The 72089-nt window shown below is 41.2% G+C and overlaps 1 protein-coding gene and 2 non-coding genes across 3 annotated transcripts; all 3 read left to right on the top strand.

The window, feature by feature from the left end:
* The first annotated feature begins 731 nt into the window (after positions 1–731).
* Positions 732–803, top strand: trnat-cgu. The gene has a single exon. It is a non-coding gene; the product is annotated as a tRNA-Thr (tRNA).
* A 7576-nt stretch (positions 804–8379) lies between these two features.
* Positions 8380–8451, top strand: trnat-cgu. Its single transcript has one exon. It is a non-coding gene; the product is annotated as a tRNA-Thr (tRNA).
* A 35585-nt stretch (positions 8452–44036) lies between these two features.
* LOC121303391 (hydroxycarboxylic acid receptor 2-like) lies at positions 44037–48871 on the top strand. Its single transcript, XM_041234062.1, has 2 exons — positions 44037–44116; positions 47552–48871. The coding sequence occupies exon 2, from the start codon at positions 47595–47597 to the stop codon at positions 48444–48446; it is 852 nt and encodes a 283-aa protein (XP_041089996.1). The 5' UTR covers positions 44037–44116; positions 47552–47594; the 3' UTR covers positions 48447–48871.
* Positions 48872–72089: the final 23218 nt, after the last annotated feature.

The following is a 72089-nucleotide window of genomic DNA, read 5'->3' as shown; positions in this document are numbered from 1 at the left end:
TTTCTTCATGGTAACACTGAAGATGCTTTCCAAGTCCGTTGCTATAAATATAAGTGGACACTCGGATTTTTAAATGTTGTACGAGGTTGGTTAAATATCATTTTTTGTTAAATGTTTCCATTACGATTTACTCATAGTAGGACATAGATTTGATAAGCTTCCATGAAAAAGTTGTATTTTTTGAACAACTGCACACTATTAGCATGTGCCCTGTTTTATGGTTACTCTTTACTCAGCAATGCGATCATATCATCAGGCTTGTATATGACCTCCATTCAATAAAAAAAAATGTTTCTTTTAAAAGATGTAAGATTCTTAAATTCAAATTAATTCATTTTCAAAGAAAGCCTATAACTACTGGAATTATTGTTATAGAAGGACCAGTTATTTTAGATCAAACTACGGTTACTGAGAGGCTTGTTGATTGAGGCAGTACTGAAACTTTCAGTTAATTGTTATGAATAGATAAATAAACCGATGTATACTACAGCCGGTAGATGGTGTTTAGTATTGTAAAAATATATATATTATTTGCAAAATAGTATTTACTAATTTTTATTTATTTTACATTATTGGCAAACTATTTTCTGTTCATATATTAAATACATTTGCAGACCACTTTTTTCTATTTAAATAGTTTCCATGACTATTTTGCCATCCTTGGCCTTAACAAACCTTGGCGGCTCACTCACGGACTCTTTTTTAATTATTTGAGTTACTCAGCAGTGAAGGGTGCGGTGGCCAAGAGGTAAGGCGTCGGTCTCGTAAACCGAAGATCATGGGTTCAAACCCCATCCGTACCTTGTTTCTGTCTTTGAAATGCTGTTACTGCATTTTTCCTTCACTTACAACGTGACTTTTAGGAACCAATTGTGTCGTAATTGTGAGGACTGCCTGTACATAATAATAAGAAAATACTTCCTATTTTTTAAAGAAATTTAACAAAATACAAAATATAGTATTCTGAAAACAAGGACACCAATTCCAAGATGACACTGTAACAAATAGATTTGTAGTGCATTTCAATAGGAAGAGAGTCAAATACAGGTAAGAAAAACCTGGTCCTGTGGGAGCATCCCACTGAAAAACGCTTGGTCCTTAAAGGGTTCAGCAAAAGGTTGGTTGCTTCAGCCAACACTAGAAAAGTGATTGTTATTTTTCTTTTTTAATATATTAAATTGAAAGCCACAGCTTGCCTTATCAGACGGCTTTGACATATTATTTATGAAACGCCATGCTTTGTATTCTTAAGACAGTCATCATTTTTATGTTACGTTTTCTTCATGGTAACACTGAGGATGTTTTCCAAGTCAGTTTCTATAATATAAGGGGACACTCAGATTTTTTAAATGTACAAAGTTTGTTAATATAATTTTTTGTTAAATGTTTCCATTAAGATTTACTCATAGCAGGGCATAGATTTGATAATATACTGTGCTAACGTAAGTACCAGTTCTTTTGGATCAAACTATGATTACTGAGAGGCTTGTTGATTGCATGTCATGTAAGGTGCATGTATGCCACTGAAATAAATTAGAATGAGCAAATCAACTGTCCAATCGTGTTTACACACTCACTGTTTAAGCACACCAAATTGACCAATTAAATCATGTAAATATTTTCTGCCAGAGATATAGCCATTACAATTGGTACAATGGTAAGGGAGGTGGGTTTACTGTAAAGGCTGACAAAATTAAGAAAAAGCCAATTAAGTGCAAAACCAGTTAAAAAGCATGGATCAACACACTGTCGTGGGAATAAACCAGTTAAAAAGCATGGATCAGCACACTGTCGTGGGAATAAACCAGTTAAAAAGCATGGATCAACACACCGTCGTGGGAATAAACCAATTAAAAAGCATGGATCAGCACACCGTCGTGGGAATAAACCAGTTAAAAAGCATGGATCAACACACCGTCGTGGGAATAAACCAGTTAAAAAGCATGGATCAACACACCGTCGTGGGAATAAACCAGTTAAAAAGCATGGATCAACACACCGTCGTGGGAATAAACCAGTTAAAAAGCATGGATCAGCACACCGTCGTGTGAATAAACCAGTTAAAAAGCATGGATCAGCAACCGTCGTGGGAATAAACCAGTTAAAAAGCATGGGCAACCGTCGTGGGAATAAACCAGTTAAAAAGCATGGATCAGCACACCGTCGTGGGAATAAACCAGTTAAAAAGCATGGATCAACACACCGTCGTGGGAATAAACCAGTTAAAAAGCATGGATCAACACACCGTCGTGGGAATAAACCAGTTAAAAAGCATGGATCAGCACACCGTCGTGGGAATAAACCAGTTAAAAAGCATGGATCAGCACACCGTCGTGGGAATAAACCAGTTAAAAAGCATGGATCAGCACACCGTCGTGGGAATAAACCAGTTAAAAAGCATGGATCAACACACCGTCGTGGGAATAAACCAGTTAAAAAGCATGGATCAACACACCGTCGTGGGAATAAACCAGTTAAAAAGCATGGATCAACACACCGTCGTGGGAATAAACCAGTTAAAAAGCATGGATCAACACACCGTCGTGGGAATAAACCAGTTAAAAAGCATGGATCAACACACCGTCGTGGGAATAAACCAGTTAAAAAATGGATCAACACACCGTCGTGGGAATAAACCAGTTAAAAAGCATGGATCAACACACCGTCGTGGGAATAAACCAGTTAAAAAGCATGGATCAACACACCGTCGTGGGAATAAACCAGTTAAAAAGCATGGATCAACACACCGTCGTGGGAATAAACCAGTTAAAAAGCATGGATCAACACACCGTCGTGGGAATAAACCAGTTAAAAAGCATGGATCAACACACCGTCGTGGGAATAAACCAGTTAAAAAGCATGGATCAACACACCGTCGTGGGAATAAACCAGTTAAAAAGCATGGATCAACACACCGTCGTGGGAATAAACCAGTTAAAAAGCATGGATCAACACACCGTCGTGGGAATAAACCAGTTAAAAAGCATGGATCAGCACACCGTCGTGGGAATAAACCAGTTAAAAAGCATGGATCAGCACACCGTCGTGGGAATAAACCAGTTAAAAAGCATGGATCAACCGTCACAGTTAAAAACCGTCGTGGGAATAAACCAGTTAAAAAGCAAAACACACCGTCGTGGGAATAAACCAGTTAAAAACACACGTCGTGGGAATAAACCAGTTAAAAAGCATGGATCAACACACCGTCGTGGGAATAAACCAGTTAAAAAGCATGGATCAACACACCGTCGTGGGAATAAACCAGTTAAAAAGCATGGATCAACACACCGTCGTGGGAATAAACCAGTTAAAAAGCATGGATCAACACACCGTCGTGAATAAACCAGGAATCAACACAAACCAGTTAAAAAGCATGGATCAATCACACCGTCGTGGGAATAAACCAGTTAAAAAGCATGGATCAACACAATGTCGTGGAAATTCTAATAAAGGAGGAGAGACTGCGAGTTCCAAACACACAGGCAATTTATTTCTTAAATTTGCAAACTGAGAACACTCACGATAATCATCGAGTAGTGTTTCTAGTATAACAGTTTCTTATATACCTTAAAACTGTGAGCAAGGCAGAGGGTTAGCCAATGATGATTCAGATATTAGCATATAAGGGAAACAATTTATAACTATGCATACGTAGTATATAGCTAAGCAAGCAAATAACAGAATGGCTGTTTTGTGTGTATAGTTAAAAAAAAACACGTCTGGCTTATCCTATTAGCCATTGTTTCACAGCTGCAGCTGCAATGTAGGCAAAACTTTATCTTAAGCAAAGCATACAAGGTTATGCGAGCAAGATTGTAGGAGTGCAAGATGCCAGTACTTTTCCATGTTTTAAGTGATTGATTTACTCAGTAGTGAGGGGTGTGGTGGGCAAGAGGTAAGGGGTCGATCTCATAAACCAAAGATCATAGGTTCAAACCCCGTCCGTACCTTGTTTTTTGTCTTTGAAACACTGTTACTGCATTTTTCCTTCACTTACAATGTGACTTTTAGGAACCAATTGTGTCGTAATTGTGAGGACCTACCTGTACATAATAATAAGAAAATACTTCCTATTTTTTTAAAGAAATGTAACAAAATACAAAATATAGTATTCTGAAAACAAGGACACCAATTCCAAGATGACACTGTAACAAATAGATTTGTAGTGCATTTCTATAGGAAGAGAGTCTAATACAGGTAAGAAAAATCTGGCCCTGTGGGAGCATCCCACTCAAAAACGCTTGGTCCTTAAAGAGTTCAGCAAAAGGTTGGTTGCTTCAGCCCACACTAGAAAAGTGATGGTTAGTTTTCTTTTTTAATATATTAAATTGAAAGCCACAGCTTGCCTTATCAGACGACTTTGACATATTATTTAAGAAACGCCATGCTTTGTATTCTTAAGACAGTCATCATTTTTATGTTACCTTTTCTTCATGGTAACACTGAAGATGCTTTCCAAGTCCGTTGCTATAAATATAAGTGGACACTCGGATTTTTAAATGTTGTACGAGGTTGGTTAAATATCATTTTTTGTTAAATGTTTCCATTAAGATTTACTCATAGTAGGACATAGATTTGATAAGCTTCCATGAAAAAGTTGTATTTTTTGAACAACTGCACACTATTAGCATGTGCCCTGTTTTATGGTTACTCTTTACTCAGCAATGCGATCATATCATCAGGCTTGTATATGACCTCCATTCAATATAAAAAAATGTTTCTTTTAAAAGATGTACGATTCTTAAATTCAAATTAATTCATTTTCAAAGAAAGCCTGTAACTACTGGAATTATTGTTATAGAAGGACCAGTTATTTTAGATCAAACTACGGTTACTGAGAGGCTTGTTGATTGAGGCAGTACTGAAACTTTCAGTTAATTGTTATGAATAGATAAATAAACCGATGTATACTACAGCCGGGACATGGTGTTTAGTATTGTAAAAATATATATATTATTTGCAAAATAGTATTTACTAATTTTTATTTATTATACATTATTGGCAAACTATTTTCTGTTCATATATTAAATACATTTGCAGACCACTTTTTTCTATTTAAATAGTTTCCATGACTACTTTGACATCCTTGCCATTAAACCTTGGCGGCTCACTCACGGACTCTTTTTTATATATTTGAGTTACTCACCAGTGAAGGGTGCGGTGGCCAAGAGGTAAGACGTCGGTGTCGTAAACCGAAGATCATGGGTTCAAACTTCATCCGTACCTTGTTTCTGTCTTTGAAATGCAGTTACTGCATTTTTCCTTCACTTACAACATGGCTTTTAGGAAACCAATTGTGTCGTAATTGTGAGGACTGCCTGTACATAATAATAAGAAAATACTTCCTATTTTTTAAAGAAATTTAACAAAATACAAAATATAGTATTCTGAAAACAAGGACACCAATTCCAAGATGACACTGTAACAAATAGATTTGTAGTGCATTTCAATAGGAAGAGAGTCAAATACAGGTAAGAAAAACATGGTCCTGTGGGAGCATCCCACTGAAAAACGCTTGGTCCTTAAAGGGTTCAGCAAAAGGTTGGTTGCTTCAGCCAACACTAGAAAAGTTGTTGTTATTTTTCTTTTTCAATATATTAAATTGAAAGCCACAGCTTGCCTTATCAGACGGCTTTGACATATTATTTATGAAACGCCATGCTTTGTATTCTTAAGACAGTCATCATTTTTATGTTACGTTTTCTTCATGGTAACACTGAGGATGTTTTCCAAGTCAGTTTCTATAATATAAGGGGACACTCAGATTTTTTAAATGTACAAAGTTTGTTAATATAATTTTTTGTTAAATGTTTCCATTAAGATTTACTCATAGCAGGGCATAGATTTGATAATATACTGTGCTAACGTAAGTACCAGTTCTTTTGGATCAAACTATGATTACTGAGAGGCTTGTTGATTGCATGTCATGTAAGGTGCATGTATGCCACTGAAATAAATTAGAATGAGCAAGTCAACTGTCCAGTCGTGTTTACACACTCACTGTTTAAGCACACCAAATTGACCAATTAAATCATGTAAATATTTTCTGCCAGAGATATAGCCATTACGATTGGTACAATGGTAAGGGAGGTGGGTTTACTGTAAAGGCTGACAAAATTAAGAAAAAGCCAATTAAGTGCAAAACCAGTTAAAAAGCAAACTGTCGTGGGAATAAACCAGTTAAAAATCATGGATCAGCACACTGTCGTGGGAATAAACCAATTAAAAAGCATGGATCAACACACCGTCGTGGAAATAAACCAGTTAAAAAGCATGGATCAGCAAACTGTCGAAGGAATAAACCAATTAAAAAGCATGGATCAACACACTGTCGTGGGAAATAAACTAGTTAAAAAGCATGGATCAGCACACCGTCGTGGGAATCATGGATCATGGAACACACCGTCGTGGGAATAAACCAGTTAAAAAGCATGGATCAACACACCGTCGTGGGAATAAACCAGTTAAAAAGCATGGATCAACACACCGTCGTGGGAATAAACCAGTTAAAAAGCATGGATCAACACACCGTCGTGGGAATAAACCAATTAAAAAGCATGGATCAACACACTGTCGTGGAAATTATCCAGTTAAAAAGCATGGATCAGCACACTGTCGTGGGAATAAACCAGTTAAAAAGCATGGATCAACACAATGTCGTGGAAATTCTAATAAAGGAGGAGAGACTGCAAGTTCTAAACACACAGGCCTTTATTTCTTAAATTTGCAAACTGAGAACACTCACGATAATCATCGATTAGTGTTTCTAGTATAACAGTTTCTTATATACCTTAAAACTGTGAGCAAGGCAGAGGGTTAGCCAATGATGATTCAGATATTAGCATATAAGGGAAACAATTTATAACTATGCATACGTAGTATATAGCTAAGCAAGCAAATAACAGAATGGCTGTTTTGTGTGTATAGTTAAAAAAAAACACGTCTGGCTCATCCTATTATCCATTGTTTCACAGCTGCAGCTGCAATGTAGGCAAAACTTTATCTTAAGCAAAGCATACAAGGTTATGCGAGCAAGATTGTAGGAGTGCAAGATGCCAGTACTTTTCCATGTTTTAAGTGATTGATTTATTCAGTAGTGAGGGGTGTGGTGGGCAAGAGGTAAGGGGTCGATCTCATAAACCAAAGATCATAGGTTCAAATCCCGTCCGTACCTTGTTTTTGTCTTTGAAACACTGTTACTGCATTTTTCCTTCACTTACAATGTGACTTTTAGGAACCAATTGTGTCGTAATTGTGAGGACCACCTGTACATAATAATAAGAAAATACTTCCTATTTTTTTAAAGAAATGTAACAAAATACAAAATATAGTATTCTGAAAACAAGGACATCAATTCCAAAATGACACTGTAACAGATAGATTTGTAGTGCATTTCTATAGGAAGAGAGTCTAATACAGGTAAGAAAAATCTGGTCCTGTGGGAGCATCCCACTGAAAAACGCTTGGTCCTTAAAGAGTTCAGCAAAAGGTTGGTTGCTTCAGCCCACACTAGAAAAGTGATTGTTAGTTTTCTTTTTTAATATATTAAATTGAAAGCCACAGCTTGCCTTATCAGACGGCTTTGACATATTATTTATGAAACGCCATGCTTTGTAGTCTTAAGACAGTCATCATTTTTATGTTACCTTTTCTTCATGGTAACACTGAAGATGCTTTCCAAGTCCGTTGCTATAAATATAAGTGGACACTCGGATTTTTAAATGTTGTACGAGGTTGGTTAAATATCATTTTTTGTTAAATGTTTCCATTACGATTTACTCATAGTAGGACATAGATTTGATAAGCTTCCATGAAAAAGTTGTATTTTTTGAACAACTGCACACTATTAGCATGTGCCCTGTTTTATGGTTACTCTTTACTCAGCAATGCGATCATATCATCAGGCTTGTATATGACCTCCATTCAATATAAAAAAATGTTTCTTTTAAAAGATGTAAGATTCTTAAATTCAAATTAATTCATTTTCAAAGAAAGCCTATAACTACTGGAATTATTGTTATAGAAGGACCAGTTATTTTAGATCAAACTACGGTTACTGAGAGGCCTGTTGATTGAGGCAGTGCTGAAACTTCCAGTTAATTGTTATGAATAGATAAATAAACCGATGTATACTACAGCCAGGACATGGTGTTTAGTATTGTAAAAATATATATATTATTTGCAAAATAGTATTTACTAATTTTTATTTATTTTACATTATTGGCAAACTATTTTCTGTTCATATATTAAATACATTTGCAGACCACTTTTTTCTATTTAAATAGTTTCCATGACTATTTTGCCATCCTTGGCCTTAACAAACCTTGGCGGCTCACTCACGGCCTCTTTTTTATATATTTGAGTTATTCAGCAATGAAGGGTGCGGTGGCCAAGAGGTAAGGCGTCGGTCTCGTAAACCGAAGATCATGGGTTCAAACCCCATCCGTACCTTGTTTTTGTCTTTGAAATGCTGTCACTGCATTTTTCCTTCACTTACAACGTGACTTTTAGAAACCAATTGTGTCGTAATTGTGAGGACTGCCTGTACATAATAATAAGAAAATACTTCCTATTTTTTAAAGAAATTTAACAAAATACAAAATATAGTATTCTGAAAACAAGGACACCAATTCCAAGATGACACTGTAACAAATAGATTTGTAGTGCATTTCAATAGGAAGAGAGTCAAATACAGGTAAGAAAAACCTGGTCCTGTGGGAGCATCCCACTGAAAAACGCTTGGTCCTTAAAGAGTTCAGCAAAAGGTTGGTTGCTTCAGCCAACACTAGAAAAGTTGTTGTTATTTTTCTTTTTCAATATATTAAATTGAAAGCCACAGCTTGCCTTATCAGACGACTTTGACATATTATTTAAGAAACGCCATGCTTTGTAGTCTTAAGACAGTCATCATTTTTATGTTACGTTTTCTTCATGGTAACACTGAGGATGTTTTCCAAGTCAGTTTCTATAATATAAGGGGACACTCAGATTTTTTAAATGTACAAAGTTTGTTAATATAATTTTTTGTTAAATGTTTCCATTAAGATTTACTCATAGCAGGGCATAGATTTGATAATATACTGTGCTAACGTAAGTACCAGTTCTTTTGGATCAAACTATGATTACTGAGAGGCTTGTTGATTGCGTGTCATGTAAGGTGCATGTATGCCACTGAAATAAATTAGAATGAGCAAGTCAACTGTCCAGTCGTGTTTACACACTCACTGTTTAAGCACACCAAACTGACCAATTAAATCATGTAAATATTTTCTGCCAGAGATATAGCCATTACGATTGGTACAATGGTAAGGGAGGTGGGTTTACTGTAAAGGCTGACAAAATTAAGAAAAAGCCAATTAAGTGCAAAACCAGTTAAAAAGCATGCCTCAACACACTGTCGTGGGAATAAACCAGTTAAAAAGCATGGATCAGAATAAACCAGTTAAAAAGCATGGATCAGCACACCGTCGTGGGAATAAACCAGTTAAAAAGCATGGATCAACACACCGTCGTGGGAATAAACCAGTTAAAAAGCATGGATCAACACACCGTCGTGGGAATAAACCAGTTAAAAAGCATGGATCAACACACCGTCGTGGGAATAAACCAGTTAAAAAGCATGGATCAACACACCGTCGTGGGAATAAACCAGTTAAAAAGCATGGATCAACACACTGTCGTGGAAATAAACCAGTTAAAAAGCATGGATCAACACACTGTCGTGGAAATGCTAATAAAGGAGGAGAGACTGCGAGTTCTAAACACACAGGCCTTTATTTCTTAAATTTGCAAACTGAGAACACTCACGATAATCATCAAGTAGTGTTTCTAGTATAACAGTTTCTTATATACCTTAAAACTGTGAGCAAGGCAGAGGGTTAGCCAATGATGATTAAGATATTAGCATATAAGGGAAACAATTTATAACTATGCATATGTAGTATATAGCTAAGCAAGGAAATAACAGAATGGCTGTTTTGTGTGTATAGTTAAAAAAAACACGTCTGGCTCATCCTATTATCCATTGTTTCACAGCTGCAGCTGCAGTGTAGGCAAAACTTTATCTTAAGCAAAGCATACAAGGTTATGCGAGCAAGATTGTAGGAGTGCAAGATGCCAGTACTTAGAAAGTAATCCTATTTTCTATGATATTTCTATTACAACACTCCTAGCGGGTACGTTAAGCGAAAGCAAAAAAAAAGGAGAAAGACGCGAGTGAGGCAGCTCTTTCACAAAGTGTACCTTCTATCGACAGCTTTTTTAAAAAGGAGCTTGCTAGTTGCTTGTCAGAGGAGGCACCTGTTGCTCGTGCTAGATCATTGGCTAATGTTAGCAATGAGGTGATTGTGAAACCACTAGTCTCGCTTGTGAGCCTGAGCCGCAGAAGAGTCTCTTGCCACCACCTGGAGCCAGCAGTGCTACATGCGACACAGTCCCAGAGGTTAGTGCCACCAGCTCAAGCACAATCCATGATAGCAGTGGAAATATGAACGACCTGTCTTTGAGGGGCACGATAGACGAGCGACTCCGGACAGCGTTAATTGAAAGCGGGTTGTCTGCCTTCCAATACCGAACGGTCAGATATCCAGCATCAGCACAGGACGTTGCTGGGGGTAGGACGCGTTCCCTAACAAATGATTTATATTCTTGACATTTACAGAACGGAGAAATAGTTTCAAGAGATTGGCTCACTTACTCACCTCCTACTAGACATGTGTTCTGCCCACTCACCTACTACCTGCATGGTTTTGTCCACTAAAACAATAGAATTACAATAGAATTCAGCGACTGGAATCACTCTGATTGTATAACTGAACATGAGAAGAGCTTACAGCATAGAACTAATATGCTTGTGTTATCACAGTGATGTAATGCAATTGGTACTGTTGATGCATTTCTTGTGCGGCAACTGGAAGGGGAGAACTAGTATTGGATAGAAGTGCTGAGGCGCGTTGTTGCTGTGATCAAGTTTTTAAGTGAGAGAGCCCTCCCATTCTGTGGCAACGATGAGCTTCTAGGGTCAGCGCACAATGGAAACTACACTGAACAAAAATATAAACGCAACATGTAAAGTGTTGGTTCCATGTTTCATGAGCTAGGAAGGAATTAATTGCGCTAATGGGGAGAAAACTAAGCGGGTCATTGCAGCCGAGCTACAGCATGCCAAATATTTTTCAGTGATTGTGGATTCAACATTGGACCCATCTCATGTGGACTAGCTTACTTTTATTTTCAGGTTCGTTCATAATGAGGGGAAAGTAGTTAAACGATGTATTGGATTCAAGCCTATTGAAAGCCATACTGGAGCGAGCCTGGCTGTCAGTGTACTTGTTATGATCCGTGACCTGTGCTTGGATCTGTCTAATTGTCGCGGCCAATCATATGACAACGCCAGTAACATGTCTGGCCGATAAAATGGTCTTCAGGCCCATATAAACAAATAAAACCATTTCATTACATACCGCGTGCTGCACATTCTTTGAATTTGGTTAGTGTCAATACATCTGTATAGACGGGATGGACTGCATTTAAATAACAAGGGAACCAGTCTACTCGGAGAAAAGATCCTCGAGCAGGTTCGGAAGCATTTAAACTAGAAAGGAAGGGGGGAGAAATCAACAAAAAAACAGAAGGGAGACCGCATCAAAACAAGAACAACAACTCAGGTAAGACAACCATTAAATGTATTTATGTAAATGCTAGAAGTATCAGAAACAAAATTCTAGAACTTGAAGCTACTGTACTAACAGGTAACTATGATGTGATAGGTGTTACAGAAACGTGGTTATCTGAGAGTGATGGGGACGAATATAATATTTGTGGGTATACACTGTATAGGAAAGACAGGCAGGACAGAAGAGGAGGAGGGGTAGCGCTATACATAAGAAACAGTCTTGAAGCCCAGGTGTTAAACCTGGACAAAGAAAATAAAACCGAATCAATATGGGTCAGAATAACAGACAAAAATTCAAAAGACATAATAATAGGAGCATGCTATAGACCGCCAGATTCAGACGGTGAGCACAATAATCTGTTATACAATGACATTAGAAATGTATGTAGCAAAGGAGAAGCCATACTAATGGGGGATTTCAACTTCCCCCAAATAAAATGGGAAAACCCGGTGGGTAGCACGAAGGATGAAATAGAAATGGTGGAAATGACAAATGACTGCTTCCTAACACAATTTGTGAAGGCACCCACTAGAGGGGAGGCATGCCTTGATTTAGTCTTTTCAAATAATGAAGATAGAATAACTAAAAAGCAGAGGTCAGAGAACCACTGGCAAACTCAGACCATAACATGGTCTCATTTGAAGTGTTTTTTAAATCCCCAAAAGTAAAGACTAAAGTTAAGGTTTACAATTTTAGAAAAGCAAACTATGAAGGCATGAAACAGAGACTAACAGAAGTAGATTGGAGTAAAATAGAGAAAACACCCACAGAAGAAGGATGGTTGTTCTTCAAAAATGTAGTACTAGAGGCGCAAAACAATTACATCCCTAAAGTAGACAAATCTAAATGTAAAACTAAATTGCCAAAATGGTTTAATAGATCAATTAAAAAAAATATTCAGCGAAAAAAGGCACTTTACAGAGTATTAAAAAAGGACCAAAAAGAAAGTACACAGAAAGAGTACACAGAACTGCAAACGCAAGTCAAAAAGGAAGTTAGAAAGGCCAAGAGAGAAATAGAAATGAACATTGCTAAGGGAGCTAAAACCAATTCCAAAATGTTTTTCCAATATTACAACAGCAAGAGAACATTCAAAGAGGAGATTAAATGTTTAAGAGATACAAATGGCAAAATCGTAGAGGAAGAAAAGGGAAACAAAACTGAACCAGGTAACTACAGACCAGTAAGCCTGACTTCTATTATATGCAAACTTATGGAAACTATAATAAGATCCAAAATGGAAAATTACCTATATGGTAACAGGGTACTGGGAGACAGTCAACATGGTTTTAGGAAAGGGAGATCGTGCTTAACTAACTTGTTTGATTTTTTTGAGGATGCAACATCGATAATGAATAATTGCAAAGCATATGACATGGTTTATTTAGATTTCCAGAAAGCTTTTGACAAAGTCCCGCACAAAAGATTAATTCTCAAACTGAACGCAGTTGGGATTCAAGGAAACACATGTACATGGATTAGGGAGTGGTTAACATGTAGAAAACAGAAAGTACTGATTAGAGGAAAAACCTCAGAATGGAGTGTGGTAACCAGCGGTGTACCACAGGGATCAGTATTAGGTCCTCTGCTATTCCTAATCTACATTAATGATTTAGATTCTGGTATAGTAAGCAAACTTGTTAAATTTGCAGACGACACAAAAGTAGGAGGAGTGGCAAACACTGTTGCAGCAGCAAAGGTCATTCAAAATGATCTAGACAAGATTCAGAACTGGGCAGACACATGGCAAATGACATTTAATAGAGAAAAGTGTAAGGTACTGCACGCAGGAAATAAAAATGTACATTATAAATATCATATGGGAGATATTGAAATTGGAGAAGGAATCTATGAAAAAGACCTAGGAGTTTTTGTTGACTCAGAAATGTCTTCATCTAGGCAATGTGGGGAAGCTATAAAAAAGGCTAACAAGATGCTCGGATACATTGTGAAAAGTGTTGAATTTAAATCAAGGGAAGTAATGTTAAAACTGTACAATGCACTTGTAAGACCTCATCTTGAATATTGTGTGCAGTTCTGGTCACCTCGCTATAAAAAAGATATTGCTGCTCTAGAAAGAGTGCGAAGAAGAGCGACCAGAATTATTCTGGGCTTAAAAGGCATGTCATATGCAGACAGGCTAAAAGAATTGAATCTGTTCAGTCTTGAACAAAGAAGACTACGTGGCGACCTAATTCAAGCATTCAAAATTCTAAAAGGTATTGACAGTGTCGACCCAAGGGACCTTTTCAGCCTGAAAAAAGAAACAAGGACCAGGGGTCACAAATGGAGTTTAGAAAAAGGGGCATTCAGAACAGAAAATAGGAGACACTTTTTTACACAGAGAATTGTGAGGGTCTGGAATCAACTCCCCAGTAATGTTGTTGAAGCTGACACCCTGGGATCCTTCAAGAAGCTGCTTGATGAGATTTTGGGATCAATAAGCTACTAACAACCAAACTAGCAAGATGGGCCGAATGGCCTCCTCTCGTTTGTAAACTTTCTTATTTTTTTTGGATGCTGCAGTCCATGTCCAGTTTTTGCGCTGCGTCAACTCACTGGTGGAATAAAGTTTTTCACAATGCTGACATCAAAGTAAATTGACTCTGAAATACCTATTATGCACAAGATGGAGCTGTACCGCTGACTCAACATCAGCACTTTGGAACAACTACAGCTCAATAAGGGATGCTTTGGGGAGTTTGTCAGGTGACGTGCATAAAACTGTTGATACACAACGCGAGGCAACTTTGTTGTGTGGCAAAATGGAATGCTTGGAGACAGCCTTCATGGCTCATTTCTGGGATGCCGTCCTACACAGGTTCAAGATGACAAGTGAGCTGTTGCAGAAAAGCGACATTGATTTAAAGACTGCTGTGAGACTACTGGAGTCTTTGCTGTCATTTGTGGCATCACTTTGGGATCAGTTTTCAGACTTTGAAAAGACTGCCATGGAGATGTGTCCCGGACCGATTAGCACGACCTTCATTGGATAAGGAAACGGAAAGCATTTGCAGGTGAAACCAGGGAGCATGAAGTCACAATTGAGGGGAGCCACAAATTTCAAGTTGAGACATTCAACGTGATGATTGATCAGTTAGATGATTGATCAGTTATTCAGCTGTCTCAATCAATGACTGGATGCATACAGGCCTCTGAATGATTCCTTTGGAGTTCTGTTTGATGACAAGGAGTCTGACACCAGTGATATTCATAAGCGGGCCAATACACTTTCCTCTGCTTACCCAACTGATTTGGGTCAGAGTGTTGCAGACAAGCTCATTCAATTTAAATTCTTTGTAAGAGCTAAGCAGGATAAATCATCCTCAAAACTGCTGTAGACTGTGTTGAGAAATGGCCTACAATCAACCTTTCCAAACATGTTTGTTGCCCTGAGACTTTTCTTGACTCTACCTGTAATTAATTGTGAGGGTGAACGATCGTTTTCGCAAATGGCAAGAATAAAAAATGAACTCGGAACAAGTATGTGTCAGAAACGCCTTAGTGCACTTTCATTGATGGCTATTGAGTCTGAACTTTGATGATGTGGTGACTGAATTCTCAAGGAAGAAATCAAGAAAGAGGCCGATCTTCTAAGGTAAGAGGCACATTTATTTATTATGACATGCTGTTATACTCACTGCTGGGATGAATGATTTAATTACATTTATAAATGGTGTGCTGTTCATTATTCATTGGCTGCTGTAGACTACCGAGCAATCAGTTGAATTTAGTCTTACATATAACTAGCTGAGGTTGAGTTGATAGGAGGAGAGATGGGAGGTGCCCAGGGGCCCAGAATTGGTTCATCCGGCCCTGTCTTAACTTCATAGTAATTCATTTTTAAAGACTTCTAAAGATTTAGAAGTGAGTAGTTTTTCGAGATTTACGATTATACTATAAATACAGTATAATCGTAAATCTCGAAAAACTACTCACTTCTAAATCTCTTGTAGTCATTTTTGTATTACTAAATACATGCTAATTTGGAGTCATATGTTGTTTTTTTCTGACTTTATGTGAACCAAAAGACACACATTTGCCCGTTTTCCCATTGGAAATAGTGATATTTTGAAATATCACTGTCCTGGTCACAAAAGCAAAGTTTGTGGGGAATAATAGCCATTTTCTATACTTTTGAGGCATAAGGAAATAACACTTACTACCCAGGAACAAAAATTGTGTTACATAGTGTTTTCAGACAAAGCCTATAACTACTGGAATTATTGTTATAGAAGTACCAGTTCTTTTCTATCAAGCTATGGTTACTGACAGGCTTGTTGATTGAGGCAGTACTGAAACTTTCAGTTAATTGTTTTGCCCTTTTCGGCCAAGCACAACAGTGGCTCAGGGCACTGAATCTACCAAAGCTGGGGGTCCGCAGTCTCCTCCATTGTAGGGAGATTGGGCTGCCAATTGGGGTTGTTGATCTGGGAGGTCTGGATCCCAGCGCAATGAGGGGAGATGGTGCAGGTGATGCCAGTCCCATGCTGCTCAGCAGGGAGGGAGAGGTCTGTAGGCTGGTCGGAGAGGAGATCAAGGAGTCCTCGAAGTCCTCTGCCAGTCAGATTGTGCCTTTCAAGGGGGCCAGATTGTGGTGCCGAGGCGGCATGAATTGCATGAATTCTCACAAAATTTAAATGATTTTATAGTTTTATCAGCTTTTCTTTCCTACATATGTATGCCTTTCCTTCCAGGCAGTTTCTTCTTTTTAACTGCATCCCATTCCTGTGGGTTCGCTGTGGTCTTTTCTGACCTTTTCTTAACAATTGTTTGCATTAGGCTGCATTAGGCTGTGCAGACCCCTGCTGAATGCATCCTGTCTGTGCAGACCCCTGCTGAATGCATCCTGTCTGTACAGACCCCTGCTGAATGCATCCTGTCTGTGCAGACCCCTGCTGAATGCATCCTGTCTGTGCAGACCCCTGCTGAATGCATCCTGTCTGTGTGGACCCCTGCTCCATGGAGCTGAATGCATCCTGTCTGTGTGGACCCCTGCTCAATGCTCAATGCATCCTGTCTGTGCAGACCCCTGCTGAATGCATCCTGTCTGTGCGGACCCCTGCTCAATGCATCCTGTCTGTGTGGACCCCTGCTCAATGCATCCTGTCTGTGCAGACCCCTGCTCAATGCATCCTGTCTGTGTGGACCCCTGCTCAATGCATCCTGTCTGTGTGGACCCCTGCTCAATGCATCCTGTCTGTGCAGACCCCTGCTGAATGCATCCATTATTTATGGTTTTACTTGCCCATTAATGGCTAGATCTGGTCTGGTAACACTGCTTCTAAAAATTAAGTTAATTGGCTGTTCGGCCTACTAGGGCTAGCTTATGAATTTAAACTAGCTCCCATGTAAAAATTGACATGGTGTACAGCCACAAAGGACTTTTGATAGAAGCTTCCCCCCCGCAAACAGTATCTCAATAATTGGTTTTTTTGTATGAAGGGTTGTCTCGGGGTTTCTCTGTATGTTGGTAGTGTAGGGTTGGTCTCCGGGGGGTTCTTCTGTATGTTGTAGGGGAGGGGTGGTCTGCGGAGGTTTCCTCTCTATGTCTGTGTGGACCCTGGTCAATGCATCCTGTCTGTGTGGACCCCTGGTCAATGCATCCTGTCTGTGTGGACCCCTGCTTAATGCTGCCTCTCTGTGCGGACACTGCTCAATGCATCCTGCCTGTGTGGACCCCCGCTCAATGGATCCTGTCTGCGCGGACCCCTGCTCAATGCATCCTGCCTGTGTGGACCCCCGCTCAATACACCTGTCTGTGCGGACCCTGCTCAATGCTGCCTCTCTGTGCAGACCCTGCTCAATGCATCCTGTCTGTGTGGACTGCCCTGCTCAACCCCTGCTCGAATGCATCCTGTCTGTGTGGACCCTGCTCAATGGATCCTCTCTGTGCGGACCCTGCTCAATGCATCCTGTCTGTACAAACCTGTAATTTAAAAATTATGATATGGTATCCATACCATCTCTATATGTATTAACTTATTTTTTTTAGAATATGCCTGTAATTTGTTGAACTGCTTTAATAGTGTTCATAACTGCATCGAATGATTTCTGTTGTAGTTTTACACGGCATGGTACAATGTTAATTCCAGAATGTCATATAACCTTTCCTATTACTGTGTACTAATCATCCACTCTACAGACTCTGAGGGAAGGAGTCATCATCAGATGATGTTTCGCAATCATCTGAAAAAAATGATTTAAAAATTGTGTTTAAATCAAATTTTCAGGCAGCATTATTATGGTTTACTTGCCATGATTGCTAGATCTGGTCTGGTAACACTGTTCTAAAAACTTAAGTTAATTGGCTGTTTGGCTAGTAGGGCTATCTTATGATTAAACTAGCTCCCATGTATTGAACATGTTGTACAGCACAAAGACTTTTGAAGAAGCTTCCCACAACAATATCTCAATAATTGTTGTAGTGGAGGGTTGGTCTCGGGGGTTCTCTGTATGTTGTAGTGGAGGGTTGGTCTCGGGGGGTTCTCTGTATGTTGTAGTGGAGGGTTGGTCTCGGGGGGTTCTCTGTATGTTGTAGTGGAGGGTTGGTCTCGGGGGGGTTCTCTGTATGTTGTATTGGAGGGTTGGGGGGGTTCTCTGTATGTTGTAGTGGAGGGTTGGTCTCGGGGGGTTCTCTGTATGTTGTAGTGGAGGGTTGGTCTCGGGGGGTTCTCTGTATGTTGTAGTGGAGGGTTGGTCTCGGGGGGTTCTCTGTATGTTGTAGTGGGGGTTGGTCTCGGGGGGTTCTCTGTATGTTGTAGTGGAGGGTTGGTCTCGGGGGGTTCTCTGTATGTTGTAGTGGAGGGTTGGTCTCGGGGGGTTCTCTGTATGTTGTAGTGGAGGGTTGGTCTCGGGGGGTTCTCTGTATGTTGTAGTGGAGGGTTGGTCTCGGGGGGTTCTCTGTATGTTGTAGTGGAGGGTTGGTCTCGGGGGGGTTCTCTGTATGTTGTAGTGGAGGGTTGGTCTCGGGGGGTTCTCTGTATGTTGTAGTGGAGGGTTGGTCTCGGGGGGTTCTCTGTATGTTGTAGTGGAGGGTTGGTCTCGGGGGGTTCTCTGTATGTTGTAGTGTAGGGTTGGTCTCGGGAGGCTTCTCTGTATGTGTTTTATTGGAGGGTTGGGTGGAGGTGATTGAAGTCAAGCAGTTCCTGGAGTGCTTGGCTCCAGAGCCGCGCCAAAGGATGCAAAGGAGAAAAGATCCTCGAGCAGGTTCAGAAGCATTTAAACTAGAAAGGAAGTGGGGAGAAATCAACAAAAAAAAACAGAAGGGAGACCGCATCAAAACAAGAACAACAACTCAGGTAAGACAACCATTAAATGTATTTATCTAAATGCTAGAAGTATCAGAAACAAAATTCTAGAACTTGAAGCTACTGCACTAACAGGAAACTATGATGTGATAGGTGTTACAGAAACTTGGTTATCTGAGAGTGATGGAGACGAATATAATATTAGTGGGTATACACTGTATAGGAAAGACAGGCAGGACAGAAGAGGAGGAGGGGTAGCGCTATACATAAGAAACAGTCTTGAAGCCCAGGTGTTAAACCTGGACAAAGAAAATAAAATCGAATCAATATGGGTCAGAATAACGGACAAAAATTCAAAGGGCATAATAATAGGAGCATGCTATAGACCGCCAGATTCAGACGGTGAGCAAAATAATCTGTTATACAATGACATTAGAAATGCGTGTAGCAAAGGAGAAGCCATACTAATGGGGGATTTCAACTTCCCCCATATAAAATGGGAAAACCCGGTGGGTAGCGCGAAGGATGAAATAGAAATGGTGGAAATGACAAATGACTGCTTCCTAACACAATTTGTCAAGGCACTGACTAGAGGGGAGGCATGCCTTGATTTAGTCTTTTCAAATAACAAAGATAGAATAACTAAAACAGAGGTCAGAGAACGACTGGCAAACTCAGACCACAACATGGTCTCATTTGAAGTGTTTTTTAAAACCCCAAAAGTAATGACTAAAGCTAAGGTTTACAATTTTAGAAAAGCAAACTATGAAGGTATGAAACAGAGACTAACAGAAGTAGATTGGAGTAAAATAGAGAAAACACCCACAGATCCTCCCATTCTTATGTTCTAACACTAGCACCTACTTGGGCAGAAAAAAGAAAGAAAATCAATCCAACAGCTCATGCCTGCGTGTGTAGTAGTTAGCATTCGGTGCTCTCACCGCTGTGCCCTGCGTTTCATTCATGGCTTCATAAGTTTTTTTTGCTTTTTCTCTTATAAGGGGTGGAAGGTAAGAAAAGATAGCTCTACCAACCGAGCTACCGGGCTTGTTGAACACCAGCACCTACTTGGGCAGAAAGAAAGAAAAAGAAAATGAATCCAACAGCTCAGCATTCCTTTGTGTGTAGTGGTTTGCATTCAGGACTCTCACCGCTGTGCCCTGGGTTTCATTCATGGCCAAGAAAGGTATATTTTTTGCATTTTCTCCTATAAAAGGGAAGCAGGTAAGAAAAGGAAAAGCCCACCCAAACAGGGACTTGAACCCTGGACCCTCTGATTGAAAGGCTGAAGCTTTACCAACTAAGCGACCTGGACTCATTTAACACCAGCATCTACTTTGGCAGAAAGAAAGAAAAATTAAAAAGAAAAAGAAAAGGAAGAAAAAAAGAAGGAAGGGTTTTATAATAAGGTAAAGCACAACACAATTAAATTAAAGTTGTATTGATTTCTTAGACACACCTTCCTAGTACTCAGTTCTGGTAGAATTAAAACACATGTTTTCTTGACCTGAAAAAGGGCTCAGGTGAATGTATCATGATACTGAGGAATATTTGTGCACATTTTAATCAAAAAGATTGTTTCAAATATCATGAAGCACAATGTGTTCCATAATGACTAGTTTACAGAACCATGCCCATTTGCATTATAACAAGAAAGACTGGATATAAACTTAATAAATAGAAACAAACAAATTCAGATTAGCACTACTTACCACAACCATCACAAGTGCCCCACAGCTTCTTCAGCTTCATTTTATGAGAGCTCTTAGGACAGTATAGTGTTCTTTCTAAAAGAGGTTTACTTTGCAACCACTTAATTAACCTCTTTTTTTCCCTCTAGTTTCTTTTCCTTCTAATAAATGTTATGTAGCATTCATTTGAAAAAAGCTTGAAGCTGCAAAGATGCATTACGTAACCTTTTTTCTTAAAGCAAAATAATAAAAAAAAATTGCAATTGCATTGCAATTACTGTAATATAATTGTGATACTGCTTTCTTTAAAAAATACACTGCTGCTAGGTGATTATTATTATTATTATTATTATTATTATTATTATTATTATTATTATTATTATTATTATTATTAATAATAATAATGATAAGTATTAATTTGGCTGACGCCTTTATTCAAGGCGACTTGCAAGGTTTACAAAAATCAGATACCTGTTATACATACAATACTATACAGTGTAATAAGTTACATGGTAAAATACAAGTAGAGATATATTTTGCAAAGAACGGTGTTGAATCACAGTGAATGAAGTGTAGGCAATCAGACAGTGTCCATATACAAAAGATAGGCCAGCAGCCACTTGTCTCGTGTTTATGGGATGAGGGCGTGTTCCATTGGTTACACAATTGAACAGTTTGTGGGGCCTGCCTTTTGAATCCACTGATGTTTATGTGTGTGTGTCTCGTGGTGTTTTATATGATTGTTTTTATTAATTGCTGTCCAACTAGAAAGATGTCTACAGTAATGTGGAAATCTAAAAGATAAAGGAAGCTTGCATAGAAAGCATTTACCAGCACTACCACCAATGTAACTGATCCATGTAGGGATGACACCACAAGTGAAGGTAATGTAATCTTTTGCAAAAACAAACCTGCGAACAATATTTTTCATCATAATGTAAAACTACAGTAGGGTTGTTTCTAAAATATGCTAGATGCATATTACAAATTATCAAGCTTGTTTTTCAGAGGGACCTTGTTTCTTAGGGATCACCTTCTGCAAGATCTACTTGCACAGTCACTGCAATATCTAATGCTAAGCAGTCTACTGCAGGTAGGGATAAAAAGTTATAAGTTGTCTAATGATGTGTGTATGTATATATACATACTTTTATTAAAATTAGTTATACTGCCTCAGGACAACAGCTGTAATTTAAGGACTATTGGTTTAAAATAGGAAACAATTACAGCTAATAATGTTTTTGTAGTTAGAAAAATGTAGAGAGGTGTAGTGTATGGCCTGTTTGATATCAGCTATGTAGTTTATGTGTACGTAGTCCCTTATATTTTCTTAACATATAAAATTGATTGTACTTTATATGTTGCAGCACCAACTGCCGTGTGCTCCATTTCCAAATTAAAGTGGAGGTTTCATCTTTAAAGATGGAATAGGCAGTCTGCAGGAGCAGCTCACAGATGTGATGAGTGAAAGAGATTTCCTAGGCAGCAGCTGCAAGCTGCTCTGTCAGCTAAGCAAGGCGCTCAGGATTCTTTGAGCTCATGAGCTCTTTAATTGTTGCTTTGAAGCTGAAATCTATTAATTGTCAGCCTTTTTTTGCTATATACGAGGAATTTGTTTTTTGCAGAAAAAAACTGCCTGAAGACTAAATTTAAGTCTATTATACACAAAATGGTATATATTTAAAAAAAAAACCTCTCTCCTTCCTCTTTTAATATCTTTTTCTCCATTCTCAGGTGGCAAACAAAAGCCAAAAAAGACACAACATGAGGAACAAGATGACCAGGAAGGTGATACAAGCTTATCATCTGCAACTTCAGCTAGAGACGCAGAGGAGTCAGAGACAGAATGAGACTCTGAGAATGAGAGAAAGAGGAAGCAACACAAGAAAAGCTTAAGAAAGCAATATGTAGAGGTATACTATAGTAGAAATGTAAAGGTCCTATTTCTGCTACTCCAAAAATGATACATCATTGCTTATATTTCAATTTCATAATTAGTTTACCTTTCCCATTATATCCATGTACGTTTCCACGTTTTAAAATTAAATTTCAAATGATTTAAAAATATGCAAATGAGCCTCTTGAAACATGTCTTGGAAACATGGCTAACGGCCCGGTTTTTAAACTTGATTCTTATTAAGTAGTTTTTGTACACCAATGTTTGTCGAACACTTTTGCTATTCATATAATATTACATTTCTATTTGTATACTAACTGTTGCTTGTACCGCTCCAGGCTTGCAGTCTGTTACTTCCTTAGGCATGAGGCAGTAATGGTTCTCGGTTGAACATGATTTGTTCGTCAGGAGATATTTGGAGTAATAAATAAATATTTATAGTAATATCTGTGTTGTGCAAAACAGTTAACAGAGTCATCTTTTATTTCTAGTGAGAACCCTCAATGATGTGAAGAAACGTTACCTACTGGTTTTAAAGAAGTACCAAAAAGGAGGAAGCCTGGCGCAAACATTTCATCAGTGTGGACCGCAATGCAATTGCATTATCGGCTCCCATGGCAGATCTTATGATTGCATCACCAGAAACAGACAAGCAGTTACCTTATTTTGACAGAAGGAAGGAGAAGAGGAGGGATTCTGCTAAAAGATGTATCGGTGCTATGACTGACAGCATCATGGGAACGATAAAGCGAATGAAATCTGAAGGAAAACTTCTTCCTATTACACACACAGTAACAGTGTAGATTGAAGATGTGTAAAAGTTTTTTTGCTAGGCTGCTGTGCCCAGTTGGTTAGAATATGAAGAGCTTAGTTGCAAAGTGTGAGGTAGGCCACCTTTCAGCAAACTCTCTGTCCACCGGACATTACAGACAGGTCAGGTTTTGTTAATCTCGTCTGAACCGCACACACATTGATCAGTGTCATCGCCTCCCAATATGGATTGAATTGTTTAATTGTTGGGCATTGTTTAAGAGCTTTGTGTAAATTGTGACAGTGAAAACCTTAATGAAACTGTCTCCCATTAATCAGACTGTTGCACTCGCCCAAACTGTGTATATCGCGTTTTGCATCTAAGATCTCCATTTATCTTTTTCACAAAGGCTTAATATTAAGACTTGTTTTGTTTTAAGCTTTTTACTCATCACTCCAATGTATGAATGAAGAATAAGAAAGCATAAATAATTCCAAATATTTAGTGTTTATTGTTGAGGATTTAAAACTACTTCTAATTTAATTTTACGATTGACACTGGAATGTCTTTTTTGTGCTTGCTACAAGGTGTGCCAAAAATCTGACTGTTTCTGTTTTAAAGCTAATTTTGTACCGTCTACTGAAATTGGATTTTCAGTTAAAATGCAAGAATATTTTATTTACTGATTTACTGAAACTATGTGGCGGGTGAATCATACAACATACTCTCATGGATACCTGCTGACCAGCATTCAGGAAAGAGCTGCATTTAATTGGGTTTCACAAGAAAACTAATGAATAAAAAGGAACCTTACTAATGATAAGGGTGTTGTATAAAAGGTCCCATGGTATCATGCAATACTGAAATATCCATGTAGCGCTGTCACAGTTTGTCACTTGTGTTTGGATTTTTCTTTGGTTTTGTTTAATAACAAAGAAACTGAATTAATGCTTGGATATTCTCTTATTGTGCTCTTTAAAGGTCAAATTCAAACTACAGTACTCTTCTAACAGTATTCAGTTTGGTAATATTAGTTTAATTGTAATTACCATAGGCCACAATGTCATTACATACATTATTTTCTATTATTACAATGTAACACAGAGCACAATACACTTGCAAAGGAATTACATTGAATTACAATTTGTTTGATTGTAATTACCATGATTCACAATGTAGTTACACTTACCATTTCCTGTTATTACCAGGTAACAATGGGTCACTTCACAATCAGTAATACTGTAATTAAGTTCAGGCTGTGTTTTAACTTAGTTACATAGGTAACTATATAGAAGTGCATGTTGTTAATATAAGTAATTCCATAATGTAGTTACTGGTCCAGTTATAGGATTTAGGAGTAATGACATGTATTCAATATTGTAAGTACAGTGTAATTACAGTGTAAGTACAGTGTAGTTAATGTACCTGTATTTTGAAGTGTATCCGGAGCCCATCTTTTTTAATCCCCTTTTTCCCATTCAGTTTTTTCAGTTGGGGTGCTGTGTGCCAGTTTTGTTAACGCTGGTATAACCCGACTGGCTCACCTGATTGAGTCAGGCCACCCGTGTTGGATCTCAGCAGCTCAGCTGGCCAGACGGCTGGGCTGGCGCTTGGAGAAGCTGGCTGAGAGAATGATGAATGAGCTGAAGAACTCTCTCTCCCCAAAGCTCAAGGAGGCTTGGGGGAGGGGCTAGCTGGGGGGTTAGATCAGGGAGGGCATCCCTTTTTCCCTAGTTTTGTTATCCCCAGGTTTAGAAGAGGAAGAGGATGGGGAAGGAGCAAGAATAGGGAAAGTGGAAAGAGTTAAACATATAGCTCTCCACACAGCAAAGGTGAAAGAACTGTATGAGCTCCACATTAAATGTTGTTGAAGCTGACACCCTGGGATCCTTCAAGAAGCTGCTTGATGAGATTTTGGGATCAGTAAGCTACTAACAACCAAACGAGCAAGATGGGCCAAATGGCTTCCTCTCGTTTGTAAACTTTCTTATGTTCTTATGTTCTAAAAAAGTCCAGTCCAAACAGTAGACACAAAATGGAGAAGCCATTTACAGGTAGCTGAAGAGAGTGAGCCGGTATGGAGGGTGTTGTACAAACAGCCCCTCACGGGCAGGTTCCTCCACAGAGTGTATCCCAGCATCAGTGCTGTTTCTGTGGGGAGGAGGAGACAGTGTTCCACACGTTCAGTGTCTGTGTCAGGCTGGGGTCTTTCTTTCACCTCCTGCAGGGGCTCCTGCAAGCTCTTGGGGTGACTTTCAGCAAGGAGATTTGTATTTGTGGTTTCCCCTATAGTTTTAAACAAGGAATAGGAGTGTTTTAATTAATTTTATTTTAGGGCAGGCAAAATTGGCCATTTTAAAATCCAGGAAAAATAAAATTTTAGAGGCTGGAATAACAGATGTTGTCAGAATACTTTATATTTTAGTAGTTAGTTAATGGTGGATTTTAATTATTTTAAAATAGTCAGTAACCTGGAGGGCTTTCAGGAGAGGAGGTGTGTGGGAAACGCCTTGTGCTCATTGAGTGAGGAGGGAGAGCTGCTGTTTAACTTCTAGTTTGAATTTATTTTTGGTTTTATTGTTTAACAGTGTTTTTTACTTTGGTTTTAATCTGTTTTTACAGGAAAAGCACTGTTTAGATTAGTTTTTTTTTTACATTTTATGATCCTTTTCTTTGGTTAAAATCTGTTTTTCAAGGAGAACATGATGTTTTTTAGGATTTTATGCTGTTGCCTGGGAAGGTTTCACCAGAGCCAGCAAATATCTAAATTGTGTTGTGCTTTACCTTATTGTTGTTACTGAATGGATTTTAATTGCAATGATTTAATAAAGGATCTTGTGTTTTTCTTTCTTTTTCTCTTTTTTTTCTTTTTCTTTCTTTCTTTCTGCCCAAATAGATACCGGTGTTCAGGTAGCTCAGTCGGTAGAGCATCAGATTTTTTTTAAGCTGAGGGTCCAGGGTTCAAGTCTCTGTTTGGGCTGGCCTTTCCTCTTCTTGCATTCTGCCCCTTATATGAGAAAATGCAAAAAAAAAAAAATAAACTTTCCTGGCCATGAATGAAACCCAGGGCAATGTGGTGACAGCACCAATGGCTAACTATTACACACGCAAGCATGCTCAGCTGTTGGATTGTTTTTTTTTTTTGTTCTTTTTTTTCTTATTTCTTTCTTTTTTCTGCCCAAGTATGTGCTGGTGTTCCATGAGCCCAGGTAGATCAGTCAGTAAAGCATCATTCTTTTAATTTGAGGGTCCAGGGTTAGGATTGGGGCTGGTTTAATTGCTGGAGCTAGGGTTAGGATTGGGGCTTGTTTAATTGCTGGAGCTAGGGTTAGGATTGGGGCTGGTTTAATTGCTGGAGCTAGGGTTAGGATTGGGGCTGGGTTTAATTGCTGGAGCTAGGGTTAGGATTGGGGCTGGTTTAATTGCTGGAGCTAGGGTTAGGATTGGGGCTGGTTTAATTGCTGGAGCTAGGGTTAGGATTGGGGCTGGTTTAATTGCTGGAGCTAGGGTTAGGATTGGGGCTGGTTTAATTGCTGGAGCTAGTGTTAGGATTGGGGCTGGTTTAATTGCTGGAGCTAGTGTTAGGATTGGGGCTGGTTTAATTGCTGGAGCTAGTGTTAGGATTGGGGCTGGTTTAATTGCTGGAGCTAGGGTTAGGATTGGGGCTGGTTTAATTGCTGGAGCTAGTGTTAGGATTGGGGCTGGTTTAATTGCTGGAGCTAGTGTTAGGATTGGGGCTGGTTTAATTGCTGGAGCTAGGGTTAGGATTGGGGCAGGTTTAATTGCTGGAGCTAGTGTTAGGATTGGGGCTGGTTTAATTGCTGGAGCTAGGGTTAGGATTGGGGCAGGTTTAATTGCTGGAGCTAGTGTTAGGATTGGGGCTGGTTTAATTGCTGGAGCTAGGGTTAGGATTGGGGCTGGTTTAATTGCTGGAGCTAGTGTTAGGATTGGGGCTGGTTTAATTGCTGGAGCTAGTGTTAGGATTGGGGCTGGTTTAATTGCTGGAGCTAGTGTTAGGATTGGGGCTGGTTTAATTGCTGGAGCTAGTGTTAGGATTGGGGCTGGTTTAATTGCTGGAGCTAGTGTTAGGATTGGGTCTGGTTTAATTGCTGGAGCTAGGGTTAGGATTGGGGCTGGTTTAATTGCTGGAGCTAAGGTTAGGATTGGGGCAGATTTAATTGCTGGAGCTAGGGTTAGGATTGTGGCAGGTTTAATTGCTGGAGCTAGAGATTGGAATAGGGTTATGGTTAAGGTTAGGGTAAGGAATCAAAATACAGAAATCTGTAGACCTCACTTCTATCCTGGTATCTCTGATTGAAAGCTGTTTTTAATGGCTGCAGTTCAAACACATTGCTTCCTCCCTGCATTAGTGACCACTGATAATTTGAATGTGCTGGTTGATGAATACATGCCTTCAATTGCATCGATTTAGCTGGCTCTCTTTTTTGAAGCTGTTTATTTTGTTAATACTCTTTCTTTTATTAGCCCTCTGTTCTTCATGCCAATAACATCATAAACACACAGTCTGGGTCTGGCTTGCTGCTCTTTCTAATTTACCCAACTGACCCAGGGTTTCATGTCAATTACTTTCCAATCAAATGTATTTTTGTATTATTATTATTATTATATTTGTATTCTATTCAATCTAATAGACTGCCTCCAACCCAGTTGTTAGTTGAGACATTTTGCAAGGCTGAGGCAGGAAGGAGGGGATGTTGAAACATTTGCAAGGCTGATTCAGGAAGGGGAGAGAGCAGTATTTCTGTGAAAAAAGAGTAAATGATGGGTTAATTTCTTCAGCAGAGCCTCTATCCTGTCCAGTAAGATGGATACTGTAGGTCACCCTCCTAAGTCACCAATTGATAAAGACCGGGGTAGGAATACATGAAAGTTGTTGATCAATTAATTAAATCAAACAGCTTGTTCAATTATTAAGAGAACTTGCTATGGTAATTGTAGGCTGGTATTCAGTGTTTTTTTTTTCCCAAACAATCTCCAAATGATTTAATTTAAAAAACTTGCCCAACCTACAATAAATAGGCTTCATGCCTTTTGAAAATTGATGATTTAATGGTTGTCTATGAAACCTGCTGGATAGGATACGATAGGGGCACTCCAGGAAAGAGTGATGGAGACCCTGACCTTATCCAACCCAGCCCTTGAACTTGCCTCTAACGTGGATCAAGTTCTGTGTGTTGTATTTGCTTGTAGTAATACTTAATACAGGACTGAAGGCAGTTAATAGATTTTGTAACTTTCTGTAAACTTGTTTTTTGGTTTTGTTTTTATTCTTAATGTGATATTTTGGATATTTTGTAACAACTTGTATGTATCTATTTATTTACTTGCAGAAGGTCTTACCCAGGGCTTCTTACAAAATCTGCATATGAAAAACTAAATAATAGAGGAGCAGCTACACAATCCAGCTGATATACTCTTACAGTTATGAGCAGGATCAGATTGCAGTGGTATAAGTGCAGCAGAGCAGTGAATAGAGGAGCAGCTATATAATAGTATGAATTTATTTTAATAGAGAATAATACAGCATGTCAGCTATTATCCCAACATCATCTTCAATCTGTACAGCACCTTTTATGACAGATCCCCTCAGCACTGTACACAGGAGTACAGTAATACAAAACAAACAAAAAAGAACAACCATGCATTTAATTCCAGGACCAACAACATGAATTAAATAATTTAGCCTTTAGGGAAAAAAAAACATCATTACACACCCCTGCCTACAGCAAAGCAGACTGCATAGACACTCATGTGATAGGTACTGAGCAACCATCAGCCAAGAAATAAAACACACTTTACATAAAAAAGCTCAACAACACTCTAGAGATTGTTTAAAATAAATAAATAAATAAATAATATTTATTAATAAAGCAACATGAGCATCTGTAAACAATAATTAAACCGTCCAGATGAAAAATACTGTACTGTATGTGCAATTTTAGGGAGAATATATTTGGGGAAGAAGAAAAATATAAATGAATGTTGTTGTGAGAGAGATCCTTTCTCAGAGGTTGTTCACCATCTAATGGATGTGGGTCACTGTTTGCAGCTTGCTGATGAGTACAGTATTTCAAATCTCAAACCCATGGAAGAACGTATAGTAGCCTATAGGCTGTTATTTTTATTTAAATAGAAAAAAGATTGAATACCTCAAGACTGTTCAACATACACATGTATGCGTCTTCTTCTGATCAATTCAATTAACAATATTAAAACTTAACTCTGAGGATTGCAATAGTTGTTTTTATATTGAGAAGGTTTATACTAATTAATATTATTTGAATATCTCACATGTTTCTTGTCTGTAGCTGTCTCATGATCAATCCCATAATGCAATGGGGTAAACCATGTGTGATCTAATGTACTAGAATCCTATTGGCTGATCGGATATAAAGCGGTTTCATGAAAATCAGGCATGGTGGATATCTACAGTGATCTTTGGTGGATCTTATGTGCCGTGCAAAATTGAATCTGCTGGCTTTGCATTCCTAGTAACGATGGAACTGCTCACTGTGATTGTGGGTTTTCCTGCCAATGTGATGGTGCTCTGGGTTTTACTGTGTAGGAAATCTGCAGTCTCCTCAGCCGAGATCTTCATTCTCAACCTCGCTGTCATGGACTCTTTCGTTTGTCTCAGTGCACCTCTTGGCATCTATTATTTCTTGCTCGAAAACTATTCCATTTGAAGGGCAGCATATTACCTCTATTTTATTAACCTGGTTGGGAACCCCATGTTGCATTTCTTTTGTTTGTTTGTTTCTTTCTTTCTTCCCAAGTAGGTGCTGATGTTCCATGAGCCTGGGTCCCAGAAAGCACACCAGTGCTGGCTCAATTCTGGCCCAATTGCGTCTGTGATTATGGCCTAATGTCAGATTGAATGATAGCCCAGATCTGGGCCAAAGGAAGGTCCAGGTTTGGGTCAACAGATCTGGGTCAGCGTTGGGTCACCGGTTCTGGGCCAGCAATTGTCTAAAGCAATTTTCTAGCTGAACAGTAACTTTAAGTTCCCTTTCAATTCGAAGATAGCCACCAAAACATTGTTATGGGATACACTCCTGCCTATTGGTAGCTGTCACTGAGCTCTATCTATCAAAGCTGCCGAAAGGCTCTCCCCCCTTGGTGACCCCCTCGGTCCCGCCTCCCGAGGGTACTTAACGGTTGTCTTTCTCTAGTTGCTGCTAGTTCCCCTGCACTTGGTGCTGAAAGCTGGCCTTCACCACTTTTCCCGGAATCAGTGGTTTAAAAATTCATAGCCTTTTTAATCTATTTCTGACTATCAGCACCTGTTCACTGCGCGTGTCAGGCTGCTTCTTTCTGTCTGTCCATCTTAGTATGGTAATGTCACAAAGATGGCTGGAGTGGGGGACGTCAGACCAGAAACAGGAACCAGGAAATAAACAAAGAGAGGTGGAGTTTGGTGAAGCTGAGCGAATGGTCTCGCTCAGAATTTAGTAATGAACAGATGGACAGAAAATAAAGGTTGCAAGACAAACAAAAACACAGGGTACGGCACATTCACCAAATTAAAGACAAACAAAATGGACTAACACTAAACAAACATGATGAGCTGATATTTTTAACTATTATTATTATTATTATTATTATTATTATTATTATTATTATTATTATTATTATTATTATTATTATTATTATTATTATTACGTAGGTAGAGGTCCAGTCAGTCGCGGTACAACTGCACGTGAATTAATAAAGTGCAATTCCCCGTGCTCGCATATTATTACTTTTTACTTGCACGTGAAGTGCTGTGCAATCCTCGTGCCTAAATACAAATATACATTTTAAACACTCGTGTTACCCAGACCTGTTTATATCCTGTGTACCAATGATTATACGCCAACATTAACACACAACATACAACACAAAATATACACAGGGACTGGGCACTTTGCCACATATACCCCCCCTTGTGCAAAGCACACATGGCCGCAATGGCCACCTCCCCCCTTAAAATGCCAAAAGTCTCACTCAAAATCCTGGGCCAAGAACATGGACTTTAAGGGGTTGATGGGCGGCAATGTTTCCAGTAGCCAGGCTGCTACTGGTCATGCTGTCAGCAGACATGCTGACAGTGGGGCGAATCTCGAGTGGAAGCGACAGCGAGTGGGAGAAGTACAGGCGTGGAAAAGTACAGAGCAGTTTCGAAGCAGTTGGAAAGCAGGTTGACAGCTGCAGAAGAAACTAAACTTCAAAAAAAAAAACCTCAACATGGTCTTCAAGCCAGTAATCAGTGACACCTGCTTGATGTGGGAAATCCGAGAAAACCCAGCGGAGCTAAACCAAGTGTGCGTAAAGTGCCGCGCGATCCAGGATTTGCATAAACTAGTAAGTATGCTAGAAATGGAGCTGGAAGAAGTGAGACAGCAACAGGATCTTGAGGAACTGGCACACCCACAATTCATGGAAGTCTGCATCACCCCTAACAGACTGAAAGCCACCAGGGAGATAGAAGGTCAGAACAGCTGGGTTCAGGTAGGCAGAAGCAGGGAAAAAAAGAAACTTCATCAAACACAACCACCGGAAATCAAAACAACCAACAGATTTGAGTCACTTCAGAATTTTGATGAGCAGAACCAACAACAAGAGAATGAAAGGAACAACATCCAGGACCCTATTGACAGTGGTGACCAGACAGCAAAAAGAAGGGAGGTCATGATTGTTGGGGACTCCATATTGAGAAACACAGCAAGTTCAATTCGCAGTTTGGACCCCCTTACTACAACAGTGTGCTGCCTTCCGGGAGCCTCGGTCAAGCACATCACTAAAAACGTGGACAGGCTCCTAGAAAGAACAGGAGACGACCCGGTAGTAGTCGTCCACATCGGTACAAACAACATTGGAAGAGACAGACCAAAATCCCTGCAAAAGAAATTCAGAGAGCTAGGAAGGAAATTAAAAGAGAAAACCAAAACTGTGGTATTTTCTGGTATACTACCCGCACCTTGCAAAGGACCATATGGACAGCTGGAAATAATTAATCAAAACGAATGGCTGAAGACATGGTGCACACGGGAAGGCTTCACCAATCTTGATCATTGGACCACATTCTACAACGAAGACTATCTGTATAGACGGGATGGACTGCATTTAAATAACAAGGGAACTAGTCTACTCGGAGAAAAGATCCTCGAGCAGGTTCGGAAGCATTTAAACTAGAAAGGAAGGGGGGAGAAATCAACAAAAAAAGAGAAGGGAGACCGCATCAAAACAAGAACAACAACTCAGGTAAGACAACCATTAAATGTATTTATCAGTCTTGAAGCCCAGGTGTTAAACCTGGACAAAGAAAATAAAACCGAATCAATATGGGTCAGAATAACAGACAAAAATTCAAAAGGCATAATAATAGGAGCATGCTATAGACCGCCAGATTCAGACGGTGAGCACAATAATCTGTTATACAATGACATTAGAAATGTGTGTAGCAAAGGAGAAGCCATACTAATGGGGGATTTCAACTTCCCCCAGATAAAATGGGAAAACCCGGTGGGTAGCGCGAAGGATGAAATAGAAATGGTGGAAATGACAAATGACTGCTTCCTAACACAATTTGTGAAGGCACCCACTAGAGGGGAGGCATGCCTTGATTTAGTCTTTTCAAATAACGAAGATAGAATAACTAAAACAGAGGTCAGAGAACCACTGGCAAACTCAGACCACAACATGGTCTCATTTGAAGTGTTTTTTAAATCCCCAAAAGTAAAGACTAAAGCTAAGGTTTACAATTTTAGAAAAGCAAACTATGAAGGTATGAAACAGAGACTAACAGAAGTAGATTGGAGTAAAATAGAGAAAACACCCACAGAAGAAGGATGGTTGTTCTTCAAAAATGTAGTACTAGAGGCGCAAAACAATTATATCCCTAAAGTAGACAAATCTAAATGTAAAACTAAATTGCCAAAATGGTTTTTGTTGACTCAGAAATGTCTTCATCTAGGCAATGTGGGGAAGCTATAAAAAAGGCTAACAAGATGCTCGGATACATTGTGAAAAGTGTTGAATTTAAATCAAGGGAAGTAATGTTAAAACTGTACAATGCACTTGTAAGACCTCATCTTGAATATTGTGTGCAGTTCTGGTCACCTCGCTATAAAAAAGATATTGCTGCTCTAGAAAGAGTGCAAAGAAGAGCAACCAGAATTATTCCGGGCTTAAAAGGCATGTCATATGCAGACAGGCTAAAAGAATTGAATCTGTTCAGTCTTGAACAAAGAAGACTACGTGGCGACCTAATTCAAGCATTCAAAATTCTAAAAGGTATTGACAGTGTCGACCCAAGGGACTTTTTCAGCCTGAAAAAAGAAACAAGGACCAGGGGTCACAAATGGAGTTTAGAAAAAGGGGCATTCAGAACAGAAAATAGGAGACACTTTTTTACACAGAGAATTGTGAGGGTCTGGAATCAACTCCCCAGTAATGTTGTTGAAGCTGACACCCTGGGATCCTTCAAGAAGCTGCTTGATGAGATTTTGGGATCAATAAGCTACTAACAACCAAACGAGCAAGATGGGCCGAATGGCCTCCTCTCGTTTGTAAACTTTCTTATGTTCTTATGTTCTTATGTTCTCCTCCCGCTGTACCACTGGCAGCAGAAATGCTGCCAATGGTGCGGCTATCAGCAGACGTGCTGACAGCTCCCAGTCTGACTCCTTCAGCCAGGGCAAGTCCAGCAGCGGAAAAGCTGCTGGGGTTGGTGGTCTCCAGCTCCCTCTGGGGGGACTACAGGTCTCAGAACTCCTGCAGCAAAATTGCTGCGGGGAAGGGTGGTCTCCTGACCTCTCCCTCCTTTTTCATAGCCGGCAGCTCCCTCTGGTGGGGCTCCGGCCACACTGACCCCTGCGGCCAAGCAGAGCTGACTGCAAACCCTGGCGAAGCAGTTCGGACTGGCAACCCCAGGCGATGCCATGGAGGCATCCTTGGGCAAAGCAAGGCAGGCATCCTTGGACGAAGATGTGTGGGGAGTTAGGACAAGCTTGGGTGTGGGTTTTAGCCCACTTCTCGGCCACTGCAGCCGGGCGGTTCTTCCCAGTGCTTCCCTCAGCAGCCTATGCACGGGCTGATGAGAACAGCCAGCATCTAGTCCTGGTCCTTCTGGTGCAGGGAGAAGCAGCTCCTGCTCCTCTCCCCCTGATGGTGATGGAGGTAGAGGCAGCTCCAGCTCCTCTCCTCGTGATGGTGGGGGAAGTGATACCAGCAGGCATTCACCCTCTGCTGGTGGAAAGGGACCCAGCAGGCATTCACCCTCTGCTGGTGGACAGGGACCCAGCAGGCATTCATCCTCTGCTGGTGGAGGTGGCGGAGGCAGAGGCAGCTCCTGCTGCTCTGCTCCTGCCGATGGAGGTGGCGGAGGCATGTAGTCTCCTGGCGGCAGAGGTGGGAGTAGTGTGTAGTCTCCTGGTGGCAGGGGTGGGAGCAATGTGTAGTCTATTTAATTTATTGTTAATATATTATTATTATAACCACCGTCTCCGATCCCATTCTCCACTCACTGAACACACAACACCAAGCGAGTGAAAACATGCTGCTTTTATGCAACTGTACCGAGACTTGATTGCTAATCAACCATTCAATTGGAGTCGCAGTACAACTGCATGTGAATTAATAAAGTGCAATTCCCAGTGCTCATATATTATTACATTTTACTTCCACGTGAAGTGCTGTGCAATCCTCGTGCCCAAATAAAAATATACATTTTAAACACTTGTGTTACACAGACCCGTTTATATCCCATGTACCAATGACTTATCACCAACATTAACACACTACATACAACACAAAATACAAACAGGGGCAGGACACTTTGCCATTACATGCTAGTTAACTCAGAGAACATCTAACACAGACACTTTTATACTTAGGTCAGTGTTTTACACATTTCAGACTTTTAACTGATTGGACTTCAGACTGAAATCCCCTTGCTTTGGGTGACCATTTCATTGAAATTGACAAGATTTACATTTTCATTTAAAAATTAGATTTTTGAATGCAATTCACTTATGATTATCAGCTTATATAAGTACACATATCATATAATGAAATATTAAGTGTTTATAGACAAGTTTATACAGTTAAAAGCATAGATAATCATGAAAAACCTGGTTTCAAGCAGGTCTACTCAAACTTTTGACTGGTACTGATATATATATATATATACACCTTTCAGATTGTAGCTAAGATTGTAAATCTCAATATTGATAAATAATACATACGACGTTGCATATTCAGTCATCATTAATATAATAATCTGTAATTTACACATCCTTGTTTGCTGCATTTCCGCATGATCCAACACGATCGCTTCTTTCCACAGTAACCGACTGCACTGTCAACACACGCCTATGCAATAAGTACACTACCAACAGTGTTGCAAAAAATAAGATGGCCATATTTACATCTGCAGATTTCCCAGCTCAATCTCTTATGTTGACTCCGGAAATGCGGTGTCACTGTTTACATTCCCGACAAGCACGTCGCCACAATTCAGGCTTCCTTTTCAGCCACACATGTGAACGCCATTAGGCCCCCTAAAACCTCAACTGTGAACGGAAATTTTGAAGCAGCCCAAGGCCGACTCAGTAAGTGTGAACGGGGTGCTAGTCGTACAACCAAAGATATTCTATGTGCCTTTGTATTAAACTCTGGTTGGTAAAAAAACAACCCAGGATATTGTAGTCCTTTTTTTTTTTCCCACAAAAAAATAAATAAATAAATAATTCAACAGCAGTCTGGTTTGAAGGGAAAAAAAGTTATAATCTTTCGAACAAGAATGTTGTAGTTTTCATTGGAAAATGTGAGTCTGTTGCACATGAAATTAATGATTGTAAGATAGGTACACAACGTATGAGAAATTTACGAAGTGTCTTAAAATCAAATCAATTGTACCATTGGAAATTCAAGTCTGAATACTTGAAATAGCACTGTTCTTGATGTCAGAAATTGGTACACATGGGGAACTACATAGTTATAGATTGATGCATCTCAAATGCATTCAACCTGGCTTTGTTGTAACCCATGACACAGTTAGATGTGTGTACCTACCTTAAAATCTATTAATTTCATGTGCATATCTTATTAATCAATTTACTTTGCGAACTGTGACGAGAATAATGTATGGCATGGTTACCGCCCGCCCGAATTCGAGCAACAGACTCGCATTTTCATTGGCCCAATGAAAACTACAAACCAATGGCATTTTGTCACCCTCAAAAAAAAAAAGAGTACAGCTTCCTGGGTGTTATGTACATAAACACACAAAGACGATGCTTACTTCAACAACATCATATTTATAATGCTCGCTCTGACTCTTGTACCTTCAACCAACTTACGGCAGTTAGACTCAGTGTTCAAACATACTGTGCGTAACGACAGCCGTAAAGCAGTAGCTCAACCGCAACTGCTGTGAAACCAAAACAGATTAAACAGTGGCTGGCTAGGATGCAGTCAGCACTAAACATCAAAACACAGACACAACATCCCCCCCCCTTCCCCAGTTGAAGTGTGAAAAGTAAAGTCCTGATAATGGGTAGGTTTGGGACGCAGTCTACTCAGGCACTATATGTGGGGCCTGGCTGGAGAGGGAAACGCCGCCTCACGTGGTTCTTCTACGTTATGGTCACTGGTAGGAAAACTACTGAGAGTTAGGGCTGGTTTCTCCTCAGAAGTAGGAGGAGGACTGACAATCCTCAACCTGTTACCATGCCAACGAGATCCATCATGGAGTTGAAAAGTGGCTGGACCCAAGTGTGTGGTGATGCACATCGGTGAAGACCTCCGGGGTTGCTGTTTGTTGGTGCTGCGAGGCTTCCTGATTCTAACCCAGTCCAGATCCCGTAGCAGTGGACGTTTCCCTCTGTGCACTTTGTCAAACCTTTCTTTCATTGTCAGTTGACATTTTGTCACTGTAGTTCTGGTGCGAGGGAGTGCAGGAGGTGAACTGGGAGGGCGAAGCCGATCTAATGGCAACTGTAGCTCACGGCCCAACATAAGAATAGCAGGAGACACCCCTGTGGTGGTATGTTTAGTTGCTCAGTAGTGTAGTTTAGCCTTGAGCTAGGTGGGCATGGATACCATTTTTCAAGGATTGGTTAAATCTCTCAACTCCTACGTTCGCTTGAGGATCGTATACTGCAGTCTGGATGTGTTTGATGTTCTTGTTGTTCAGATAGCAGTTAAAGTCTGCCAAAATAAGCTGGTCCCCATTGTCAGTAGTGATAACACGGGGCAAACCCCAGCAAGCAAATGTAGAGTCCAGGGTTTGCAGAATCACTTGTGTGGTAACTGAGGCAACTGGATATACTTCTGGCCATTTTGAGTGTAGGTCATATATGACCACCAGGAACCGCTGATGAGAGGGCATGCAGTGAAGTTCCCCACAAACATCTGTTCCCAAGGTGACTGCGGCTAGAGCACTGACTGTAATGGGGCTGTAGGTGGCTGTCCGGACTTCCCACTGATAAGGCATGCTGTGCAGTACTTGATGAGGAGCTTGACCTCTTTGTCAATGCCAGGCCACCATACCAGATCTCTGCATCGCCGCTTCAGCTTTTCGACCCCCAAGTGGCCATCATGCGCCATCTGTAGCACCCGAGCCCGTAACTCAGTGGGTACTGCAGTTCTGTGGCCCCGTGCCACGCAGAGGGGCCAGATGGTATGGTGCCAGGCCCGGTGTTACATAGGGTGCTGAAGGGAGGGTCAATAGTACATATGCTCCAGGGGCCTGTGAGGGGCCCCTGGAGCATATGTACTATTGCTTACACGGTGTCATTGGGCTTAGATTCCTGTTCCAAAGGTAGGACCGACGAAGTGATCTGCTGCTGAATTGTTGCGCCCCGGTGTGAATTCTAGTTGGAAGTGATATTGCTGTAGCCTGTCTGCCTGTCCCCAGAGCCGTTGTAGATGCATCACATGTAACAAGGGTTGGGGCAGCCATGCTGAAGTGGGCTAATGTTGGTGCAGAAGTAAGTTGAGACTTTAGCACATGCACGGCAGACTGACAAGCAGGCGTCCAGACCCAGTGTGCTTCCTTTTTTAGTAGCTGGCGTAGCGGTGAGGTAGTGGCCGAAAACTGGGGAAGGAACTGGAGGTAGTATGTAGTCATGCCTAAGAATCAGTTGTGAGACTGTTTGGGGGTCTGGTAGTATGTAGTCATGTCTATTAATGAGGCCCGTTGTGAGACTGTTTGGGTGTCTGGCAGGCGGTGTATGGCATTTTAGTGTCGAGAGGAAAGTCATCATATTATTCTGTGCATGAAATAACAGAATTGGTATATACAGGGGGGAGTCTTAATCCATTCTTTGTGTCTTCTTGGATTCTGGTCTCCAACTCCCCCACTGACAAAGAATGCTTTTAAAAAGAGCCATAAACTAAATATTGACACATGGCTTATCTTCACGATCACTGAATGACCCATTCGGCACCAACAATTCACACTTAAGACAAGAACCAGTCTATGTCATAAATCCAGCTGACTGAGGTCAGAACAGTGGACCAATGGAGAACAAGACGCCTCGTCGGTATGAGAACAACCAATGAAAAACACTTCACGTGGACCCATGCACTGCCCAAATTAACCCAACTATCCAATCACAGGGGTAGAAAGAGACCTACAAATGTATGAGCGCAACATTGAAATGACGCTCCTCACACGAAATCCAAGGCTCCAATACACAAACCAGTCTTTGAACTGCGATAACCTGGAGATCCAGCCTGTGACCAGCTGGGACAGAGATACATTCCATTTTCGGACACTCTAATACTAGATAACTATTCTAGTGTTTGCCTTGGTGTGGGAGTCTGCTGCGTGAGATGTCTAAAATCCTAAAGTACTTGTCTAACTTAGCCCTGATTAATCACTGGAGAAAGAGCTGGATAAACATCTGAAGTCGACATAAATTGAAGTATATTCAGTTTATTGAGCTGGCTGTGCTGGAGTTTGCGATGGAATATGCCAGACATAACCGGATGAAGAGTGCACATATTGGTAGAGGATTTGCTGTTTCAGTGGAATATCTAAACAGTTAATGACTCTTAGTTCTTTGCAAAGACATTTATTTTGTACTCTGAAGTGGAGACGAAAAGCGAGGAAGGCAGACCCCGGAATCTAGCTGACCTTGACGGTGGGCAAGCTTTGAGCTCCTGTATTGTTGAAGACCCAGAACAGCTGGAGGAAGCAGTGCAAGTCCGTTAAGTATTCAACAAGTAGTGTTGTAATCCACTTATGAACTCGAGAATAAGCGGACCTTAAAGGAAAATTAATGTTTTGTTTTAAGTGGAATGTAAGAAAAGTATCATTGCTTTCAATTCATGCTTTGAGTTAATGAACACTATAGTATTTGTTTGTATGTGATTTATACAAATTGATGTGAGCTTCATAAGGCAATTATCATTCTGTGTTTAGAAGCTAGAATCCAAATTTAGCTGTCTTGATAATAGATAATTCTTGATAGGTTGTCTGGACGCAAAGAGCGTCTTTACCTCACAAGAGTGAGAATTGCCTTCTGAACCGAAACTATATATATATGAGACTGATTTAACGATGCATTGATTACCAAATATTAACGAAACTGAATATTTGTGTTACTAACGATATCCCTGTTAAGACTAACCTTCATCTTAAATAGCTGTCAGGAATGCAGTTGTAACCTTAAGGGAATCTCTCATAGATTGCGTTGAATCGCTAATTGCTAATCAACCAGCGGGAGTGGGGGTGTTGTTATTTGAACCCGATTTTCTGTACTGTTTAGTTTAGTTCATTCTTCCTTTCTGTATTACCTTAATTTAGTTGTTGCACCTTTTATTTGTCCTTTATTTAGTTTTATTTCTAATAAAACTGTTACTTTGTATTCACTAAAAACGTGGTCTAGTCTGATTCTATCAATAAGGGTCGGGTTCTACATGATTTGAATTCAAAACAAGGTATTCAATTATTGCAATTTAAACTAGTCAAAACACAAATACACCACAAATACACCTAAAAATCTGCGTCTTTTATAAATTGGCAGGGATGGGATTAAATTGCCCTACCTGCCTGGGTTTATTGTGTTCAGGTGGCTGGGGTTGATTAGTTGATTAGCTTAATTATCTATGAATCAGCACCCAGCCACCTGACATAAAAGGAGGCCTCTGCTTCCCATTAAGAGGTGGGAGCTGAGGAAGCAGGTTGGTGGCTTTTGGTTTTTGGTTTGCTGTTTTTGTGATTTTTCTAAATCCAGTGAAGGCATCGCCCAGCCTGGAAACCTTTATTTTGTAAGTTTTGCTTTTTGTGTCTTTCTTTTTGTGTTTAAATCCCTTTGTTTTGGCCCTTGTGCCCTTTTATTTTGTGTTTATTTATAATTAAAACATTATTTTTTTGAACTGCAGTCTATCCACTCGTCAGCCTGTCACAACCTTACACACTACAGCATCCACACTAGATTGCAATGGAGAAATGCTGTTAGCTGAGAGCTGGTCGCCCACAGACTTGATCTTGGGAGCTCCAAAGATGCACTTATCTTCATTCAATGTGAGATGGTGATGTGAAAGACGCTGAAAAACTTGTAGCAGACGGGCATTGTGAATCGTCTGGGAGGGGCCATGAACCACAATGTCATCGAGGTAAATAGAAACCCCAGGGATGCCAGCAAAGATTAAATCAACTTGGGGCAGAGCTCAGCCTGAATGGCATCCAAGTGTAGCGAAACACTAATGCATGCGTCACAAAGGCTGTCAAATCTCTGCTGACTGGGGCGAGGGGGGCTTGAAGATATCCTTGATGCAGGTCTATCTTACTGAAGATAAGAAGACCATAAGAAAGTTTACAAACGAGAGAAGGCCATTCAGCCCATCTTGCTCGTTTGGTTGTTAGTAGCTTATTAATCCTAGAATCTCATCAAGCAGCTTCTTGAAGGATCCCAGGGTGTCAGCTTCAACAACATTACTGGGGAGTTGATTCCAGACCCTCACAATTCTCTGTGGTAAAAAAGTGCCTCCTATTTTCTGTTCTGAATGCCGCTTTGTCTAATCTCCATTTGTGACCCCTGGTCCTGTGTCATCAGTTCAACTGGTGTTGGCAAGGGATATCTTTCGGGAATGATGGCCTTGTGGACAGCTCTAAGGCCACCTGTTTTCTAGTGGGTAATAACCAGGTTTGATATCCAGGGTGAGGCATTGATAGGTTCAATAATGCCTGCTGTCTGTAGGCGCTGTAACTCAGCAGATACATTATCCCGGAGGGGGAGAGGGATACGGCGCAGAGGCTGCACAACGGGCATCACAGTGGGGACCACTTTTGGCTGGTGAATGAAGTCAGTGAGGTGAGTGTTGCAAAGATCCTTTGACCCTCCATTCCTAGGAAGTGTGTGAGGATCTTCCACCACATCAAGGCCATGGAAATTAGGTAAGTCTCAAAGGATTGAATCCAGCAATTCCACGGAACCGATGTGTCTCCAGGCAGGGCTAGAAACGGAGGTGGTGGGGTAAGCGAAAAATCCGCCATCCTTGTCGCCAAATGTTATGTACATAAACACGCAAAGTAACGACAGCCGTAAAGCAGTAGCTCAACCGCAACTTCTGGAAACCAAAAGAGATTAGAGAGTGGCTGGCTAGGATGCAGTCAGCACTAAACATCAAAACACAAACATAACACTGGGGTTCAATGAGCCTGGATATCTCAGTCAGTCGAGCATCATTCTTTTAATCTGAGGGTCCAGGGTTCAAGACCCTGTTTGGACGGGGCTTTCGTTTTCTTACCTTCTGCCGTTTATTGGAGAAAATGAAAAAAAACAAAAACCCTTTCCTGGATGTGAATGAAACCCAGGGCACAGCAGTGAGAGCACCGAATGCTGACTACCACACACGCAGGCATGCTGAACTAATGAATTTATTTTTTTCTTTTTTTTTCCTTTTTCTTTTTCCTGGTGGTCCATGAGCCCATGTATATCAGTCAATAGAACATCAGACTTTTAATCTGAGGGTCCAGGGTTCAAGTCTCTGTTTGGGCATGGCTTTCTTATTCTTACCTTCCTCCCTTTATTGGAGAAAATTGTGCTATCACTAGAAAACATCACTAGGTGTATTTTTTCTTTTTTTCTTTCTTTCGCTTTCTTTCTGTCTTCTGCCCAAGTAGGTCAGGTATTCCACAAACCCGGGTAGCTCAGTCGTAGAGATCCAGGTTTTTTAGTCTGAGGATCCAGGGTTCAACTCCTTGTTTGGGTGGGGCTTTCTTTTCCTTACACTCTGCCCTTTATTGGCTCTAGGGTCCTAGGTTCGATTCTAGCTTCAGGGGTCTGTGTGTGGAGTTAGCATATTATTCCATTATGGATGGATACTGGAGCTGTTTTACTTGATACTTAAAATACAATTATGTTAAGTCCTTGAAAATCATTCAAACATATTTACTCAACTTAGTAATTGATCTTTTAGATATTTCAAGTTTAGAACATGACATTTTATGCTTTTATTTCTCCCCCAAAACTAGAACAAATGAACAACAGTTGTATTTTAAAATTCACTGCTGCTGTACCCTTGAGCAAGGAAGCAAGTTAAAAAAATGAAGAGGGTAGATCCTCTTTTATGTACATCGACATGGCAATGCATGATTAAGTAACGATTGTGAATGATGTAATAGTGGCTGTGATGAAATTCCACAAAGCATTTTTAACAGGCAAAACATATTATAGTACACATTTAGAGGATGCTACAATGATGAAGAATTAGCTTTATGTATTCATTTAGATTTTGAGTAATTTGTTTTGTTAGGTAAAAAAGAAATATTAAAAAAATCATAAATAAGAGAACAATTTGTTATAGCTGGAGCTAGGGTTAGGATTGGGGCAGGTTTAATTGCTGGAGCTAGGGTTAGGATTGGGGCTGGTTTAATTGCTGGAGCTAGGGTTAGGATTGGGGCTGGTTTAATTGCTGGAGCTAGGGTTAGGATTGGGGCTGGTTTAATTGCTGGAGCTAGGGTTAGGATTGGGGCTGGTTTAATTGCTGGAGCTAGGGTTAGGATTGGGGCTGGTTTAATTGCTGGAGCTAGGGTTAGGATTGGGGCTGGTTTAATTGCTGGAACTAGGGTTAGGATTGGGGCTGGTTTAATTGCTGGAGCTAGGGTTAGGATTGGGGTAGGTTTAATTGCTGGAGCTAGGGATTGGGATAGGGTTAGGGTAAGGAATCAAAATATACAAATCTGTAGACCTCACTTCTATCCTGGTATCTCTGATTGAAAGCTGTTTTTAATGAATACATGCCTTCAATTGCATGGATTTAGCTGTCTCTCTTTTAGCAGCTGTTTATTTTTTAATACTCTTTCTCACCCCCTCATTATCTTATTGGGGGTGTGGGTGTTAGGGTTACATTTACAATAAGAAAAATACAAAAACAGATCCATATTTTTAATCATTATTATTAATATATTTTTAACATGTGTGGTGCGTGCTTAGTTTAAGGCTGTTTCTAGAGGTGTTTGTATGCTGTCTGACATCACGTGAACATGTTTTGCTGACAGTCATACAGGTGGAAGCACAGGGAGGGAGGAGGTGTCCCCAAACCCCTGTCTAGGACCTCCTGCACTCTACGTGGCGGTGCCTTTACCAGGGAAGACTATCCCTCCACTCCCCTCTGAATGTTACTTATCAATTCCAATTTAAGAACCACAGGGGGTGGAACAGGAGCTCATTGGTGCTGTGTTTATAAGAGGGAGTGGCTTCCCCTGTTAAATCAGTTCAACTCTCTCTCATGTTCAAGATCTGCTTCAGAAACCGAGAGTCCAGCTCACCGACGTGATGCAACAGTGAAGAATATTGCAAAACATCTGCCCTCTTCAACCTCACAGCACTGCGGTAAGTGAGAGAGAATGTGTGCTTTATCATGTTTCATAGTGTTTAATTATACTAAAGTAATACAAAAAAGACTACAAAGATTTAGAATGAGTAGTTTTGAGATTTACGATTATACTGTAAATTTACAGTATAATCGTAATTCTCGAAAAACTACTCACTTCTAAATCTTTTGTAGTCATTTTTGTATTACTTTAGTATAAATACATATTAATTTGGATTCATATGTTTTTTTCTGAATTTATGTGAACGAAAAGACACAAATTTGCCCGGTTTCCCATTGGAAATAGTGATATTTTGAAATATCACTGTCCTGGTCACAAAAGCAAAGTTTGTGGGGAATAATAGCCATTTTCTATACTTTTGAGGCATAAGCAATTAGGAAATAACACTTACTACCCAGGAACCAAAATGTGTACGCTGGTATTCAGTGTTTTTTTTTTTCCCCAAACAATCTCCAAATGATTTAATTTAACAAACTTGCCCAACCTACAATAAATAGGCTTCATGCGTTTTGAAAATTGATGATTTAATGGTTATCTATAAAACCTGCTGGATAGGATACGATAGGGGCACTCCAGGAAAGAGTGATGGAGACCCTGACCTTATCCAACCCAGGCCTTGAACTTGCCTCTAACGTGAATCAAGTTCTGTGTGTTGTATTAGCTTGTAGTAATACTTAATACAGGACTGAAGGCAGTTAATGGATTTTGTAACTTTCTCCAAAGTTTGTGTTTGTCTGTTTGTTAATGTGATATTTTGTAACAATGAATTGTATTTATGTATTAACAGAAGGTCTTATCCAGGGAAACTTAGTTAAAAAATCTCTGCAAAAGAAAAATAAATAAAAATCACAATGCAATTAAGAGCAATCACAATAGAATAACTGTATTCAGTCCTACCTTAAGAATACATTTAACTAAGAGCAAGTACAACATATACAGTAACTATATATAAAGTTTAAATAAAAGCAAATTGAAATTCAGTACATAAGAACATAAGGACTACATAAGAACGTTTACAAACGAGAGGAGGCCATTCGGCCCATCTTGCTTGTTTGGTTGTTAGTAGCTTATTGATCCTTGTTTCTTTTTTCAGGTCCAAAAAGTCCCTTGTCGACATTGTCAATACCTTTTAGAATTTTGAATGCTTGAATTAGATTGCCGTGTAGTCTTCTTTGTTCAAGACTGAATATATTCAATTATTTTAGCCTGTCTGCATATGACATGCCTTTTAAACCAGGAATAATTCTGGTCACTCTTCTTTGCACTCTTTCTGGAGCAGCAATAACCTTTTTGTAGCCAGGCGACCAGAACTGAACACAATATTCAAGATGAGGTCTTACTAGTGCATTGTACAGTTTTAATGTTACTTTCCTTGATTTAAATTCAACACTTTTCACAATGTATCCGAGCATCTTGTTGGCCTTTTCTGTAGCTTCCCCACATTGTCTAGATGAAGACATTTCTGAGTCAACAAAAACTCCTAGGTCTTTTTCATAGAGTCCTTCTTTAATTTCAGTATCTCCCATATATTTATAATGCACGTTTTTGTTTCCTCCGTGCAGTACCTTACACTTTTCTCTATTAAATGTCATTTGCCATGTGTCTGCCCAGTTCTGAATGCTGTCTAGATCATTTTGAATGACTTTTGCTGTTGCACCAGTGTTTGCCACTCCTCCTATTTTTGTGTTGTCTGCGAATTTAACAAGTTTGCTTACTATACCAGAATCTAAGGACCTAATACTGATCCCTGCGGTACTCCACTGGTTACCACACTCCATTCTGATGTTTCTACTCTAATCAGTACTTTCTGTTTTCTACATGTTAACCACTCCCTAATCCATGTACATGTGTTTCCTTGAATCCCAACTGCGTTCAGTTGAGAATTAATCTTTTATGCAAGACTTTCTCAAAAGCTTTCTGGAAATCTAAATAAACCATGTCATATGCTTTGCAATTATCCATTATCGATGTTGCATCCTCAAAAAAATCAAGCAGGTTAGTTAGACACGATCTCCCTTTCCTAAAACCAAGTTAAAGAGGACGTACATAGATAATAAATCTTGTTCCATTTAAGTATGAGCAGGATCAGATTGCAGTGGTATAAGTGCAGTAGAGCAGTGAATAGAGGAGCAGCTATAAAATAGTATGAATTTCTTTTAATAGAGAATGTAACAGCATGTCAGTTATTATCCCAACAGCATCTTCAATCTGTACAGCACCTTTTATGACAGATCCCCTCAGCACTGTACACAGGAGTACAGTAATACAAAACAAACAAAAAAGAACAACCATGCATTTAATTCCAGGACCAACAACATGAATTAAACAATTTAACCTTTAGGGAAAACAACATCATTACACACCCCTGCCTACAGCAAAGCAGACTGCATAGGCACTCATGTGATAGATATTGAGCAACCATCAGCCAAGAAATAAAACACACTTTACATAAAAAAGCTCAACAACACTCTAGAGATTGTTTAAAATAAATAAATAAAAACTATTTATTAATAAAGTAACATGAACATCTATAAAAATACTGTAGTGTATGTGCAATTTTAGAGAGAATTTATTTGGGGGAGAAAAAAGAGTAAACGAATGTTCACCATCTAATGGATGTGGGACACTGTTTGTAGCTTGCTGATGAGTACAGTATTTCAAATCTCAAACTCATGGAAGAACGTATAATAGCCTATAGGCTGCTATTTTTATTTAAATATATAAAAGATTAAATGCCTCAAAACTGATCGGAATACACATGTATGGGTCTTTGTCTGAGCAATTCAATTAACAATATTAAAACTTAACTGATGATTGCAATAGTTCTTTTTATATTGATCAGAAGGTTTATATTGATTTGTTTTAATATTATTTGAACGTCTCACATGTTTCTTGTCTGTCGCTGTGTCAGGTTGTTGAAGCTGACACCCTGGGATCCTTCAAGAAGCTGCTTGATGAGATTCTGGGATCAATAAGCTACTAACAACCAAACGAGCAAGATGGGCCGAATGGCCTCCTCTTGTTTGTAAACTTTCTTATGTTCTTATGTTCTTATGATCAATCCCATTATGCAGTGTGGTAATCAATGTGTGATGTAATGTGCTAGAATCCTATTGGCTGATCGGATATAAAGCGGTTTGAAGAAAATCAGGCATGGTGGATATCGTATAGTGAAACAAAAGTTGCTTGTAATATTAGGATTACGAGGAAAATATCTCCTTTCCATGAAGATTTTTACACTGCGTGATAAGGCTTCCCTCCAGGAGTACATCTACAGTAATAACTGGAAATATGTGGATTGCAGTTTATTGCTGTTTGGTATGAAGCTCTTCAGTTATGAGCAGGATTGGAGTGCTGTAAGTGCAGTAGAGGAGTGAATAATAATAATAATAATAATAACAGCAATAACAATATTGATCATTTCTCTTCACAGACGCTCCTTGGCCAGTGGATTCCTTGCCGGTGTTTGGTGCACAATGGATTCATTCAACCCTAACTCTACAGTGATCTTTGACATATCTCTTGTGGTGTGCCAAAGGGAATCTGCTGACTTTGCATTCCAAGCAACGGTGGAACTGCTCACCATGATTGTGGGTTTTCCTGCCAATGTGATGGTGCTCTGGGTTTTACTGTGTAGGAAATCTGCAGTCTCCTCAGCCGAGATCTTCCTTCTCAACCTCGCTGTCATGGACGCTTTAGTTTGTCTCAGTGCACCTCTTGGCACTCTTAATTCCTTGCTGGATGACTATTCCATTTTGAGAGCAACACAGTTCCAATATTTTATTACCCTGGCCGGGAACCCCATGTTCCTCTGTTGTATTTGTGTGGAGCGCTACATGGCTGTGCTGCACCCAGTCCATTTCATGCATATGAAGTCGCGCAGCTTCAGAGTGGAAATCTGCACCCTGGCTTGGGCCTTCACTATAGCAATCCCTGTCTATGAAGCCGCACATCAGTTTGAGTCATACTCGCATTTACTGGCAGTCTACACTTCTGTCTTGCTCGTGGTCATGGTCTTGTGTAACGTGTCTATACTCTGGTCCCTGATGCAGTCTGGCCCGGGGCGAGACGAGGTTCACCCCGTCAAGAAGAAAGCTTTCCAGACCGTTTTTACCACTTTCATTATTTCACTGCTGTTCTATTTCCTGCCAGCAGTTTACCTTTTACAACGTTCTATCGAGTTTATCACTCTTCAATGTTACGTCATGCCGGTGTGTTCTTCCATTGTCATTCCATTGCCATTGTTCTATCTGTACAACATGGGGAGGTTGCCGTGTGTGCCGTTCCCGTGCTGTGCAAAGCCGAACCCAGTCCTTGAGCTCTGCTAATCATTGTCATGTCAGTCGCCTCACTGAAATCATTTAATACTATAAATACAGTATTTCTGCGTTTTGATTTATCCCCAAACTTAGTTTACAGATTATTAAAACATAGATGGCTGGTTTCACAGATCCCTCATTAGCAAATTTAAATGAAAAAAAAAAACATGACTGCTATTAGTTAAATTGGAAATTGATCAAACATATGTATTTGCTCTATCTTGTATCTTAATTTAGGACTGGAGACAATTCCTGTATATTGTAACTTGCTCTAAACTAACTTTTTTAATGTGATATTTTGTAAAAACATATTTTATTAGAACACATTTCCAATATCTTCTATCTTCTCTAGTTTGTATTTCACGCAACACAATTCATGTGTCATATTGTCGGAGAGAATCTTTAATTTGACACATTTGTGTTTTTTTGCTGTGCATTTCCCATCATATTATAAATGTATGCAATATATAGTGTTGTATGTGTTGCATACTTTCTTTTGTTCTTATCACATATCAATATATGAATTGTACATGTAATAGATCTCTTGCTGTGCGACGAGTTGTGTAATTTTGCTCATGATATAAAGGACTACGAAACACAAACTGAAGTCTTGCAGTTTTATTCTAGAGAAATAAAATAAAGAAAATATAAGCAATGCCTGCTGTACAGTAAGTAGTCTCCACTCTGCATTCGCTGTGGAGAAACCAACAAAACAGCAGCATTGGAATAATAATCATTGCTGTAATAACTGGGATAATCATAATGAAAATATTCACCCACTTAACCTTCATCCCTCTCTTTTTTTAGCATTGTTAAATCTGGATTACAGACAAATTGCAATCCACACTGAACCGGCTCTACATCAAACAAAACGGTAGAGCACATGTTAACAAAAGAAATTAGTAAAGCTAAATTCTCTAATTCACATGTTCGTTGTTTCTTATACACAGCAAATACTTTATTATATGGCTACATACATAAATATATATACACACACGATTACATCGAGTGATCAGATGACAAAAACATTTTTTTCCAACTTTCTTTTAGAGAAAGATAACACGTACCTCTCAGCAGGAAGCCATATTGAGAGAGGCAGAAAAACAACCTTGCTCCCAATACACCACCTGCTAGCTTTCCATAATGCAATTTGTACAAAGCTTTATTTAACTGATGAACAAGAACAAAGTTCAGTGCATTAAATAAACAGTACTTTCTTGACATTCCAGTGAAATTTATTAATAAACATTAAAATAATATATAATACTATTACATGCAGTGCACTCTAGAAGAACCGACGATCACTCATACCTAGAAGCCCTGCAGCACGCTGACAGCTGTAGTCAAAACCCTGTAAATAGTTTCACACAAGGAGAACAGTGGGATGCAATTCTTTTTATTGAGTATGATCCATAAACATACATATATTTTATATATATATAAGTAAAAGATCCACTAGCTAGGCACGCTTGCACCACTGTTTTCCCCTTTAAGCAACTGACGCAGACTCAACACGTTTAGAGGTAGGTGTGTTTTATTACATCAATGATCAATTTCTCTCAAAGTTCTCGCCCTGTACGGGTCACTGACTAACTCACTTCTTCAACCCTCTCTAAGCTACCTCAAGTCCTGGAGATTGAAGCACAGTCCAAGGGTTCTCCAAGGAAGTGAGTTAGTCCGCGTGTAGGACAGGACAGCTCTCTTTTCTATAAAGCGCCCTCGAGTCACAGGTAAATGCAGGATGGTCTCCCTCTACTGGAACAGACTTATAAACACAGGCAAGTATCAGAACAGGCTCTCTCTGCTGGAAGAGACCTGTAACACAGGCCCTCTGCTTGAGTTGTCCTGGAACACGGATGTATGCAGCGTATATCTGCCTTGCAGATCAACTCCAGGATTGTAGTGACACTGTCCTGAACGTCCAAAGATAGCACAAGTTACATCTGGGCTGTGGAGGTGGAACTCCTGCAGCCAACTCCCGATCGTCCAGCGATGCACTTGTGTTCCTTCAAGCTTCCGCGTCTGGTGTCTGTATTTATAATAAACAATGCCTGTACATCCAGTCTCAAGTCTATTCTTTTGGGTTATTATTTAATGTCTCTTCAACACTAAAATAATAATTACCGCTCAGGGTTATAAACACAGAAACTCATACCGCTGTGATGTCAGCGCAATCCAGCGCCACGTTGAACACCGCGGACTTTACTTCAAACTGATACAAATAGCCCGTGTTTCTCCCCCCTATGGCTCTCCCCTGCTTCCTTTTAAACGTAGAAGCCCCACCCGATTAATTGGCACCAGGCTTTCTGGGTTGTGTAATTTCTCCCAAAGCGCCGCCATTTTAAAGGCGCCACTACCCTTTCCTCACTATATATATATATATATATATATATGAACATTATTTTACAAATGAAAACAAGAAAATATAAATAAATCTGAGCAGACAATGGTTTACAACATACATATTTATAAAACTGAAATGATAGCAATGCATTAAATTTTCAACAGCAACCAGTTTATTATCAGATGCGCAAAAGCAACTGAACAACATAGATAAATAAACTTAGAAAACATTTTACAGAAGTGCAGAGCACAAGTAGTTATAAAAAAAGTTATTTATTTTTCTTTTTTTTTCGACAAAAGGGTATTCCTTTACCTTGAGACTGAAGCTGTTCACAATCAACACAGATAATGCGTTTCTCCACGCCGCCTTTCTGCACAGAGCACAGCTGCCTGAAGTTTTATTTTTATTGCACTTGTCAACCTGGCATTGGCATCTCTTGCAGCTCTTAGCGGGGTTGCCAGCTTCAGCTGTGGATACACACTTGGCAGTCTCCCTCTGTTCCAAATGCTTCTTGTGAAGTTCCTGTGCCAACTGTAAAATATATTCTCTCCTTGGTAAATTCTCTGTGCATTCAGTGTAAAGTACCCAGGAGTTGATGGCTGCTAGGTCCAATACATTGTAAAACACCTGAACAGACCACCGTCGGGAGCCAGCTTTCACAGAATATTTCCATGCCATCTAATCCAAAACATCAACTCCATATTTTCTTGCGTTGTAAAACTCCACGGTCTCAGATATTTATTTTCACTAGTCCCGATGCTAATTGACTGACCAAAGCAGCGCAGCTGGCAAGCAGGCTCCAGACTTTGAAAAGGCTGACTGAAAAACAACAGACTGTCAGTCATTCATTCAGGCAGGGAGTAGAGACTAATCTAATCACAGCTAAACACATTGCGGACTGGTAAATACAAATAATACAGTAGAACACCATTCTGTATAATCACAATACAATTGTTTTCTGAGTAAAATATCTTCTTTATTTCTGCATTCCTGCATTTCATGTGTAACCCCACTTCAGCGCTCAGCACGATTCAAGGCGCCTCACAATACTAAGGGAGAGCTATGGGACCTGGGTTCTGTTCACTATTTTGTAAAAAATAATTAGAGACCTTGGTGTGTAGGACTGTATGCAATAAACGGGCAAGTGCTGTTACACCTGCAAAAATTGTGTTACTGTTAAATTAACATAATGGTTAAGTGAGTGTCTGATTTGGCATAACCCAAAATACGTAAAGCACAGTGCCTCCACCTAATAAACTCCAGCTGCACCATTAACTCCAGCTGCACACCTGCATATGATGGAAGCCATGCAAAGCCAGGAGTGCTGCCGCACCCCCAGCACCCCTAGTTCCAACGCCCTTGGTGGTGCAACGTTTTTGATTCTCAAAAATAATCTGGGGATCCCCGAAATAAAATTCGGGATCAGTCCCTAAATTAAACAATGAATCTGTTTCAAAAAAGAAAAAAATATAAATATATTGTATCCTCTTCACTTCAATGGAATAAAAAAATAAATACAGTCCGAACACTGAAGAGTTATTTTCCAAAAATAAATTCCTATCTAGCTAACTCTTTTAAAAAATGCAGGTTGGTATATGTACTCAGAGATGTAATTTTCTTCTTCTCTTTCACCTCAGTCCTTTTCTTTAAACAGACATGGTTTTCTTTCCTTATCGTTTCACCTTCCAAGGCAGAATGGTGTGTAGATCTTCCTTTTTTTAATCTCAGGTAGAGAATATTCTTCTTCTCTCATTCCTCCATACTTCTCAGCCAGCCACCCCTCTCTTCAAGTGCTCTCTTCTTGTTTCCATTCTCCTGCGTAAAAGGTTCCCCCGAAATCCACAGTTCGGTCTGATAGTTCCGGAAATAATGCAAGAACTCCATTTAGCAATTTCTTTGTTTTTTTAAATGAACATCCGATGGATCCAGATGTGGCAAGGGGGCAACTTATTTACCGTTGGACAGTAAAGTTCAACTATGCCACTTTTTAGGGTTACCAGGAGCAAGAGGCGCCCCGAAATACCAACATCAGAATACTAATTAAACCATCAAGTTCAATAGAGAAAGTTGACTCCCATTAAACCATCAAGTTCAATAGAGAAAGCTGACTCCTATTATTATCAGGTTAGGTTCCCCACTCAAGTCCTGTCAAATAAATGAACACCAAGGAAGCAGGTATTGAATATAAAAATATAAAAAGTTGATTTTATTAACAGAATTTGACAAAGTGCAATTATTGTTTTATAGCCAGGCAATGGCAGTACCGCTCACGTCCACTAGATAGGGAGGCCGTATACCCTAGTAAGAGAACACACACAAGAAGGTAATACAATGCTACAAGTCAAAAGGGTCCCGACGTCTGTGGCAGCAAGAGCGCCCGGGAATCCTAAATACAAATTAAACCAAACCACAGGAAAACTCAATACAAAGATCAGTGAAAAACAATAATAATAATAAAAAAACTCAGTGTATAAAAACATAAATACTCAATACTAGTCGTGCTCTACTAATAACATAAATAAACCAATTCAATCAAATCACACACTAAAGTGATCCCGGGTGCAAATTACTGCTAGAGATGCCGGTGTAAAGAGAAATAGCAGAAATATCGATTACACCTGATAGTTGAGGGAGTGCACTGCCAACAAGAAAGTTCTGGCAAGATATAAAATGCATGACATACAATACGGTATACAAAGCGGACAGTACAAAGGCACTGTTTCCCAACTGCACTGTCTATTTTTCCTCACGCCACCCAACTACGGTGGCTGACAACTACTGTTAACACAAATTCAAATCATTCAGAACAATATGTTCTAGCATACTAAAACAGTAGTTTAATATCTAGACTCTCAAACCAGCAGTGCGTGCTATCAATGGGAAACAGTGACTTTAAATACAAAGCTGCCACTTCTCTAGTGAGAGCAAAGGTATAGGACAAAAAAAACTATATTCTTTAATGACAAGAAACAAAGATACAAAAAGGAAAACAGTTTCTTTAATAAAAGAAACTGTCTAAACGAAATTAATCAAGAAAAACGATGGTAAAGAAAACAGTGTTGACACTAAAAGCCTACAAAAAGCGATACAAAAGAAAATGAGCATCAACCACAGCAATAAATGATCAAAACCAAACAAAATGCAATTTAAAAACATTACCAAGCTCCAGGCAAGACACGGCTACAGGTGACCAGCAAACACTCTGCGTCTGTCCTGTTAACAATCAAACAAAATATTAAAAATAATCCATACCAAGAACCCAAAAAATCAAAGTCAGGCTTACCTGGTAGTGGTAGTGGTCCTATTTAATGGACAGTATGCCCACTGGCAGCTGGTGTTAACTGGCTGCTCAAAGGCAACCAGTGAAAAAATTCAGTTCAGCAACCCCTAAACAAAAGGGGGTGCTAACAAAGACTGGCCAATAACTAAATAAATGAAAACCGGTTCAAAGGACTGAAAATTAAATATTCAAAACAAAAGGGGGGGGTGGTACAGAGCACGGCACCCAGAGTCCACTGGTCGACAAAGGCCGACATGTCGCCAGCAGAATCCGTGTGGGCATGCTCTAAATTAATCCGGGACTGGACCAGGGCCCATGGCTCAAAGAGACCCTCCCCGGCAATCTTACGCTTCCTGGTCTTGTAGATGGCAGGTCTAGCAAGAGCCAGGAGCAGATTCACCAGCAGGTCTCTCGCCTTGGTGGAGCCACGAACGGGGTGCCCAAAAATTAGAAGGGTCTGGGAGAAATACAGCTAGAACTGCAGCAGAAGGTTCTTTAAGAGCAAAAAGAATGGCTGCATAAGGGCGCACAGAAAATAAATGTGGACTACCGACTCGGACGCCGCCTGCCCTTTCTGATGCCCGGCGATTTGTTGTAGGGCATCAGACTGAGGGCGTCGGTGGGCCTGACCAGAGTCAGGTGGCACTCGAACTCGTCCCACACGCCCTCACCGACCATGGGAAGTCTGTCCCACAGAACCCTGCATGTGTCGGAGTCGATGGGATCCAGAGAGAAGAGGGCAGAGTAGAAGGCCCTGGCCCTCTCGTTCACACTCTCTGGATCCACCAGAAGGGAGCCGTCCTCCTTCAAGAGGCAGGTGATGTTCTTCCGGTCCCCCTTCTTTTACTCCAACGCTTAGAAGAAGCGTATGCCGTGGTCCATCTCCTAAAGGAACTGGACCCGCGAGCGCACAAACACCCCCCGGGACCGCTGGAGCTGCAGGTCTCGCAGGGCGCTCTTCTCCTCGTACGCGCTTTGCTTGAGTTGGTCCCCACGAGCCAGGTGGCTCTCCAGATCGAGCAGCTCCCTTTCCAGCCGTTCGATCCATGAGTCCCTACGCCTGCTCGCGCCCCTTGTGTACTCCTGACAGAGGATCTTGATCTGCACTTTCCCCACGTCCCACCACTGACGCCAACTGGGGAAGCGAGATCGTCTGCCGTGCCAGACCATCCAAAAGTCCCGGAAAGACCAATCAAAGCGCTCATCCTCCAACAGGCTGTTGTTGTAGTGCCAGTAGGCAGCAGCGTGCCTAGCTGGCACCACGGCCACCATCACGGCAACCAGGTTGTGGTCCGTGAACGGCGCCGGCCTAATGTCGGAGGAGCGAACGCAATGAACGTGGTTCCGTGAGATGTAAAATGTGTCGATCCAAGACTGAGACACCCACCCCTCCCTCACCCGGGTGTAGGTGAAGGCCGAGGCATCCGGGTGTTGCCACCACCTGATGTCCACCAGAGAGAGCCGAGCGATCAGCTCTCTCAGAGCTGCTGATGAGAGCGGGTAGGGTTCCTGCCCCACCCGGTCTGTGGCCTTGAGGGTGCAGCTGAAAACCCCCCGAGGACCACGAGCTCATCGGCGTTGATGGTGTTCAGGTGGGTTGACATCTTGCGAAAAAACTGGACCCTCGCCGGACCCGTGGATGGAGCGTACACGTCCTGGATCCGGTGGTGTAACAGATGGCCCGGCACGACATTGGCCACATCAAGTACCGTGGGAACGAAGGACCCGGAGAAGAGAGTCGCCTCCCAACAAGATGACGCAGTGAGGTAGCTGAACGACACTCTCCCCCCCCACTCCAGCAGCCAGTTGGCCTCGGCCTGTGGAGTTGAGTAGGTTTCCTGCAGGAAGCACACAGAGTAACCTCCCTTTTTCAGGTAGGAGATTACCTGGGCCCTGTGAAAATGGTCCTTACACCCCTTTAACGTTTACGGGACCGAAGTAATAAGAACATAAGAACATAAGAAAGTTTACAAACGAGAGGAGGCCATTCAGCCCATCTTGCTCGTTTGGTTGTTAGTAGCTTATTGATCCCAAAATCTCATCAAGCAGCTTCTTGAAGGATCCCAGGGTGTCAGCTTCAACAACATTACTGGGGAGTTGATTCCAGACCCTCACAATTCTCTGTGTAAAAAAGTGTCTCCTATTTTCTGTTCTGAATGCCCCTTTTTCTAAACTCCATTTGTGACCCCTGGTCCTTGTTTCTTTTTTCAGGCTGAAAAAGTCCCTTGGGTCGACACTGTCAATACCTTTTAGAATTTTGAATGCTTGAATTAGGTCGCCACGTAGTCTTCTTTGTTCAAGACTGAACAGATTCAATTCTTTTAGCCTGTCTGCATATGACATGCCTTTTAAGCCCGGAATAATTCTGGTCACTCTTCTTTGCACTCTTTCTAGAGCAGCAATATCTTTTTTATAGCGAGGTGACCAGAACTGCACACAATATTCAAGATGAGGTCTTACAAGTGCATTGTACAGTTTTAGCATTACTTCCCTTGATTTAAATTCAACACTTTTCACAATGTATCCGAGCATCTTGTTAGCCTTTTTTATAGCTTCCCCACATTGTCTAGATGAAGACATTTCTGAGTCAACAAAAACTCCTAGGTCTTTTTCATAGATTCCTTCTCCAATTTCAATATCTCCCATATGATATTTATAATGTACATTTTTATTTCCTGCGTGCAGTACCTTACACTTTTCTCTATTAAATGTCATTTGCCATGTGTCTGCCCAGTTCTGAATCTTGTCTAGATCATTTTGAATGACCTTTGCTGCTGCAACAGTGTTTGCCACTCCTCCTACTTTTGTGTCGTCTGCAAATTTAACAAGTTTGCTTACTATACCAGAATCTAAATCATTAATGTAGATTAGGAATAGCAGAGGACCTAATACTGATCCCTGTGGTACACCGCTGGTTACCACACTCCATTCTGAGGTTTTTCCTCTAATCAGTACTTTCTGTTTTCTACATGTTAACCACTCCCTAATCCATGTACATGTGTTTCCTTGAATCCCAACTGCGTTCAGTTTGAGAATTAATCTTTTGTGCGGGTCAAAGCTTTCTGGAAATCTAAATAAACCATGTCATATGCTTTGCAATTATCCATTATCGATGTTGCATCCTCAAAAAAATCAAGCAAGTTAGTTAGGCACGATCTCCCTTTCCTAAAACCATGTTGACTGTCTCCCAGTACCCTGTTACCATAAAGGTAATTTTCCATTTTGGATCTTATTATAGTTTCCATAAGTTTGCATATAATAGAAGTCAGGCTTACTGGTCTGTAGTTACCTGGTTCAGTTTTGTTTCCCTTACGTGGTCCTCTATCAGGAGTAGTTGGCGAACACTCATGGGAGTGCCTGAGATCTCCCGAAGTTCACTAAATGGTCATGGAACTTTCGGGCACGAATGTGCACGCTTGTGCCCGAAGTCTTGTTGGCATGGCTGGCCCTGAGGAAGAATTTCACAGAGTTTAGAATCCTCTGAAAATCCCCCCATTTGTCCAGGGCCAGCTGAACCTTATCCCTGCGGTGGATGGTGGCCTCCAGGAAGTCCAGGAGCTCCGCCGCAGGGATGTCCAGAGAAGGGGCGGACAGACCCTCCGAGCCCACGCTGCACGTGGACTCCGAGTCCTCCTCTCTCCTCTGGTTCTCCACCGCCTCCCTCGCGGTGGAGAAGCACAACGCACTCACATTGGTGAGTGAGCGCGTTGCGTCTTATTTTAATCTTCACTGATTCTCCCAGTGTCCCACCCCCGGGGGACGGTGCGGGAGACATCAGCGGAGGGACCCTCACGGGCGTCGTCTGCACCCTGGATTTAGGGGGTGCAGACGGGCGCTCGGCAAGCGCCGCCGAGCCCGGCAGCTTGGGTCTCTCTTTCGAGGGCCGAGGCACGGTCTCAGGCCCATCCTTGACCCTTGGAGGGAGGGGATCTACCCTCTCGGGTTCCTCCCCCCCCTCGGCCGCGGTCACCGGGTCCGCCTCGGGTGCCATTTCCCCCCCGTCGCCGACAGAAAGGGAAGCTCGAGGCGGCAGCTCTTTCAGGTGCTCCTCCTGCGCCCCCTCGGTGACCGCGACAGAGACCGGCCCCGGGGACCGGTCTCGCGGCTCCTTTGCGCTTCCGGGAGGGGATCTACCTTGAGGGCCGCACCTTCTGCCCTCTCTGGTTCTTCCCCTCCCTTCTGCACTCCGGCAGCCAATACGAGCGCGGGATCCCCGCTTCTGCCTCGGCAGGTGTTTCACCATCCCCCTCCGCAGCCTTTGTTCTTGGGGGAGGGGCTCTTCTCCCCCCTCGGGCCCCTCGGCTGGGCCGCCTGCATGGGCTCCGCGGAGCCCACCTCGGCCACTGGGGCTGAGACCGCCTCCCCACAGGAGAGGGAAGCCCAAGGCGGATCTTTCTCCGGGAGGGGTGGTTCTTCTCCCCCCTCCGGCCCCTCGGCGGGGGTTGCCTGCATGGGCTCCTCGGGAGCTGGTTCAGCCACCCCCTCCTCGGCAACAACGGGTTCAGGGCCCGTGTCGCCGTCGGAGGAAGGCGGCGCTTGAGGCAGCCGCTCCGCAGGGGGACCCTCCTTTGCCCCCTCTGCGCCCTCCGCCGTGGCCGGCCCCTCGATGATAGTCGGGGACGGCATCCGCGGTCTTTTGCGATATGGGGAGGGGAACCGCCTCGATGGTTTCTTCTGCCCTCTCTGATTCCACCCTGACGGTGGAAAGATAAGACGTGGTGGAGGTGCTGGTCCTTGCAGTCCAGGGGGAGGGGGTAGATGGATGTCTTAATCTCCCCCAGGGCTTTCAAGTGGGGCCTGAGCAGGTCGTCCTTCAAAAAAGGTGGCATGTTTGATAGGATGACCCTCGTGCCCAGGCCCGCGAGCGGTTCGACAGGGATAAAAACCCCTCTCGATTGCGATGTTCGCGGCGGCCTCCGATTTCAGGAAAAAGACGGCTTTGCCGTACATTTTGGAGGCCGCCACGATTGCCGATGGCCCCACCACCTTGGCCATGGCTTCAATCGAGAGGGACCCCGTGCCTTCTGGTAATATTTTTAAATGGGGCTGCAGCTTCCCCTGCAGCCACCTTTGCCCATTTTTTGGGGGCTTCTTGGGCTTGCCCGCTTATTATTTTTACTTTTATTAATTTATAAAACAAACAAAAATTAAACAAACAGAAAAAACAAGCAGAAAAAACAAAAAGGGGTTTTATTTATTTAGTATTTTTTTTTTTTCCAAAACATGGTTAATTTTATTTTTTAATCAAATAAATACCCCCCCCCCAACACACACACCCCTGCACTCCAATAGCATAGGGGTGCAATAGCAAGAAAAGGGTTTTTTTTGTTGTTTTTTTTTTCAAACAACCGTATTTATTATTTTTTTTAAATAAATTAACAAATACAAATTCACACACCCCTGCACTCCAGTAGTGCAGGGCTACAAAGAAAATTGAACAAAAAACTCAAAGTTTAAAACAAAACAATCGTTTCAGACTTGAAAGAAAAGTCAAAAATCAAACTGAGGGCAAACAAAGGAGCACACGGCCTGTGCTCCCTGCCTGCCCTTCCCCCACTCTGCACACAGCAGAGATGGGTTTTTTTAAACAAAACTATTTTAAATCAAAAACTAAAACAGTTTTATAAATGAAAATAATATGAATAAAAAGACAAAAATAAAACCTTTAAGGTAAAATTTAAAGTTTAATAAAAGACTGTTTTTTAAAAAGAAAGAAAAATTAAAGAAAGATGAATCTCTCCTGCACTTGTTGCTTATGCAGGCAAGTGCAGGGAGAGAAAGGAGAAACTAAAAAAGGGTTTTTTAATCAAAAATAAAAACACTAAATCAAAAAGTTTTGCACAAAAAGGGTGCACTGCTACTTTAGATCAACGAAATTATGAAAAGTGTTCCAAAATAAAAAAGTTTAAACAACTGTTTTTAATGTTTTGAATGTGGAAACTGAGGAGCTCCACACAAGGACGACGTCTCAGCTTTTATTTGGTCCGAAATAGTTAATTGATCAATTGTAATTAGCATTCAAATGTATACATGTCTGATCCCACCCGCTACACAGGGAAAACAATTAGCACTGTCAACACCCAGTTCTCATGGCCAGTAAGAACATAAGAACATAAGAAAGTTTACAAACGAGAGGAGGCCATTCGGCCCATCTTGCTCGTTTGGTTGTTAGTAGCTTATTGATCCCAGAATCTCATCAAGCAGCTTCTTGAAGGATCCCAGGGTGTCAGCTTCAACAGCATTACTGGGGAGTTGATTCCAGACCCTCACAGTTCTCTGTGTAAAAAAGTGCCTCCTATTTTCTGTTCTGAATGCCCCTTTGTCTAATCAAACGAGCAAGATGGGCCGAATAGCCTCCTATAATTTGTAAATGTTCTTATGTTCTCGTGCAAACAAACAGTGTCCCACATCCAACAGATGGTGAACAGTCTAGAAAAAGGTTCTCTCTCACAACCACATTCATTTACACCCCCCCCCCACCAAAACAAAAAAATGCTCTCTAAAATTGCACATACACTACAGTATTCTTCATCTGGCCGATTTCATTATTGTTTACAGATGTTCTTGCTGCTTTATTAATCAATCTCTTGAGTGTTGAGCTTTTTTATGTAAAGTATTGTAATGACCCCGGGCCGTTACCAGTAAGTTTGAATGAAACACGGGAGGTAGAAGTCTTGTTCAGCAAAATAGTTCAGGCGTAGTTTCTTTTCTTGCTCCTGCAACACAAGACTCTGTTGACCGAGTCCACGCCCAGAAAAATAAGAAAGAAGAACTACCACTCTCTATTGCTCTCACTCCACTGAGTTTGTTTCTCAGCCACCTGAGTAGATTTAACATAATTAGAAAAAATGGTGGCTACTTATACTCCTCCGATCACCGCTCCTCGGTCGTACCATCACCACGGGCTGCCCCAATTAAACACTCAGCTATTCCCCTGAACAATAAACCAACAGTCATACAAACATTACTCTAAGGTCCCCAAATGACCTGCCCACCCTCCATACACACCCCCCCCCCTTTACACTGCCCTAATGGCGTGAACTCTTATATACTAACCAACAACAACAAAGCTTATAGTAGTTCAGTTCGGCAGCAACAGCCATCGCATGGGGTAGCCAGGATTGCAGGATTGCTACACAGCACCCCCCACCCACAGTCCCTCTCCCTTGGGGGAAGACGAAATCCCGGTATCGACCCTGACCTCTCCCGCTAGGAGAAAAGGAGGAGGAGGAAGAAGCTCTGGGAGACAAGATAGCAGGAGCAGGGCAAGGGGCATCAGGTGAGGAGTCCAAGAAGGCAGGGAAGGCTCAGCCATGGTAGGGAGCAACAGTTTTGCCCCGTAGGGACAAGCAATGCTGATAGACTACCTCCCCCAACTTCTTCACTATCAGGCATGGCCCAACCCAATTGTAGAGCAACATCCTTTCACCCATATCGAGGCTGAAGACCCAGACCAGATCTCCGTCCTGGAAGGGCAGCCCTTTAGTGTGGAGGTCATACTTTTGTTGTACTCTAACCACTTCCAGTTGTCGTCGGGCGAACATGTGAACTGTCTTCATCCGGTCCTGGAGCTTCCAGGTGTACTCTGGTTCAGTGGCCATGGCAGGGACATCCGGGGGCTGTCCAAAGGCAAGAACTGCAGGAGTCCTCAGTTCCCGTCCAAGCATGAGGATCGCAGGAGTGCAGGTGGTGGATTCCTGCACTGCCGTCCGACAAGCCAGCAGCACAAGTGGAAGCCGGAGGTCCCAGTCTCTCTGATCCGTTGCTTCCACCAGGGCCAGTTGAGCTCCGAGGGTCCAGTTGAAGCGCTCTACCAAGCCGTCGCTCTGAGGGTGCAGCGGGATGGTCTAGGTTTTTTGGATGCCCAGCCGGGTGCACATCTCTCCAAACACTTGGGACTCAAAGTTCCCCCCCTGGTCTGAGTGGAGCTGGGAGGGGACCCCAAAGTGGCTGAAGAAACCTTCCACCAGAGCCTTAGCCACTGTCTCAGCCTCCTGTTCGGGCAGGGCATAGGTTTCTGGCCACTTAGTGAAATAGTCCAGCACTACTAGCACGTACTTGTTGCCTTGGGTTGAATGGGGAAAGGGTCCCAGTATTTCCACTGCAATCCGGTCTATAGGCACTCCAACTGTGTGCTGTTGGAGGAGAGTGCGGGACTGCTCCTAGGGGCAATTGCAAGAGGTACAGGCATCACACCAATGGCAATGGTCCACTATGTCGCCCCGACACTGCCCCCAGTAGAAGGCTTGTCGGAGGAGGTGGAGGGTTTTGGTAATTCCGAAGTGACCTGTCCCACAGGCACCGTGATAGGCCATCAGCACCTCATCTATAAAGGCCTCAGGGACAATGATCCGCTACCTCTCTTCTCCAATTGCTGGTTCGAGCCACCGCTGTCGCAGCACCCCATTGTGGAGGACCAGGCCTGGGCTCCGCAGGTGTATCGAATGCATGACCACCTCCTCCCATTCTGGCCTGCGGCCCCCATGTCATAAACCATCGGGCCAAGCTGACCTCAAGGTCTTGTTCCTAATGGGCTTGCCAGTCCGGTTCATCGTGGGAGAGCAGGGCTCGGCAGGTGGGCTTCACTCCCCCCGTCAGTTCTTGTTCCCGGATCTCCTTATGGGTGTTGTCTGTCACACAGGGCCTCCTGAACAGTCCATCTGCATTCTGGTGGGCCACCCCCTTCCGGTGCTGTATGGTATAGTGAAAGGACTTCAGTTGTTTGATCCAGTGCGCCACCTGTCCCTCAGGCTCCCGGAAGGACACGAAACAGTGCAACGCTGTGTGGTCCGTCCGGATGGTGAAGGGCAACCCACACAGGTAGTGGCGTAAACTGGCGGAGATTGGCGGGGAGCGGCCTGTCCCTTACAGCCGCAACCTTGGCTTCTTTGGCACCAATGCCGGCTTCACTGACCCGGTGGTCCAGAAAAGAGACTTCTCAGCACAGCAGCTGCCACTTCTCTGGGTGTAGCTTAAGGCCAGCCTGCTGCATTCGTGCTAAAACCATCCTCAGCACTGAGAGGGCTCCATTGAAATCTTTATTGCGGACCAGGAGGTCGTCCAGGTATATCGGGCATTGGGTCCAGGGCACTCCGGACAGCACTTTATCCATCCAATGCTCGAAGGTAACAGGAGCGTTACAGAGGCCAAAGGGCATGGCACGGAACTGCCACAGCCCCTGTCCAGTGGAGTTATTGGCCAGGGCTACCAATGACTCGTCATTCAGGGGCAGCGGTAGAAGTCCTTGACAGTGACCTCATTCAGCTGGCGGTAGTTGACGCAGAACCTCCACGTCCCATCCTTCTTTGGAATCAGGACAACGGTGAGGTCCATGGACTGTTGAAGGTCTCGATGATGCCCGTGGCTTTCATTTCATCCAAGACGTGGGCTGTGGCAGCTTGACAGGCTGGCGGAATCTGTTGGGTCATTGTTTGATGGGGCAGGCGTCCGCAGTATCGATGTGGTGTTGGACGATGTGGCTCTTCCCAGCACCAGCGGGGGTGGTGCCAAAGCTGTGGTGAAACTCGTGCAGTAGGTCCCACAGTTGTTCTCCTTGCTCTTTCCGCAGGCCTTCTGGTTACTCCGTGTCTGTGCGCTGGCATCCCCAGTGTGCGGCTGCCAGGTTTGGAGGGGAAGGACAGGTCCTTCGCCGAACAACACCCTGCTGGCCCGGAGGTCAAGCAACCCGTTGGCAAACTGCAAGAAGTACAACCCCAATATGAAGGGCTCTTGGATCTCCGCCAATCTCGAAAAACTACTCACTTCTAAATCTTTTGTTGTCATTTTTGTATTACTTTAGTATAAATACATGTTAATTTGGATTCATATGTTGTTTTTTTCTGACTTTATGTGAACGAAAAGACACAAAAGCGCCCGTTTTCTCATTGGAAAGAGCGATATTTTGAAATTTATCTGTCCTGGTCACAAAAGCAAAGTTTGTGGGGAATAATAGCAATTTGCTATACTTTTGAGGCATAAGCAATTAGGAAATAACACTTACTACCCAGGAACAAAAATTGTGTTACATAGTGATATCGGCAGTCCATGCATTTTTTATAACTTCACATTCAAAATATTCCCATGTGGGCTTACCCCGTGGTTTGTCCTCCATGCAGGCCCCATTGTTTAGGTTGTCATGACGAGGACCAAAATGTCCGTCCTTCCTGTTCTCTACTAATGTTTGTGGCAATGTGCCTTGCATCGGTGCATCCTTCGCATCATGGCCGGCCTCCTTTCTCCACAGCTGCACCACGTGTTGCTGTAACTCCCTTTTCTTGGACTCCCGTATCCTTCCAGCCCCGCTCTGCAAGTCGACTGGGATACACTTTATGTCAATTAGACTAGGGTTAGGAGCTGGAACTAGGGTTAGGACTGAAATAATGAAGGAATGAAAATATACAAATCTGTAGACCTCACTTCTATCCTGGTAACTGATTGAAAGTTGTTTTTAATGGCTGCAGTTCAAACACATTGCTTCCTCCCTGAATTAGTGACTATTGATAATTTGAATGTGCTGGTTGATGAATACATGCCTTCGATTGCATTGATTTAGCTGGCTCTCTTTTTTGAAGCTGTTTATTTTGTAATACTCTTTCTTTTATTAGCCCTCTGTTCTTCATGCCAATAACATCATAAACACATAGTCTGGGTCTTGCTTGCTGTTCTTTCTAATTGACCCCCCCTGACTCTAGGGTTTCAAGTAAATTATTTTCCAATCAAATGTATTTGATTTTTTAATCTTGCCATACTTTTGTATTATTATTCTATTTTTATTCTATTCTATCCAATACAGTGTCTCTAATCCAGTTGTCAGGAGCCTGTTGAGATATTTTGCAAGCCTGAGGCAGGAAGGAGGGGATGTTGAAACATTTGCAAGGCTGATTCAAGAAGGGGAGAGAGCAGTATTTCTGTACAAAAAAAGAGACATGTAAATGATGAGTTAATTTATTCAACAGACCCTCTATCCTATCCAGTAAGATGTATACTGTAGGTCACCCTCCTAAATCACCAATTTACAAAGACCGGGGTCGGAACACATGAAAGTTACAGATCAATTAATTAAATCAAACAGCTTGTTCAATTATTAAGAGAACTTGCAATTGTAGTAATTGTACGCTGGTATTCAGTGTTTTTTTTTTCCCCCAAACAATCTCCAAATGATTTAATTTAACAAACTTGCCCAACCTACAATAAATAGGCTCCATGTGTTTTAAAAATTGATGATTTAATGGTTGTCTATAAAACCTGCTGGATAGGATACGATAGGGGCACTCCAGGAAAGAGTGATGGAGACCCTGACCTTATCCAACCCAGCCCTTGAACTTGCCTCTAACGTGAATCAAGTTCTGTGTGTTGTATTTGCTTGTAGTAATACTTAATATAGGACTGAAGGCAGTTAATGGATTTTGTAACTTTCTGTAAACTTGTTTTTTGGTTTTGTTTTTATTCTTAATGTGATATTTTGGATATTTTGTAACAACTTGTATGTATCTATATATTTACTTGCAGAAGGTCTTACCCAGGGCTTCTTACAAAAGCTCTGCAAATGAAAAACTAAATAATAGAGGAGCAGCTACACAATCCAGCTGATATACTCTTATAGTTATGAGCAGGATCAGATTGCAGTGGTATAAGTGCAGCAGAGCAGTGAATAGAGGAGCAGCTATAAAATAGTATGAATTTATTTTAATAGAGAATAATACAGCATGTCAGCTATTATCCCAACATCATCTTCAATCTGTACAGCAGCTTTTATGACAGATCCCCTCAGCACTGTACACAGGAGTACAGTAATACAAAACAAACAAAAAAGAACAACCATGCATTTAATTCCAGGACCAACAACATGAATTAAATAATTTAGCCTTTAGGGAAAAAAAAACATCATTACACACCCCTGCCTACAGCAAAGCAGACTGCATAGACACTCATGTGATAGGTATTGAGCAACCATCAGCCAAGAAATGAAACACACTTTACATAAAAAAGCTCAACAACACTCTAGAGATTGTTTAAAAAAATAATAAATAAATAAAAATTATTTAATAATAAAGCAACATGAACTTTGTCTAAATTGTGACAGTGAAAACCTTAATGAAACTGTCTGCCATTAATCAGACTGTTGCACTCGCCCAAACTGTGTATATCGCGTTTTGCATCTAAGATCTCCATTTGTCTTTTTCACAAAGGCTTAATATTAAGACTTGTTTTGTTTTAAGCTTTTTACTCATCACTCCAATGTATGAATGAAGAATAAGAAAGCATAAATAATTCCAAATATTTAGTGTTTATTGTTGAGGATTTAAAACTACTTCTAATTTAATTTTACGATTGACACTGGAATGTCTTTTTTGTGCTTGCTACAAGGTGTGCCAAAAATCTGACTGTTTCTGTTTTAAAGCTAATTTTGTACCATCTATTGAAATTGGATTTTCAGTTAAAATGCAAGAATATTTTATTTACTGATTTACTGAAACTATGTGGCGGGTGAATCATACAACATACTCTCATGGATACCTGCTGACCAGCATTCAGGAAAGAGCTGCATTTAATTGGGTTTCACAAGAAAACTAATGAATAAAAAGGAACCTTACTAATGATAAGGGTGTTGTATAAAAGGTCCCATGGTATCATACAATACTGAAATATCCATGTAGCGCTGTCACAGTTTGTCACTTGTGTTTGGATTTTTCTTTGGTTTTGTTTAATAACAAAGAAACTGAATTAATGCTTGGATATTCTCTTATTGTGCTCTTTAAAGGTCAAATTCAAACTACAGTACTCTTCTAACAGTATTCAGTTTGGTAATATTAGTTTAATTGTAATTACCATAGGCCACAATGTCATTACATACATTATTTTCTATTATTACAATGTACCACAGAGCACAGTACACTTGCAAAGGAATTACATTGAATTACAATTTGTTTGATTGTAATTACCATGATTCACAATGTAGTTACACTTACCATTTCCTGTTATTACCAGGTAACAATGGGTCACTTCACAATCAGTAATACTGTAATTAAGTTCAGGCTATGTTTTAACTTAGTTACATAGGTAATTAAATAGAACTACATGGTGTTAATATAAGTAATTCCATAATGTAGTTACTGGTCCAGTTATAGGATTTAGGAGTAATGACATGTATTCAATATTGTAAGTACATTGTAATTACAGTGTAAGTACAGTGTAGTTAATGTACCTGTATTTTGAAGTGTATCCGGAGCCCCTCTTTTTTAATCCCCTTTTTCCCATTCAGTTTTTTCAGTTGGGGTGCTGTGTGCCAGTTTTGTTAACGCTGGTATAACCCGACTGGGTCACCTGATTAAACTCTCTCTCCCCGAAGCTCAAGGAGGCTTGGGGGAGGGGCTAGCTGGGGGGTTGGATTAGGGAGGGGATCCCTTTTCCCCTAGTTTTGTTATCCCCAGGTTTAGAAGAGGAAGAGGATGGGGAAGGAGCAAGAATAGGGGAAGTGGAGAGAGTTAAAAATATAGCTCTCCACTCAGCAAAGGTGAAAGAACTGTATGAGCTCCACATTAAATGTTGTTGAAGCTGACACCCTGGGATCCTTCAAGAAGCTGCTTGATGAGATTCTGGGATCAATAAGCTACTAACAACCAAACGAGCAAGATGGGCTGAATGGCCTCCTCTCGTTTGTAAACTTTCTTATGTTCTAAAAAAGTCCAGTCCAAACAATAGACACAAAATGGAGAAGCCATTTACAGGTAGCTGAAGAGAGTGAGACGGTATGGAGGGTGTTGTACAAACAGCCCCTCACCAAGAGAGCAGGGGACCTGCGGTGGAGGATCCTGCACTGTGCTGAGTCTACGGGCAGGTTCCTCCACAGAGTGTATCCCAGCATCAGTGCTGTTTCTGTGGGGAGGAGGAGACAGTGTTCCACACGTTCAGTGTCTGTGTCAGGCTGGGGTCTTTCTTTCACCTCCTGCAGGGGCTCCTGCAAGCTCTTGGGGTGACTTTCAGCAAGGAGATTTGTATTTGTGGTTTCCCCTATAGTTTTAAACAAGGAATAGGAGTTTTTATTTAACAGTATTTTAGGGTGTCAAAATTGGCCATTTTAAAATCCAGGAAAAATAAAATTTTAGAGGCTGGAATAACAGATGTTGTCAGAATACTTTGTATTTTAGTAGTTAGTTAATGGTTGATTTTAATTATTTTAAAATAGTCAGTAACCTGGAGGGCTTTCAGGAGAGGAGGTGTGTGGGAGACGCCTTGTGCTCATTGAGTGAGGAGGGAGAGCTGCTGTTTAACTTCTAGTTTGAATTTATTTTTGGTTTTATTGTTTAGCAGTGTTTTTTACTTTGGTTTTAATCTGTTTTTTCAGGAAAAGCACTGTTTAGTTTTTTTTTTTTTTTTTTACATTTTATGATCTTTTTATTGGTTAAAATCTGTTTTTAAAGGAGAACATGATGTTTTTTTATTAATTTATGCTATTGCCTGGGGAGGTTGCACTGGTGCCAGCAAGTATCTTAATTAGAACATAAGAACATAAGAAAGTTTACAAACGAGAGGAAGCCAGAAAGTTTACAAATCTTGCTCATTTGGTTGTTGCTAGCTTATTGATCCCAGAATCTCATCAAGCAGCTTCTTGAAGGATGCCAGGGTGTCAGCTTCAACAACATTACTGGGGAGTTGATTCCAGACCCTCACAATTCTCTGTGTAAAAAAGTGCCTCCTATTTTCTGTTCTCAATGTCCCTTTGTCTAATCTCCATTTGTGACCCCTGGTCCTTGTTTCTTTTTTCAGGCTGAAAAAGTCCCTTGAGTCGACACTGTCAATACCTTTTAGAATTTTGAATGCATGAATTAGGTCGCCGTGTAGTCTTCTTTGTTCAAGACTGAACAGATTCAATTCTTTTAGCCTGTCTGCGTATGGCATGCCTTTTAAGGCCGGAATAATTCTGGTCACTCTTCTTTGCACTCTTTCTAGAGCAGCAATATCTTTTTTATAGCGAGGTGACCAGAACTGAACACAATTTTCAAGATGAGGTCTTACTAGTGCATTGTACAGTTTTAACATTACTTCCCTTGATTTAAATTCATCCCTTTTCACAATTTATCCGAGCATCTTGTTGGCCTTTTTTATGGCTTCCCCAAATTGTCTAGATAAGACATTTCTGAGTCAACAAAAACTCCTAGGTCTTTTTTCATAGATTCCTTCTCCAATTTCAGTATCTCCCATATGATATTTATAATGTACATTTTTATTTCCTGCATGAAGTACCTTACACTTTTCTCTATTAAATGTCATTTGCCATGTGTCTGCCCAGTTCTGAATCTTGTTTAGATCATTTTGAATGACCTTTGCTGCTACAACAGTGTTTGCCACTCCTCCTATTTTTGTGTCATCTGCAAATTTAACAAGTTTCCTTACTATACCAGAATCTAAATCATTAATGTAGATTAGGAATAGCAGAGGACCTAATACTCATCCCTGTGGTGCACCACTGGTTACCACACTCCATTCTGAGGTTTTTCCTCTAATCAGTACTTTCTGTTTTCTACATGTTAACCACTCCCTAATCCATGTACATGTGTTTCCTTGAATCCCAACTGCGTTCAGTTTGAGAATTAATCTTTTGTGCGGGACTTTGTCAAAAGCTTTCTGGAAATCTAAATAAACCATGTCATATGCTTTGCAATTATCCATTATCGATGTTGCATCCTCAAAAAAATCAAGCAAGTTAGTTAGACACGATCTCCCTTTCCTAAAACCATGCTGACTATCTCCCAGGACCCTGTTACCATATAGGTAATTTTCCATTTTGAATCTTCTTAGAGTTTCCATAAGGGTTGTGCTTTACCTTATTGTTGTTATTGAATGGATTTTAATTGCAATTATTTAATAAAGTATCTTAAAAGTCAAGTCTTTCTTTCTTTCTTTCTTTCTTTCTTTCTTTCTTTCTTTCTTTCTTTCTTTTTTCTTTCTTTTCTTTCTTTCTTTCTTTCTAGCTTTTGCTGGAGCTATTGTTAGGATTGAAGTCTGGTTTAATTCTGGAGCTAGTGTTAGGATTGAGGTCTTTTTCATTTCTTTCCTAGTCCCACAATGGTTTAATTGCTGGAGCTAGTGTTAGGATTGGGGCTGGTTTAATTGCTGGAGCTAGTGTTAGGATTGGGGCTGGTTTAATTGCTGGAGCTAGTGTTAGGATTGGGGCTGGTTTAATTGCTGGAGCTAGTGTTAGGATTGGGGCTGGTTTAATTGCTGGAGCTAGTGTTAGGATTGTTTAATTGCTGGGCTAGTGTTAGGATTGGGTCTAGGGTTAGGAATGAGGCAGCTGGTTTAATTGCTGGAGCTAGTGTTAGGATTGGGGCTGGTTTAATTGCTGGAGCTAGTGTTAGGATTGGGGCTGGTTTAATTGCTGGAGCTAGTGTTAGGATTGGGGCTGGTTTAATTGCTGGAGCTAGTGTTAGGATTGGGGCTGGTTTAATTGCTGGAGCTAGTGTTAGGATTGGGGCTGGTTTAATTGCTGGAGCTAGTGTTAGGATTGGGGCTGGTTTAATTGCTGGAGCTAGTGTTAGGATTGGGGCTGGTTTAATTGCTGGAGCTAGTGTTAGGATTGGGGCTGGTTTAATTGCTGGAGCTAGTGTTAGGATTGGGGCTGGTTTAATTGCTGGAGCTAGGGTTAGGATTGGGGCTGGTTTAATTGCTGGAGCTAGGGTTAGGATTGGGGCTGGTTTAATTGCTGGAGCTAGGGTTAGGATTGGGGCTGGTTTAATTGCTGGAGCTAGGGTTAGGATTGGGGCTGGTTTAATTGCTGGAGCTAGTGTTAGGATTGGGGCTGGTTTAATTGCTGGAGCTAGGGTTAGGATTGGGGCTGGTTTAATTGCTGGAGCTAGTGTTAGGATTGGGGCTGGTTTAATTGCTGGAGCTAGTGTTAGGATTGGGGCTGGTTTAATTGCTGGAGCTAGTGTTAGGATTTGGTTTAATTGCTGGAGCTAGTGTTAGGATTGGGTTTAATTGCTGGAGCTAGTGTTAGGATTGGGGCTGGTTTAATTGCTGGAGCTAGTGTTAGGATTGGGGCTGGTTTAATTGCTGGAGCTAGTGTTAGGATTGGGGCTGGTTTAATTGCTGGAGCTAGTGTTAGGATTGGGGCTGGTTTAATTGCTGGAGCTAGTGTTAGGATTGGGGCTGGTTTAATTGCTGGAGCTAGTGTTAGGATTGGGGCTGGTTTAATTGCTGGAGCTAGTGTTAGGATTGGGGCTGGTTTAATTGCTGGAGCTAGTGTTAGGATTGGGGCTGGTTTAATTGCTGGAGCTAGTGTTAGGATTGGGGCTGGTTTAATTGCTGGAGCTAGTGTTAGGATTGGGGCTGGTTTAATTGCTGGAGCTAGTGTTAGGATTGGGGCTGGTTTAATTGCTGGAGCTAGGGTTAGGATTGGGGCTGGTTTAATTGCTGGAGCTAGGGTTAGGATTGGGGCTGGTTTAATTGCTGGAGCTAGTGTTAGGATTGGGGCTGGTTTAATTGCTGGAGCTAGGGTTAGGATTGGGGCTGGTTTAATTGCTGGAGCTAGTGTTAGGATTGGGGCTGGTTTAATTTGGAGCTGGTTAGGATTGGGGCTGGTTTAATTGCTGGAGCTAGGGTTTGGATTGGGGCTGGTTTAATTGCTGGAGCTAGGGTTAGGATTGGGGCTGGTTTAATTGCTGGAGCTAGGGTTAGGATTGGGGCTGGTTTAATTGCTGGAGCTAGGGTTAGGATTGGGGCTGGTTTAATTGCTGGAGCTAGTGTTAGGATTGGGGCTGGTTTAATTGCTGGAGCTAGTGTTAGGATTGGGGCTGGTTTAATTGCTGGAGCTAGGGTTAGGATTGGGGCTGGTTTAATTGCTGGAGCTAGGGTTAGGATTGGGGCTGGTTTAATTGCTGGAGCTGGTTTAATTGCTGGAGCTAGGGTTAGGATTGGGGCTGTTTTAATTGCTGGAGCTAGTGTTAGGATTGGGGCTGGTTTAATTGCTGGAGCTAGTGTTAGGATTGGGGCTGGTTTAATTGCTGGAGCTAGGGTTAGGATTGGGGCT

Source organism: Polyodon spathula, chromosome 32 (genome assembly GCF_017654505.1).
Source record: "Polyodon spathula isolate WHYD16114869_AA chromosome 32, ASM1765450v1, whole genome shotgun sequence".
Classification (NCBI taxonomy): Eukaryota; Metazoa; Chordata; class Actinopteri; order Acipenseriformes; family Polyodontidae; genus Polyodon; species Polyodon spathula.
Note: the sequence above shows the minus strand (reverse complement) of the source record. Positions and strands in the feature narration are given on the sequence as shown.

Excerpts from the sequence above, each read along its gene's own strand:
- LOC121303391 (XM_041234062.1), top strand. The coding sequence starts at position 47,595 with ATGGATTCATTCAACCCTAACTCTACAGTGATCTTTGACATATCTCTT.